This window comes from Callithrix jacchus, chromosome 16, assembly GCF_049354715.1.
Source record: "Callithrix jacchus isolate 240 chromosome 16, calJac240_pri, whole genome shotgun sequence".
NCBI classification, from domain to species: Eukaryota; Metazoa; Chordata; class Mammalia; order Primates; family Cebidae; genus Callithrix; species Callithrix jacchus.
In genome coordinates this window covers 32,002,374-32,054,122 of record NC_133517.1, presented here as the reverse complement: position 1 = coordinate 32,054,122, position 51,749 = coordinate 32,002,374, and the positions used below count along the sequence as shown (strand labels likewise).

Here is a 51,749-nt window from a genome sequence, read left to right as displayed (position 1 = left end):
CATGTTAAAGCACAAAGGGAATATTACTAGTTAAATTAAAATAATTATACAGGCTGGGTGTGGTGGCTCATCCTATAATACCAGCACTTTGGGAGGATGAGGCAGATAGATTGCTTGAGCCCAGGAGCTCGAGACCAGCCTGAAAATAACCATGATGAAATCCTGTCTCTACAAAAAATACAAAAATTAGCCAGGTATAATGGCACCTGTAGTCCCACCGGCTTGGGGGGCTGAGGTAGGAGGATCGCTTGAGCCCAGGAGGTTGAGGATGCAGGGAGCCAAGATTGTGCCACTGCACTCCAGCCTGGGCAGCAGATCGAGACCCTGTCTCAAAATAATAATTATTATACAGAATAACATGTCATTGAGGAATAGGAAAAAAAAAAAACCCAGCAAACTTAGGGAGTATGAGTTTAAAAGAGATTACAATGGAAAAATAATTGTTTTTTTTTTTAAAAACCGGTTTACTTTTAACTTGGTATAATAAAGCTTATGGTTGGTTTTGAGGTGTAATGACTCCCATTCTCCAAGGCTTCTATATTTTAAAAGCATTTCTGGGAGATAATTTTTAAAAATGTTTTATTACATGAAAACATCTGCGAGTATCTGGAGGATATCTTAACATCTAACTCTCTGAGCATAGATGCTAAGGCCTATGCTAATAATGGTCAAGGTTTTTCTTGTTCCTTTGCATGAATAGAAGTGTGAAAACCATGCTTCATGTGTGATCATAAATGACTTAGAAAGCTTTTACTGATTTTCTGAAATTTATATTTCAGAAGAGGGAAGTGTCAATGGTAATATCATTAAGTTTACAGATATAATTGAACATTTTATTTACATCGAGTGATTTAGAAACAGCTTCTGTGATCTGGAATATTTTAGTATTAGGTTGGTGCAAAAGTAATTTCCATTACTTTTAATGGAAAAATTGCATTTACTTTTGCACCAACCTAATAGTAGCTCTTAAGGTCTTCAAGGCAGAAAAATCAATGGCAAAATGTTAAAAGCAGCTTTCACTTGGCTAGTTGCTAAGATGCCAAATAATCTTAACTTCATCCAAAGCAAGTTGTAGAATCTAGGCAGAATGATAGATTAATATAATTCCTTATTTTCGCCAGGAGCTTCCCTTTTATGTAATGTGTACAGCTATTCTATGCTCATGATATATATGTATGTGATATAACTGAATTAAATTCACTTCTATTTGTAAAATTTTAATTTCATGCAGAGTAACTGAGGTTTCATTGAATTAGCTCGGTTTAGAGAGCATGCATGAGGTGTGCATGCTAGAAATGTGATATTTGGGTTACTTGTAAAGTAGAAAAAGGAAGTTAAAAGCACTCTTTTTTTTTGAGATGGAGTCTCACTCTATTGCTAGGCTGGAGTGCAGTGGCTCAATCTCCAGTCACTGCAACCTCCACCTCCAGGGTTCAAGCAACTCTCCTACCTCAGCCTCCTGGGTAGCTGGGACTACAGGTGCACACCACCACACCCAGCTAATTTTTTTATTTTTCAGGAGAGATGAGGTTTCACCACGTTAACCAGGATGGTCTCCTGACCTTATGATCCATCCACTTCGGCCTCCCAAAGTGCTGGGATTACAGGCATGAGCCACTGTGACCAGCCAAAAGCATTCTTTAATGTGGATTTTTCCTATGGTAGACAAGGGAAAATTTATATTTTATCAACAAAAAACCCCTAAAAATTAGTGGTGATTATCATCATGAATAAGTTATCTCTGTTTTCTGGCTATAGACACTTATTTTGGTTATAGTAATCATTGTACAGATGTTATTTTACAATTTAATTAACTGTTTATTTCAAGATGGAAAATTTTGTTGAAATGTTTAGAGATAATATGTGTTTGTAAAAGTGAATGAGGAAAAATGTCTGAAGTTGAAATTTTTTTTCTTTTTTGAGACAGGACAGGGTCTCACTCTGTTGCCCAGGCTGGGTGCAGTGAAATAATCTTGGCTCACTGTAGCCTCGACCTCCCGGGTGCAAGCAATCCTCCCACCTCTGCCTCCCCAGTAGCTGGGACCACAGGCGTGCACCACACCCAGCTAATTTTTAAATTTTGTATTTGTGGAGACAGGGTCTTGTCACGTTGCCGAGACTGAATTGCGCCTTTAAACTCATACTTTGTTTTTTTGTGATGCTATACCTGAATCGATTTTGCATTGTATTTTCCTTCACTGTACACCTAGGTTTCAGGCAAACTGGAATCATTGTTGCTCTCTGAGTATGCTCTGAAGTGTTCCCACTTCTGTTTCCTGCTCGCACTGTTCTTCTCATGGCAGTGCCACTGACTATTCAACCCTAGTGTATTTGCCCCATTTTCTCCCTTCACAGACAGTACCTCCTTGAAGCTGTCCTCCCTCCTTCAGAGCTGAAATAATCCCCCTGATGCTGTGTTCTTCCTTACATTATAATTATGTTTAGTTGTAGCTATTTGTTTTCTAATTTTTATTTTTTGTATTTTTCATAGAGACAGGGTTTCACCATGTTGGCAAGACTGGTCTCCAACTCCTGACCTCAGATAATCTGCCTTCCTTGGTCTCCGAAAACGCTGGGTCTACAGGTGTGAGCCACTGCACCTGGGCAGTTGTAGCTATTTCTTCTTGCTGCCAGCCCTTTTAACAAAAGTATGGTGCATTAAAATACCTTATAAGCCAGCAGGTTGCACATAAAAAATGGCTTGATAACATTTGGATAAATGAATAAACATTTGTTTTCTTAGGACCAAAAAAACAAACAAACAAACAAACAAAAAACCACGTATTTTTTTTCTCTCTAAAGTGTTCATATGCTTTGACATATAACAAAAATTTAGGGTGTTCTTAATTAAATGAGTATAAAATGAATATGGCAGTAAGAATCTTGAAAGGAAAATGGATCTTCCAATTTGTGGGTTGGTGGTAGGCCATGTGAGATCTGCATGAAACACTTTATAAATAAATAATGGGCCAGGTATGGTGGCTCATGCCTGTAATCCAGCACTTTGGGAGGCCAAGGCAGGCAGATCACTTGAAGTCAGGAGTTCAAGACCAGCCTGGGCAACATAGTGAAACCCCATGTCTACCAAAAATCCAAAAATTAGCCAGGTGTGGTGGCATGTACTTGTAATCCCAGCTACTTGGGAGGCTGAAGCAGGAGAATCTCTTGCACCTGGGAGGTGGAGGTTGCAGTGAGCCAAGATTACCCCACTGTGCTCCAGCCAGAGTGACAGAGCGAGACCATCTCAGAAACAAAAACAAATATTTATTATTATTAATTATTATTTATTGAGCCTTATGGAGTTCCTTGCACAGGGTCAAGAGTCCATTCATTGCTCCTTCATTGCTTATGTGAAGCTGTGCTATGGATTTAAGAATCATTGGGAGGGATCCAAGATGGCCGATTATGAGCACCTCAGGATTGCAGCTCCCAGCAAAAGCTCGGGGGGTGAATGGACACTGCCTTTCCAGAAGAATTTTTATTGCCCCCAGACCAGGATATTCCCAGGTGGAGGAGCCCCGTAGGTTGCCAGTGCAGCTGGTTTGGCTGGCACAGCTGTTTGGCCGGTGCAGCTGTTTTGGCTGGTGCCGCCAGCAGGCTGTTTCAACTGGAGTGGCTGTTTTGCTGGTGCCCTGGCGTGGCAGTTCTCCATACAAAATACATGGGTCTGGGTGCCATTTTAGCTGGTGATTGGAGCTCCTGGCAGATAGAGTCACCCATTCAACTGATTAAAAAGGGGACTGAAACAGGGAGCCAGGCCAGGAGATTCCTGGGCAAAAAAGCGCCATGAATCTCAGTGCGGCTATTTCAGCTAGTGCAGGCACAGTGGGTCGCCGCACAGAAAATCACACAGATCCTGGTGCCTTTTCAACAGGTGACTGAAACACCTGGTAGACAGAATCGACCATTCAACTAAAAAAAAAAAAAAGGGCTCTGAGGCAGGGAGCCAGGTGATCAGGCTCAGCTGGTCCCACCCCCACAAAAAAACAGCAATCAGAAATGCTCTGGATTGAGAGTTTCACAGCAAGCACAGCTGAACCCAGGATGGTCCAGCTCTGTGGGGGAGGGGCTTCCGCCATTACTGAGGCGGTCCATCACTATGGAGGTAGTTTGCCATTGCTGAGGCAGTTCTAACACATGGCAGCTGGGTGGAGCCCACAGCAGCTCAGCAAAGCCTCTGCAGGCAGACAGTGACTAGGCTACCTCCTCACTGGGCAGGGCAGCCCTGAAAAAAAACAGCAGAACAACAGAAACTCATAAATAAAGCCCTAACTCCCCGGGACAGAGCACTTGGGAAAAATAAAAATTAAAAAAGGTGTTTATGAGTTCTGCTGCAGCACACTTAAATGTACCTGCCCAGCAGCTCTGAATGAACAATGGAGTTCACAGCTCAGCACTTGAGCTCCTATAAAGGACAGACTGTCTCCTCAAGCAGCTCCCTGACCCTTGTATATCCAAAGAGTCATCTCATAAAGGAGAGCTCAGACTGACATCTGGTGGGTATCCTTCTGGGACAAAGATAGCAGCAGAAGAAACTGGCAGCAACCCTTACTGTTCTTCAGCTGCTGTAAGTGATCCACAGGCAATCAAGGCCTGGAGTGGACCTCAGCAGTACTACAGCAGAGGGGCCAGACTGTTAGAAGGAAAACTAAAAAACAGAAAGAAATAACTTCATCATCAACAAAGTGGATGTCCACTCAGAGACCCAATCTGAAAGTCAACAACTACAAAGATGACAGGTGGATAAATCCACAAAGATGGGAAGAAACCACCACAAAAAGGATGAAAACACCCAAACCAGAATGCCTCTCCTCCTACAAGGGATCACAACTCCTCAGCAGCAAGGGAACAAGGCTGAATCGAGAATGAGTGTGATGAATTGACAGAATCAGGCTTCAGAAGGTGGGTAATAAGAAACTTCTGTGAGCTAAAAGAACATGTTCTAACCCAATGCAAAGAAACTAATAACTTGAAAAAAGATTTGATGAAATGCTAACGAGAATAAATAGCTTAGAGAAGAATATAAGTGAATTGATGGAGCTGAAAAACACAACATGAGAACTTCTTGAAGCATACACAAGTTTCAGCAGCCGAATAGACCAAGCAGAAGAAAGAATATCAGAGATTGAAGATCAACTCAATGAAATAAAATGAGAAGGGAAGATTAGAGAAAAAAGTGTAAAAAAGAATGAACAAAGTCTTCAAGAAATATGGGACTATGTGAAAAGACTTAATCTTTGTTTGATAGGTGTACCTGAATGTGATGGAGAGAATGAATCCAAGCCAGAAAGTACTCTTCAGGATATTATCCAGGAAAACTTCCCCAACCTAGCAAGGCAGGCCAATATCCAAGTCCAGGAAATACAGAGAACACCACAAAGATATTCCACAAGAAGAGCAACCCCAAGGCACATAATCATCAAATTCACCAGGGTTGAAATGAAGGAGAAAATGCTAAGGGCAGCCAGAGAGAAAGGTTGGGTTACCCACAAAGGGAAGCCTATCAGACTCACAGCAGATCTCTCAGCAGAAACCCTACAAGCCAGAAGAGTGGGGGCCAATATTCAACATCCTTAAAGAAAAGAACTTTCAACCCAGAATTTCATATCCAGCCAAACTAAGCTTCATAAGTAAAGGAAAAATAAAATCCTTTGTGAACAAGCAAGTACTCAGAGATTTTGTCACCACCAGGCCTGCTTTACAAGAGCTCCTGAAAGAGGCACTACACATAGAAAGGACAAGCCACTCCAAAACCAGTACCAACCACTCCAAAAACATACCAAATGGTAAAGAGCATCAACAAAATGAAGAAACTGCATCAACTAACAGGCAAAACAGCCAGCTAGCATCAAAATGGCAGGATCAAATTCACACATAACAATATTAACCCTAAATGTAAATGGGCTAAATGTACCAATCAAAAGACACAGACTGGCAAATTGTATAAAAAGCCAAAACCTATCGGTGTGCTGTATCCAGGAAACCCATCTCACATGCAAGGATACACAAAGGCTCAAAATAAAAGGATGGAGGAAGATTTACCAAGCAAATGGAGAGCAAAAAAAAAAAAGCAGGAGTTGCAATTCTCATCTCTGATAAAATAGACTTTAAATCAACAAAGATCAAAAGAGACAAAGAAGGATATTCCTAATGGTAAAAGGATCAATGCAACAAGAAGAGCTAACGATCCTAAATATATACGCACCTACTACAGGAGCACCCAGATACATAAGGCAAGTTCTTAATGACTTACAAAGAGACTTAGACTCCCACACAATAACAGTGGGAGACTTTAACATCCCGTTGTCAATATTAGACAGATCAAGGAGACAGAAAATAACAAGGATATCCAGGACTTGAACTCAGACCTGGACCAAGCAAACCTGATAGACATTTACAGAACTCTCCACCCCAAATCCACAAAATATACATTCTTCTCAGCACCACATCATACCTACTCTAAAATTGACCACATAATTGGAAGTAAATCACTCCTCAGCAAATGCAAAATAATGGAAATCATAACAGACAGAGTCTCAGACCACAGTGCAATCAAGTTAGAACTCAGAATTGAGAAACTAACTGAGAACCACACAGCTTTATGGAAACTGAACAACTGGCTCTTGAATGTTGACTGGATAAACAATGAAATGAAGGCAGAAATAAAAATGTTCTTTGAATCCAACCAGAATGAAGACACAACATAGGATAATCTCTGGGACACATTTAAAGCAGTCTCTAGGGGAAAATATATAGCAATAAATGCCCACATGAGAAGCAAGGAGAGATCTAAAATCGACACTTTATCATGAAAATTGAAAGAGCTAGAGGAGCAAGATAAAAAAAACTCAAAACCTAGCAGAAGACAAGACATAACTAAGATCAGAGCAGAACTGAAGAAGATAGAGACAAAAAACCCTTCAAAAAATCAATAAATCCAGGAGCTAGTTTTTTGAACAGATCAACAAAACAGACCACTAACCAGATTAATAAAAAAGAAAAGAGAAAATAATCAAATAGATGCAATAAAAAACAATAAAGGGGATATCACCACAGATTCCACAGAAATACAAACCATCATCAGAGATTATTACAAACAACTCTATGCACATAAACTAGTAAACCTGGAAGAAATGGATAAATTCCTGGACACTTGCCTCCTCCCAAGCCTAAACCAGGAAGAAGTCGAAACCCTGAATAGACCAATAACAAGGTCTGAAGTTGAGGCAGCAATTAAGAGCCTACCACACAAAAAAAGCCCAGGTCCAGATGGGTTCACAGCTGAATTCTACCAGACATTCAAAAAGGAGCTGGTACCATTCCTTCTGAAACTATTCCAAAAAATCAAAAAAGAGGGAATCCTTCCCAACTCATTTTATGAGACCAACATCATTCTGATCCCAAAACCCGGCAGAGACTCAGCAAGAAAAAAAACGTCAGGCCAATATCCATGATGGACATAGATGCAAAAATCTTCAATAGAATACTGGCAAGCCGATTGCCGCAGCACATCAAAAAGCTTATCCGGCCAGGTGCAGTGGCTCAAGCCTGTAATCCCAGCACTTTGGGAGGCTGAGACGGGTGGACAGCCTTTTATGCTAAAAACCCTCAATAAACTCGGTATCGATAGAACGTATCTCAAAGTAATAAAAGCTATTTATGACAAACCAACAGCCAATATCATAGTGAATGGGCAAAAACTGTAAGCATTCCCTTTGAAATCTGGCACTAGACAAGGATGCCCTCTTTCACCACTCCTATTCAATATAGTATTGAAAGTTCTAGCCAGAGCAATCAAGCAAGAAAAAGAAATAAAGGATATTCAAATAGGAAAGGAGGAAATCAAATTGTCTCTATTTGCAGATGACATGATTGTATATCTAGAAGACCCCATTGTCTCAGCCCAAAAACTCCTGAAACTGATAAGTGACTTCAACAAAGTCTCAGGATACAACATCAATGTGCAAAAATCACAAGCATTCCCATACACCAATAACAGACTAACAGAGAGCCAAGTCATGAGCGAACTCCCATTCACAATTGCTATAAAGAAAATAAAATACGTAGGAATACAACTAACAGAGACCATAAAGGACCTCTTTAAGGAGAACTACAAACCACTGTTCAAGGAAATAAGAGAGGACACAAACAGATGGAAAAACATTCCATGCTCATGATTAGGGAGAATCAATATTGTGAAAATGGCTATACTGCCCAAAGTAATTTACAGATTTAACGCTATCCTCATCAAGCTACCAGTGACTTTCTTCACAGAACTGGAAAAAACCACCTTAAACTTCATATGGAACCAAAAGAGAGCCCACATAGCCTAGTCAATTCTAAGCAAAAAGAACAAAGCAGAAGGCATCACACTACCGGATTTCAAACTATACTACGAGTCTACAGTAATCAAAACAGCACGGTACTGGTAACAAAACAGAGATATAGACCAATGGAACAGAACAGAGGCCTCGCAGGCAACACCACACATCTACAATCATCAGATCTTTGACAAATCTGACAAACATAAGCAATGGGGAAAGGATTCCGTGTTTAATAATTGGTGTTGGGAAAACTGGCTAGCTATGTGCAGAAAACAGAAACTGGACCCCTTTCTGACACCTTACACTAAAAATTAACTCCAGATGCATTAAAGACTTAAACATAAGACCTAACACCAAAAAAACCCTAGAAGAAAATCTAGGCAAAACCATTCAGGACATAGGCATAGGCAAGGACTTCATGACCAAAACACCAAAAGCATTGGCAACAGAAGCCAAAATAGACAAATGGGACATAATCAAACTCCACAATTTCTGCACAGCAAAAGAAACAGTCATTAGAGTGAATCGGCAACCAACAGAATGGGAAAAAATTTTTGCAGTCTACCCATCTGACAAAGGACTGATATCCAGAATCTACAAAGAACTAAAACAGATTTACAAGAAAAAAACAAACAAGCCCATTCACAAGTGGACGAAGGATATGAACAGGCACTTTACAAAAGAAGACATACATGAGGCCAACAAATATATGAAAAAATGCTCATCATCACTGGTCATTAGAGAAATGCAAACATTGAGATACCATCTCACGCCAGTTAGAATGGCGATCATGAAAAAATCTGGAGACAACAGTTGCTGGAGAGGAGGTGGAGAAATAGGAACACTTTTACACTGTTGGTGGGAGTGTAAATTAGTTCAACCATTGTGGAAGACAGTGTGGTGATTCCTCAAGGACCTAGAAATAGAAATTCCATTTGACCCAGCAATCCCATTACTGGGTATATATCCAAAGGACTACAAATCGTTCTACTATAAGGACACATGCACACAAATGTTCATTGCAGCACTGTTTACAACAGCAAAGACCTGGAACCAACCCAAATGCCCATTGATTATAGACTGGATAGGGAAAATGTGGCACATATACACCATGGAATATTATGCAGCCAACAAAAATGATGAGTTCGGGTCCTTTGTAGGGACATGGATGAACCTGGAAACCATCATTCTCAGGAAACTGACACAACAGAAAAGCAAACACCACATGTTCTCACTCATAGGTGGGTGTTGAACAATGAGAACACATGGACACAGGGAGGGGAGCATCACACACTGGGATCTGTCGGGGGGAAATAGGGGAGGGACAGCAGGGGGTGGGGAGTTGGGGAGAGATACCATGAGGGAAAATGCCAGATACAGGTGATGGGGAGGAAGGCAGCACATCACAATGCCATGTGTATGCAATAATCTTGCATGTCCTTCACATGTACCCGAAAACCTAAAATACAATAATTAAAAAAAAAAAAGAATCATTCAATTTGATTTACCTTTGCATTAAAAGGTATGCTGGTGTTTTAGGGGCAAGATTTACTTGCGCTGTTAAAATTGGCCTTCTCTCTGGTGTAGGCCTTTATCTGGAGTCCCAGTTGCCCTCACTGCCTAGGCTGGAAAGTAGAACTGTGTGTAGATCATAGCTGGTAATTTTTTGTCTTTTTAAAATTTTTTTAAGAAAGATTCTCTCTCTGCCACCCAGATTGCAGTGCAGTAGCACAATCTCGGCTGACTGCAAACTTTGCCTCCTGGATTTAAGCTATTCTCCAACCTCAGTCTCTCAATAGATGGGACCACAGGCATGTGGCACCATGCCCAGCAATTTTTATATTTCTTTGTAGAGACAGGGGTTCGCATTGTTGCCCAGGCTGGTCTTGAATTCCTGAGCTCAAGTGATTCACCCACCTCGGCGTCCCAAAGTACTGAGATTAAAGGCATGAGCCACTGTGCCTGGACTAACACTTAATTTCACTCTGTATGTTAGGCCCTGTTCTAAGTACATTTATTAAGTCAATTGGATTCTTATGTGAACCATGTGTGACAAATAAAATATTATCGTGCACTTATAGGCATGGAGAGGTAGGTCCCATATTTAATAAGGGGCAGGCCCAGGATGTGAACCCAGGAAGTCTGGCTCCAGAATTCATATTCCAGTGTCTAAGTTAAAGAGGCTATTCCAAGTCAAGAAAGTCCCTGTGTGTGTTTGAAGGAACTACCAAAGATTTTTGAGCAAATGAGTAACACTGGCAGATTCCTACTTTTACAGTAAGCCCCAGCCTAGTCCCAGACAGGGGCCTCATCCCTCTTCCCCATTTGGTTGTTGATTTCCTGGGGCTTGCCTAGCACTTAATTTATGTATGTTTTGCATCCACCATGTTGATCCTAATGTGTCTGTTTACATATCTGTCTACCCTAGTAAATGTGACTTGACTAGTAAATGTGAGACCATGGGAGGGCAGGAATTGAGAATCCGTTTTTCTCAACAAATCACCCTAAATCATGATCTAATTAGAAAAAATGTGCTGGCCTTGCAAACCAGCTTTTGGGCAAATGCCTTCCTTCCCATTCTAGACTGGGACCTCTTGACTCCTTTTACATGGAATGAGTAGCTGCTACTAGATTCTGCAGCCTGATGTCAGCTACATCCCAGCACAGCCCCTGGCTCATTCACTCACCTGCATGAAGGATCAAGTGCTTTCCTTGAACAAGTACTTCCTTCCTTGCCAGGCACTGTTTTAGGTCTTGGGATTATAGCAGGGACCAAAAGAGTTTGAAGTTTCTGCCCTCAGGAAGCTTATGTTCTAATTTATAATACAATGTCAGGGAGTCTAATTGCTAGGATGGAAAATGAAGAAGGGTGCTGGGGATTGAAAATGGTAGAGAGAGCTCAGTTTTGACTGTCTACTGTGTACAAAGCGGGTGACTCAAAAATGCTGAGCCCAGGAGTTCGAGACCAGCCTGGGCAACATAGCAAACCCTGTTTCCACAAAAAATACAAAATGCTGGGCTTGGTGGTGTGCACCTATAATCCCAGCTACTTGGGGGACTAAGGCAGGTGGATCATTTGAGCCGGAGAAGTGGAAGTTGCAGTGAGCCAAGATCATGCCATTGCACTCCAGCCTGGGTGACTGATGAGACCCTGTCTCAAAAAACAAAACAAAACAAAACAAAACTGGAATGAATTAAAGTTAAAACTTAAGTTAGACATCAAGTTTACTGTCCCAAACTAGAATGAACTATAGTATTATAATTCCATGCTGAAGGATGAACTTTTTTTAAAGTAACCCATGCTTAAAAATAAAGTTAAGCTCCAGTCCTAGATGAAGTTCAGCCCTGCTAGAAAATATTTGACTTGGATTCAGAAACTTGCTCACTTACTGACTTAAAACAGAATGATCATTTTCAGGATCAAGTTTACACGCATCTTTTAATTAATGAATTTGTTAATATTTTCCTTTGGGAAGCTGAAGAAGGATTTAGTTGGCTCTAGGATGATGGAGAAAAAGACTTTTCTGAGTGAATAAATTAGCCATGCCAGCAGTGGTGATAATTGGGATGCTAGCCAAAATGTAGCTCAGCCAGGGCTCATTCTCATTTAAAGTCATTCTGTGTCCTAGTCTGTCATCAGAAGAGCTGCTTTGAAGCCTGCTCCTCGGCTGCTTTGTTTGGCATTGGAGAACAACCACTAATTAGGATGTTATGTATCTAAAGATGTAGCTGTTTCCAAGCCTTTGCCAGTTCTTCTTAGAACAATGAACTTTGAAAGCAAAGATTGGGGTCTGCATCCTGGCACTGGAAGTTTGGAGGACACCCAGCTCTGATGTGACCACTTCTGAGAGCCTTCCCGGTGCTTGCCTCTTCACCCCTCGCCTTCTCCACACTCCCTCCCTGCAGAACTGCTGCCCTGGGCAAGCTCTGCTCCTGTTGTATGAGCGCTGCTTTATCTGTGCCCCCTTCTTAGGCTACTTTGGGACCCATTCAGGACTGGCGGCTGCCTTGTCCATCCCATTATCCCCAGCAGCTCACAGCGCCTGACATATGGTAGGTTCTCAATAATTTCTTGTGGAGTTGAGTTTGATCAAAGTGTCCACTTGAGCATACTCTCGGGAGAAAGAGAAGTGTCTTCCAGCCTGCAGCCTGCATTATTTTCTTTAAGCAGCATTGGAAGCAGAAATGAGGCCCTGCTGCTTGCTGATGCTCAGTTCTCTGAGTGCAAGTGCCAAGGCACGCCTGGCCACCTGTTCCCGCTTAATGGGTGGGCCCTGCGGGTGTGACAGGAGGGGTGGCCCACCCGGCCTTGTGTTCCAAGTGCCAGAAGGACAAGCCCACAGTGGCAGGGATTTCCCTTTGAAAAGACATCTGTGCCGCTTCACCGTTCTGTGCTCTGCCTTTGCCGAACTGTCCAAGCCACTTGCTTGCAAGGGCCATTTCTTGATTTTCCATATCCTCAAAAAAGAAGAGTCAGCAGGTTCTTCCTTGTTAAAGTGAGCTTTGGAAGTGACAGATGGACTGTGTTAGCGAAGGTGAAGAATGTCTCTTCCACTCCTTATCACCGCTTTCCGGCTCTCTTACTTTGGTTACTCGCAATTTTTTCCCAGGCAAGTCTAAGAATACTAAGCATTAGGCCAACTTCACATTGATTTCCACTGCTTCTCAGGAGGGAAGATGTTTCTATTTACTTTTCTTTGGGAGCAATTTGAATCTGTTTATTTATATCTACTATGTTTCCTATGAAGTAAGAAGCCAAAAGCTTGTGGCTGATTTTTGGGTCAGTGGGGGCCGAGACTGTGATCAATTGGTAACTTCAAAAAATACAGCACAGAAGTGGAAGTATCTCTTTAAGGAATGCCATTCTTAAAGTCAGTTAGAGGGCAAATCTCTGGAAGTGAGTCCCGCTGCCATTGGAGACAGAGGGATTGAGATGGAGGTAACTCACGGATCTTTGAGCCCAAGGAGGCAGGAAAGCTGGGAATACTAGAAGAGAAACAGCGCTTCCATTGTGCCCGGAGGGAGGAGGCTCACCAGGGTATGGTTGCAGAGAGGGGCAGCTCCCTTCCCACGACTTCTCTTTTTTTGTGGAGTTGGGAGTAGGGTATTCTTTGGAAGGAACAGAGTATGGGGAGAAGTGGTGGGACAAGAGTTTTGAGTAATGGGAAGAATTTGAATCCGCTGCCATGGAGACTGGCAGGGAGAGATGATCTGGATGCCCAGAGGGGTTACTAGATGGCCCTGGGGGCCTTTGCAGTTGGAGACCATGAACTTGGAGTTGCCCAGCCATGACATTGAGGGGCATTTATGCAGGTTCCCTGAAGTCAAAGTTTAGAAGTGGGAGTTGGGAGTGGGGGAGCTAGAGTTATCCAGGTTTGGGGTTTTGCCAGGTGAGTGCAATGTAAAGATAATGTACATGGCAGGGGAATTAAAGAGATTTGTAAGACAGATGCACCGTGGAGTCTGGGTTTGATAGGGAAGGAAGTAAAAACTGGAAGATGTTGATAGAAAAGGAGAAAGTAGAGGAGTCATGATATTGAAGACCTTGCTGAAATGAAACACAGATGTGGTGGCAGTCATTGGAATGAATGGTGGTAGCTTGTGATCTGAGTAGACTGCTGAATTAAAGGTTTCAGAGATAGAGCAACTGTGGGTGGTGACAAGGTCCAGGGCGTGGTGGAGGGAAGGCTGGTTTAGGTGTCACTAAGAGGACACTCCTCTGAGATCAAAGAACTGAGATCTTGAAGCTACAAAGGACCTGGAGTGGAGAGAAAGACTGATCAAGGTGCCAAGGCTTCCGGATGAGAAGGAGGATGATTGGAGGTTGGCATCTGACATTGGCCGTGTGTACTATAACAGCTGGTTTAGCATCAGCCTGAATGTATAGAGGAAGTCTCGCCTGGAACTGACATTGTGGTTCTCTTCTCAACTCCTAGGTACAGTCTGTGGGGTGAGGAAGAATAAGTGGCATCCCCTTGGGAGGAGAACAGGGGAGACCCAATATCCTTGCAAGGATGAGCAAGGTGGAAAGAAGGTCCCATTGGTGACAAGGCTGCAGATGAGAGATTTTACCATGGAATGAGGTTCTAGAGGGCTCAGATAAAGGTTATCCAGAGAGGGATCAATGGGAGGTTGGTCAATGGCGAGGAAGATCAGAGCTCTTTGGAGGTTAGAGGGTAGCCAAAGAGATGATCTGAGAAGCTTGCATTTTAGCCACCGATTAAAGAAAATGGGAATTTGGTGTTTGGTGACACTAGCTGGCTACAAATTTTCTAAAAGAATGAGTTCCAGAAGTCTTCTAATACATGGGAGAAGGTAGAGGAGGACTCCAGGCCTTCTGAAGGGAGGCAGCCTTCCTTGGACTGAGGAGGAAAGATTTTCCCACAGAACAAAGAGCATGGTCAGAGGCACAGAGAGGGAGTTTCACCCTACCAGAGTCCAGAAACTAAGTAGATCAGTGCCGGTGGGATGCAGTGCTTGTGGAAGAACACCTAAGTGTCAGGTGGGGCCAGATTATGAGAGGCCTTGCAGCACTCACTCAAGACTTTAGACTTCACGCAGAGATGTAACACAATGGGAGTTACCTGATGCCCGTGAGAAGGGTGGGCTGAGTGCAGACCAGAAAGGAGACCAGAAGCATGAACATTCCTGGCACCAGATGGGGGTTTGGTGAGGAGAACAGAAAGGGATGAGGGCTACAGAAAAGTCAGAAGTGATATCCAATGACAGAGAGAGAAAGAGAAAAAGGGGCAGAGAAAGAGAGGATAGCCGGGAGAGAGGCTGGATGCGGTGCCTCACACCTGTAGTCCCAGCACTTTGGGAAGCCAAGGTGGGCGGATCAATTGTCAGGAGTTTGAGACCAGCTTGGCCAACATGGTGAAACCCCGTCTCTACTAAAAATAAAAAATTACCCAGGTGTGGTGATGTGCGCCTGTAGTCCCAGCTACTCAGGAGGCTGAGGCACAAGAATCGCTTGAACCCAGGAGGTAGAGTTTGCAGCGATCTGAGATCGCACCACTGTACTCCAGCCTGGGCGACAGAGTGAGACTTCATCTCAAAAAAAGAAAAAAGATAGGAGAGAATGAGAGATAGAGACATAGAGACAGAAAAAAAGGGGTGGAGGTAGAGAGATAGGAGAGAGAGAGAGAGACGTAAGAGAGAGAGAGGTGGGGGGGAGAGAGAGAGAGAGAGAGAGAGACAGAGACAGAGACAGAGACAGAGACAGAGACAGAGACAGAGACAGAGGTGCTGAGAAGAGGGAGAAAAGTTGAGAACTCTGAGACCTGCCCAGGCTTACACCGCAGGAACATGTGAACAGTAACACAGGCAATAATGAACAGATCTTTCTGTACGTTTTGCTTTTTTGCGTCTGATGTGAAAAAATAGATATAGTAGCTGTTTATTATGCTTCCTTTTAAAAATGATGATGATTATCAACTATAATAAACCTCTTGGAGTTTAGATTCAGATCCTGCATCACTTAAAAACCAAATACATGCGCATCATTGATGCTGCAGTGACCATAGCACCTGACAGTGCTTCGGTGAGGCATCATCATTCTTGATGTGTAAATTTATTCATGCCATGTCTTCTTTAATTAAAGATTCCAGGGATAAGGAATTCAGAAACACGAGGACAGACCACAGAAGTAAAAGGTAACTAAAATAAAAGCCTACCTAAGGTAAGATTTAGTGCTCTGAAGAGCTACGGAGATTAATGAATTAACACGGTGAATATTAGATGTGAAATTCTCAGAGTTGTTGACCCTTGGGTTGTTTAAACATTCTGAATTTATCTGACTTTCTCCATGACAGAAATTGACTTAACTATTTAATATGAACTCATCACTATTTTATTCCTTTTGTTCTCCTGCGATAACAGGAGTCTGGCTGGGTGTGGTGGCTCACACCTGTAATCCCAGCACTTTATTGGGAGGCCAAGACAGGCAGATCACCTGAGGTCGGGAGTCCAAGACCAGCCTGAGCAACATGCCAAAACCCATCTCAACTACAAATACAAAATTAGCCAGGTGTGGTGGTGCATGCCTGTAATACCAGCTATTTGGGAGACTGAGGCAGGAGAATCGAGAGAATCGCTTGAATCGGGGAGGAAAAGGTTGCGGTGAGCCGAGATTGCACCATTGCACTCCCGAGTAGCTGGGATTACAGTCGCATGCCACCAAGCCTGGCTAACTTTTGTATTTTTTAGTAGAGACAGGGTTTCACCATGTTTGCCATGATGGACCTTGTGATCCGCCTGCCTTGGCCTCCCAATAAACTGAATAGTTTAAGGAAGAGAATAGAGGGCAGGCAAACTTGGCATTGGGTGGAACTTCTCTTAAGGGCTCATCTGTCAGGCTTGGATGCTTCTGGTGTTTAGGTGCCATTGGGCCTGGAGTGGAAGGGCACCTCATCATGACATCTGTACATGAGAGCTACATTCTAGAATGGCACACCGGGCAGAAATGCAGCAAAGTGAAGGCCTCCTGCTGAAAATCTTTTAAAAAGAGACTGGCATAGTGTCTCAGGAAGACAAACTCAACTAGCATTTCCTCCAGCATTGGACAGGTGACTGTTTCTTCATGGAAGCACTGGGGAAAGTCACTGGTTTGCATTTGGGGGCTGTGGTGTGCCACCCAAACACACATCTCTTTTTCCAGTGAGCAAAGGGGACGCTCACCCTACAAGAGGCCCATGGTCCATGGCTAACTGAGGAGACAGTAGCGTCAGTCTTCATCCCAGCTTACTCTGGACTAAGCTCAGAGGGAGCAGGGCAGACAGTGGCATCTATGCTACATGAAAATGGAAAACTCTTTACAGGTTTTTAATTGTAATCAGATAATTGTGTTTAAATAATTTAAAAGCACACTCGCTTGGTCAGTGCCGCCACAGACTATCATTTTGTTGAACCAATGAATTCCAGCACAGAAGTAATCCAGATGAGGTTGTCCCAGTCCATCAGCAAACCTCTGTCTCTTCCCTTACGTACTTCTTTCCCGACACTTACTTTCACCAACCTTAGCTTCTATCTTTTTAGTAGAATTCTTTTAAATACCCACTAACTCCCACTAATTGTATATTGTTCCAAAAATGATACTCACTTTCTATGTCCTTCTATTTATTTTTTGTCTATTCCCTTCTCTAAGCTTGCTAGCTACAGCTTATTTACTCTTTAGATGTAAGGGCAAGGGCTTTTAAAAAAAATTAAAACTTTAAATGTATTGGCAGTCATTTATTGGCAGCGTGATTTGACATTTTTTATTTTTTGTTTTGACCCCTTTTTTTTTTGAGACAAGTTGTCTGTTGCCCAGGCTGGAGTGCAGTGGCACAATCATGGCTCACTGCAGCCTCGACCTCCTAGGCTCAAATGATCCTCCCACTGAAGCCTCCCTAGTAGCTGGTTGACTTTTGTATCTTTTGGAGAGATGGAGTCTCACTATGTTGTCCAGGCTTGTCTCGAATTCCTGGGCTCAAGCTATGCCCTCCGCCTTGGCTTCCCAAAGTGTTGGGATTACGGGTGTGAGCCACCACTCCTGGCTGACATACGTTTCTTGATTTATTGAAGCCTGCATTCTCTTCTGTTAAGCAGGTTGATAAGAGCACTTTCCTCATAGTAGTTTTATGAAGTCAATAAAATAATTAAAACGATCAGAGCAGACTGATCTAGTACAGCAAATGTTTAATTAATGGGAACTAAGATGTTCAGTTTTTAACATAATCCTTGCATTCTAAATTACATGCAAATTGCTGCTGCCTAAGGATAAAGAATATTTTTTAACTCAAATTTATCTTTATTTCAAGATATCAGTAGAAATTTACATATTTGCATTTTCTGTCTTTTTCTACTATCTGTAACAACTTGCTTCAAGGCTTCAAGATCGGAACTGTTTTATGCCTTTGTATCATAGACCTAAGAGACTAAAATTATTTGAAGATGAAATGGGGGCAAAACTTGGGTCTCTGCAGGCCCTACTCTATGTAGCATCCATTAAATCACCTCTGTATGTGTTACTAAAGTAATGAGAGTAAGTTCTAAATCCAAAGTGCAGCTTTAATATTGCAATTCCAAAAACTAAAGCTGTATGCAACTCTTGGAATAATTCATCAAAATAAATAATTTTTAATATAAAATTGGTTAGTGCTGCTTATCAGTCTATGTTCATGAAGAATGAAATGTTAGTAGCATCCTCAAATGACACCTGTTGTGCCCACATTTGTTTAGGGGCCTTCCAAAGACAAAGACATTGTCACACCTTATACTTGACATGTTTGACAGGGTATGATTGCTTGCTCACATAACCCAGTGTTTGGTACCTACTTTCAAACAATAATTAATGTGTTCAGTTCATTTTAGTTCAAAATTTAAAACCAAGGAACTTCACACTTTTTTGGTATAAGCTGATTTATTATTTATGAGAACTGGATGAAGAATATTTTTATTGTTAGTTATCATCTCATTTTATTTCATCCCCACAGAACAAGTGGGGTTGGGCTATGTAACTATTTTGAGTACGGAGAATTCCTCATATCTTTTTATTTTAGTCTTTAATGAACTTTGTTTTTTAGAGCAGTGTTAGGTTCCCAGCAAAATCAAGCAGAAAGTACAGACATGTCCTATACACTCCCTGTCCCTGCCACCCCCTAGCCTTCCCCACCGTCACGTCTTGCACCAGAGTGGTCTATTTTTTACAATCAATGAATCTACAAATGGCTTTTTATTTTTTCAATCATAATACTTTCATGTTAGTGTAAGGTAGTGGGTCAAAGGGGCACAGCTGCATCTTAATCTTTCATTATCTCTTCAAGATGCAGGAGCTCCTCGGAATTGGATGGACTGGTTAGAAAAGAACAAGTGTGTCTGTCTGACTGTTCCTTTTCTTGTCTCTTCTCCTTTATGAAGTTCTTTAAGGGCCTTAAAATGCAGAAATGCAGCAGGAACCCGACAATGGGGTGGAAGACAAAGCCAGCTTCAGAGATGCCAGTGTTTACGCTGAAGGGACGTGGGCAGAATCCGCCAACAAATAATCACACCAGAGTCCATTGAGCCTGAGCGAGATCCCAGTGGGCGTGGTGATTGAGTAACTAGTGTCCCCAGCAGCCCTCTTCATTCTGCATGATAGCACAGAATAAACCATGTGGGGGTGGCGAGCATCCCAACCTCCAGTTATTGTTTTCTCAACCCAGCTGCACCCGTGCCCTCTCCTCTGGCCAGCACGTAGGCACTCACTTACTCACTTAGAGAATCAGGCAGGAAGACATGGCTAAGCATTAACTTTCAAATTCAGCTCTGCCCAAATTAAAGAGAGGAAGGGGGTATATAGAGTTCTCAGACCTGTGTCTGGATGGTCAGCGTATTCTATGCTGATTTCTTTTTGCAAGGTCACCGTGCTATTAGTTATAGAAGCGCTAATATTATTTCTTCTCTCCAAACAACCAGATTTTTAAAAGTTAATAGAAATGGAATTTGAACCCGAGATGTAAAAATGACTCAAGAACAAGGTCTCAGAAAACCTCCTGGTCATTTTTGTCTATTGATTTACTAAAAGAGGAAGAAAAACATCATAAAGACAAAACATAAAGAGGAAATCTTAATCTTTTTTAGACTTTCCCATCTTCATGTCTATTGTCAAGTATTTTGTCAAGAAATGCATTATAATCTCATTTTAAAAAGTAAACGGAACTTAGGAAGCAGTTCTCTTGGAGAATAACTGGAATGGTTTCTAGCGATTTTCAAAAGACAGACTCACTTGCCCGGTGGTTTTGTAGGTCTGGTGATGGTTTGTGTTCAGCCTTGACTGACAGAAGACACCTCACCCTTTGTCTTTCACTTAGGCAAAGTGGACATCTGATTTATAGGACTGGGAAATGAAACACACACACAAAACCCATATGACTTTGAGCTTACCTTATGTAGTTTCTTCATCAGCTGGCTCATTTAACCATGAATCTGAAAGGTTGAAAAGCTTATTTAAATGTGGCCTACTGAACTTTCCTGGGGCTACAAGAACTGATAATTTGTTCAGCCATTACATTCAGTGAAACTCTCTTTTAATGAACCTTGCTTCACATTACACAAACTGGACCAGCTTGGCTGGAAAGGGCAGGAGGCTCTCTGTGCAGGCCTGCAGTGAAAGGGGGCCAGCGTGATTGAAGACAGGGTTCTCCTCTGCTGGAGAGCTTCCATTTCTCTAACTACCAGCATCTTGCATTTTCCCTTTCAGCTTTCTCCGGTGATATATATATATATTTTTTTATAAAGACAAGGTTTCACCATGTTGGTCAGGCTGGTCTTGAACTCCCGACCTCAAGTGATTCTGCCTGCCTTGGCCTCCAAAGTGCTTGGATTACAGGCGTGAGCCACCATGCCCAGCCTCTCCTGTGATTTTTTTCTACTTTTACCTTGTAAAACAAAAATAAAATTCAGAGCCCCCTGACCATCTGAATTGACCCCTCCTCTTGGCAAGGGCATTGCAAAGCTAGCCTGAAAAACTAGCTCAGGCCATGATAGGAAGGAGGGGCTGGACATGCCTCCTTATGCCCTATTTCCTTTTGGAATTACCAATAGAACAGACTCTTTAAGTCTCATAGGAAACTGCCGGGTGTGGTGGCTCATGGCCTGTAATCACAGCACTTTGGGAGGCTGAGGTGGGCGGATCACCTGAGGTCAAGACCAGCCTGGGCAACATGGTGAGACCCCGTTTCTACTAAAAAATTATAAAAATTAGCTGGGCATGGTGGCGCTGCCTGTAATCCCAGCTACTCAGGAGAATCGTTTGAACACAGGAGGCGGAGGTTGCAGTGAGCTGTGATCATGCCACTACACTCCAGCCTAGGCAACAGAGTGAGGCTCCCTCTCAAAAAATAAAAAATAAATAAGAAACATTTACAGTCTATTCTCTCCGAAGCTGCTACCTGGAGGCTTCATCTGCATGACAAAACTTTGGTCTCTGCAACCCTTTACTGTAACCCAGACATTCCTTTCTATTGATAACAATTCAACCAATTACCAATCAGAAAATCTTTAAATTTGCCTCTGACTTTTGAAGCCCTCTCACCTTCCAGTTTCCCACTTTTTTGGACTAAACTAATGTGTATCTTACATGTATGGATGCCTTATGTCTTCCTAAAATGCATAAAATCAAGTCATGTTCCTACTTCTTTAGGCACATGTTCTCAGGACCCCCTGAGGGTGGTATCAGGACCCCCCGAGGGTCATTGGTCACTCATATTTGTCTCAGAATAAATCTCTTAAAATATTTTATGGATTTTGACACTTTTCATTGATCATCTGTTTTAGTAAATAGCTGTAAAAAAAGCCTCAGAGCCCATGCTTTTTGTTTGAATCAGAATTTGCTTTGAACACAGAAATAAAGCAAGAAACACAAATGATCAAGAAACCCTATCATCTGCTCTTACTCCTATTACTTTTCTGTATTAGCCAACCACTAACACTGAGAATGATGACGCAGAAGGAGAGAGAAAGAGACAGCAACCAATAGTACCTTTTCCTTTAGCCCTTCCTTACTTGTCAGTAAGTTGAAAGTAGAATGTTAGTTCTCTGATTTGTATTAGGAAGTGAGCTACAATTATTGAATTAGTTGGTGTGGCATTTCCACTGTTCTATTAAGAATGAACTATAGGCTGGGTGCAGTGGTTCACACTTATAATCTCAGCACTTTGGGAGGCTGAGGTGGGAGGATCGCTTGAAGCCAGGAGTTCGAGACTAGCCTGGGCAACAAAGCAAGACCCTGATTCTATAAAATATTTTAAAAGGTTGGCTCAGTGTGTTGGTGGATGCCTGTGGTTCCAGCTGCTCTGTAGGTTGAGGTAAGAGGATCATTTGCGCTCAGGAGTCTGAGGCCGCAGTGAGATACAATTGTGCCACTGCACTCCAGTCTGAGCAACAGAGTGAGACCTTGTCTCTTAAAAAAGAGAATGCGGCAGGGCACGGTGGCTCAAGCCTGTAATCCCAGCACTTTGGGGGGCCGAGGTGGGTGGATCACGAGGTCAAGAGATCGAGACCATCCTGGTCAACATGGTGAAACCCCGTCTCTACTAAAAATATAAAAAAAATTAGCTGGGCATGGTGGCGCATGCCTGTAATCCCAGCTACTTGGGAGGCTGAGGCAGGAGAATTGCCTGAACCCAGGAGGCAGAGGTTGCAGTGAGCCGAGATCGCGCCATTGCACTCCAATCTGGGTAATAAGAGCGAAACTCCGTCTCAAAAAAAAAAAAAAAAAAGAGAATGCACTGCATATGCATGCATCAACTGAAATAGAAAGTAAGATGCTCTTTTCTTTTTATTTAAACCTCACATTGCGCAATGTAAAAATGAACAGAACACTTTATTCTAACATTTTAAAAATTACTTTTGCTTTACTGAGAACAGCATTAAATAGCAATTTTTAAATAATATTATTTTTTTTTAAATTTGAGACAGGATCTTGCTATATTGCCCAGGCTGGTCTCCAAATCTTGGGCTGAAGTGATCCTCCTGCTTGGCCTCCCAAAGTGCTGGGATTATAGGGTTAAGCCACCATGCCTAGCCTAAATAGTAAATAAAAAACACCATGATAAACCAAAAGAGAGACTGTTGGAGAAAGAAAAAGCATTTTAGTACCTTTAACAGCATTTTTCCTCCTGCTTTTTGAACAAAGTGCCCCACCCGTGGGCCCCACAAATTACGTAGCTGGTTCTGGGTCTTGTAGCTATTGCTGAATAATTCAATCCAGCCTGTCAAATTCGGGGGCTATGTTTCAAAAATAATTTCTTAAGTATAAGAAATCTCAACTTACTAACAGATTGTGTTCCAACTTGTTTTATAAGTCAGCAGCTTGGATCTTGGCAAATGTTTTTCATATGAACATTGTTTTGAATAGTGGTCAGGTTTCCACGCTAGCCCACAAAAATGCACTGAAGCTATAATACAGCTGATTGTCTACAGTCTATTTGGTGTTATAATAATGTAGCTGGAGACCATTCGTGTGGTTCGCCAAATACTGCACTGTGGGGCTGCACTTAACAGCTAGCTGGGTGGGGTCGGGGGAATTCTGGTTGGTTCCATCCAAAGAGCTGTGAGTAGGGGCATGTGCCAGAGCATTTAGTGAGTGTTGCAAGACCCTCCAGGATGCTCTGTTTCCCTGCCACAGTCACTGGTAATCTTCTGGGGATGACACAGAGCAGAGCCCCGAGTGGACTATAATGGGCATGTAGCATGAGCAGGAAATCAGCCTGTGTGTTTTAAGCCACTGAAATTTGGAGTTGTTGCCAGTGCAAAACATACACAGTCCACCTTAGAAACAGTACAATGTGAAAAGCTATGTCTTTGGATGAAATTGATTTTAAAAAATGAGAAGTATGTACCCTTTCCCCAGATGTTTAGACAGAAGGGATGCAGAGAGATGGGACAGTAGCTAGAGAGAGGGGTGAAGGTCAGAGAGGAGTTTATTTGCTGATGCTTTTCTTATATTTTTAAGATAGGAGATGCCTAAGTGTGTGTATATGAGAGTCAAGAGAGACAGAGCTAGAGAAAGAGAGGTTAGGTACAATCAATCAGTTTATATCTGTGGGAACCGAAGACTTAAGCGAGTTAAGTAACTTGTGCAAATGCTTATGTCCTCATTTTACAGATGAAGGAACTGAGGCCTTAACAGGGTCAAGTAACTCATGCAAGTTCACATGGCTTATGACTGGTTGAACTGTGTCTTAAACCCGCGTTGGTCTGATCCCAAATCCCTCATTCCTGACTGCTAGACTGCCTCACGTCCTTGTTTACCAGTGAGTTAACACAGGGGCCGAGAGCCTGTGGCCCCACAGTTATCGTGGGAGTCAGGAGCCTTGCTGTTCCTGATCAAAGTTCTGTCTACACAAGGCGCTGCTTCCCCATTAAAACCTATACTGCTAATTCTAAGACTTTTATATAGAGGGTTCATCCTTTTTCCTGTGAAAATTTTCCCTTAGGAAATCAGATGAGATCCGACATCCTTCCACCACTGAAACTGGATGATTCTAAGGAAATGTAGAGTCTCAGGAAAGATTCTAAGGAAATAGAAACTCAGAATTTTAACACTAATGGTACCCCTGCCATGTGATAAAAGAAAAATTGAGATAGACTCTGTGACTTGCCTGGGGTTCAAGAGTGTATTTAAGAACATTTCTGGCTGGGTGCGGTGGCTCATGCCTGTAATCCCAGCACTTTGGGAGGCCTAGGCAGGAGGATCATGAGGTCAGGAGATTGAGACCATCCTGGATAACACAGTGAAATTTGTCTCTACTAAAAATACAAATAATTAGCCGAGTGTGGTGGCAGGTACCTGTAACCCCAGGTACTCTGGAGACTGAGGCAGAGAATTGCTTGAACCTGGGAGGCAGTGGTTCAGTCTGCTGAGATCATACTATTGCACTCCAGCCTAGGTGACAGAACAAGACTTCACCTCAAAAAAAAAAAAAAAAAAAAAAAAAAAGAAAAGAAAAAGTAAAAGAAAAAAAAGAACATTTCCAAGAGGTCAAACAAGCAAAAGGGAAATGCCAGGAACGCTGGGAGGTACCTAAGTGTAGCTGCTGAGACAACATGGGTTATTATTGTGGCCAGGGGACCTCTGGAGTGTGGCAGCAAAATAAGGCTGCAGCAGGGAAGTCGTACCCTGGCTTCTCCTCCAAAGGAGGGTGGTTTGTATCCCATCCCCGCCAACTGGCTGGTGACAGGTGATAGCCGAGTCACATGGAGGGGGTCCAGCTGTCTGGGGGTTACCACTTCCTCCTCGCCCACAATAGAGGCCCTCTGCCAAGTGGATGTGTCTATAAATGTCTCCACCTTCAGCTTTCGGGGAACCATGGACTATGCCTTCTGAAATGACTTGTCAAAGCTGGAGTGAGCATTTCTTCCTTGGCACTCTGGCAGACAATGGGGAGAACAGGATGGTGGCCCACACGTGAAAGCACGAAGTTGGGATGAAACAGATGAAGCAATTCAACCGTGGCAGATCTTATGATAGTGGCAGCTTGGAAATAAAGCATGCCCCAGTCATGTGGTGTCTCGCACCACCAGCTTCATGCCGTGACTGCTTTGCAAACGGAAGTTGGCACAGGCCACTGACAAAGAACATCTAACACCAGCAAGGCATTGCAACTGAAAGCCAGAGTTGAAGCTTGAGGGCTTGTTTGTGGCTTGGGAATCTACATTGGGAGTATTTTGATCTGTCCTTTTTTCTGTCTAGGCAGGGACCAGGGAATAAATGTATTTTAATAAACCTTGGCCTCTCTACACCTGTGACCTTGACCTGGCTTGGCTTACCTGCTCATCGCATGTGCACCTCACTGAGTTATTTGTTAAGATAGCATTTTGAATTACTGATTTTTTTTTTTTGAGACAGGGTTTTACTTTGTCATCCAGGCTGGAGGACAGTGGCACAATCTCACCTCACTGCAGACATGACCTCCCAGACTCAAGTGATCCTCCTGCCTCTGCCTCCCAAGTAGCTGGGACTACAGACACACACCACCACACCTGGCTAATTTTTGTCTTTTTTACAGAGACGGGTTTCGCCATGTTGCCCAGGCTGGTCTCAAACTCCTGAGCTCAAGCAATTTGCCTGCCTCAGCCTCCCAAATTGCTAAGATCACAGATGTGAGCCACCTCACCTGGCCTGAATGACTACATTTTAACTTAAATTTCAAATCTTAATTATTACCTAATATCTTCAAAAAGGTCACACATGATGTAGCATTGAAATGAAATTTCAGAAGATGGCTTGCACACACCAGGCAGTGGGACTGATGGCAGTAGAGATGGCCAGATCTCTCAGAATAGATCCCAGAACTTCCAAAATTCAGAAAAGTTAGAGTAATGGACAGTTTGTCAGAAACTTCTGGTTGACTTTCAGGAGAAGTCATCTAATTTCCATAATGTGAAATCCCACTAAGGGAAGAAGAAACTTCAAGAGGAACTAGAAAATGCAACCAAACTTAGGCTTCTTGAGCAGTACTTGAACTCATATTTTGGAAGTATTTTCAAGGTCAAAAGCACAATTCCTAGTTATGGAAAGCAGTATGCCACTGAGGATGTTTTGCAAAGCTACTGATGGCCCAATATTATTCCCAAGGATCTCCAGATGTGGAATACAAAGCAGGCATTGACTTAAATGTTGATTATGATGCTAAAGAAGAAAGTGATATGTTAGTGTTTTGATAAATGTATGCTACTGACAGTTGAGTACAGAGGATTTTTAGAGCCGATCATTAAAAAATCTGGAGACAACAGATGCTGGAGAGGATGTGGAGAAATAGGAACACTTTTACACTGTTGGTGGGAGTGTAAATTAGTTCAACCATTGTGGAAGACAGTGTGGCGATTCCTCAAGGCCTTAGAAATAGAAATTCCATTTGACCCAGCAATCCCATTACTGGGTATATATCCAAAAGACTATAAATCGTTCTACTATAAGGACACATGTACACGAATGTTCATTGCAGCACTGTTTACAATAGTAAAGACCTGGAATCAACCAAAATGCCCACTGATGATAGACTGGATTGGAAAAATGTGGCACATATACACCATGGAATATTATGCAGCAATCAGAAATGATGAGTTTGTGTCGTTTGTAGGGACATGGATGAATCTGGAGAACGTCATCCTCAGCAAACTGACACAAGAACAGAAAATGAAACACCGCATATTCTCACTCATAGGCGGGTGATGAAAAATGAGAACACATGGACACAGAAAGGGGAGTACTAAACACTGGGGTCTATTGGGGGGAAAACGGGAGGGCCAGTGGGAGGGGGAGGTGGGGAGGGAAAGCCTGGGGAGAAATGCCAAATGTGGGTGAAGGGGAGAAGGAAAGTAAAGCACACTGCCATGTGTGTTCCTACGCAACTGTCTTGCATGCTCTGCTCATGTACCCCAAAACCTAAAATCCAATAAAAAATTAAAAAAAAAAAATTACTTCATATGATACAATAATGGTGGATACATGTCATTATAAATTTGCCCAAACTCTTAGAAGGTACACCAACAAGAGTGAAGCGTAATGTAAACTATGATATCTGGGTAATTATGATGTGTCAATGTAAGTTCATCAGTTGTAACAACTGTAGCACTCTGGGGCAGGGCGGGGAGTGTTGATAATGGAGAAGGCTATGTGTGCTTCTGGCCAGAGAATAGATGGGAAATCTCTGTATCTTCCTCTCAATTTTGCTGTGAACCTAAAAGCTTTAAAACATACAGTCCTTAAAAATACAGAATTTAAATAAGGGCGGGACTCAGGAAAGGTGAATGAGATACCTGCAGTGCAAAAGGAAGGAGATGCTCATTCTTGCAGTTGTGCTGATGCAAGGCTAAAGGGTTGAGAAGTCCATGGTGTGGCGTATAATCCGCCCTGTATTAGAATTGAGGAAATACAGTGGGCGCAGTTTCCCCAAGGGGGGTTCTGGCTTCTGTATTGGGCCTTCTTGGCCTGGCCATCTCCATATGTTTTTTTCAGCCTGAGCACCAGCTCCTCTGGGAAGGGGCTTCTGGAGAGGCCAGGTAGGTGCCCATCCTCTGCACTCCCATCATGCCCTGTACAAATCTTTCTGTGAGTCCTCATCTCAGTGGATTGCTTTTAAAAATCTGTCTCTCCCCCAGACTGTGAATTCCTTGAGGAGAAAAATTGTTGTGTTATACCTTTTGTAGTTGGCCCAACAGCAATGAATTGACAAGCTCTGATGTCCTGTAGAGATGTGAGAAAAAATGAAGTCCTTTGTGGACTGAGTGATTAATTTTTCTTCTTTAATCATCAGTGCCGGCCTTTGGTAAGCTGATGAAATGTCTTCAGGAGTCAGATGGCACTCCCAGTCCAAGCCTTACCCTTGCCTTCAGTTGAGGAATAACTTTATCATTTGGTTAAAGTGGAATGTGTCAAAAAAAAGAAAAAAAAGAAAAAAGAAAAAGTTTTGTTTTTTATGATTCACATCAACATTTTTGAAAAAACATCTCAAGAAAGTTAGTCAAAGTGCTTAGGAAACTTTGGAGAAAAGACGCCAGTATCTACGTACTAGTGCACTGCATGTGGTCCCGAGCGCATTGTATAAGATCTCAGGTGTATTGTGTGAGGACACAGCTACTTTGTTCAAGGCTGCAAGCGTGCTGCATGAAGCTGCACGTGCATCAGTGTGGCTGTAGGCTGTTTAAAATCCTTATTGTGCCACTCAACCTAAAATGCTAACTTTCTCTAGTAGTGATACCGCCTAGTTTTGCTTAGATCCCCAGAAAAATAGTCTGCTTTCATATGAGCAAAAGTATGGCTTATACTTGACTCTAGTTTCCAAAATGCAATGTTTAGAGCTAAGAGCCTTCTCTATCTTGCTAGTACCCTGTAGCCGCAGAATTTCCTGTTCATTGTATCTGGGAATAGTTTGGATCTGTTTGTACTGTCTGATTATCATTTCAAAAGCCTTGAGTTTGTAGCATTTAAGAAAGGAATTATATTTTGTGTGACACGTATTTTTATTTTGGGCTCAGCAGGGCAGAGAGATGGGCAGGAAGGGGGAAGTGCTGATAGCTGAAGAGATTTACAAGAGGATGAAGGTCAAGATCATGTCTCATTTCCCCTTCCTAGTGATAACTGTTAATATATTTCTATTGAGTCTCTTTTCGTGGTATGTATTTCAAACATTTTGTTATAAACTTTGGGAGGCCGAGGTGGGTGGATCACGAGGTCAGGAGATCGAGACCATCCTGGTCAACATGGTGAAACCCCGTCTCTACTAAAAAATTTACAAAAAATTAGCTGGGCATGGTGGCGTGTGCTACTCAATCCCAGCTACTCAGGAGGCTGAGGCAGGAGAATTGCCTGAACCCAGGAGGCGGAGGTTGCCGTGAGCCGAGATCGCGCCATTGCACTCCGGCCTGGGTAACAAGTGCGAAACTCCGTCTCAAAAAAAAAAAAAAAAAAAAAAATCCCATATGATCATTTTGATACTGAAAAGTCATGTGATTTTAAAAAATCTCAAATAAAGCATTATGTTTAATTAAACATAGTCACATTAAAGTCTAAAAAAGACGAGTGTCACCTTATTTTCTTGTTCTAAAAATCCTAGTCAACATAATAAGCGAGATGATTAAACAAGATATCTCAATATTGACAAGAAGGAGGCCAAATTAACTTCATTTGAAGATAATATGATTGCTTACCAAGATAATCATACAAAATTTTAGAAATAATAGAGTTTAAGACTGTACAAAAATATATAAAATTAATGTATAAAATATGTACAAATATTTAAAAATCATATATTTAATATATATTTACATAATACATAAAAATTTAGATTTTCTTATATATCAGCAATAACCACTTAAAAGTAAAATGAGGCTGGGTGTGGTGGCTCACGCCTGTTATCCCAGCACTTCCGGCAGCTGAGGCGGGCGGATCACGAGGTCAAGAGATGGAGACCAACCTGGCCAGCATGGTGAAACCCCATCTCTACTAAAAAATTCAAAAATTAGCTAGGCCTGGTGGCTCGTGCTGTAGTCCCAGCTACTCAGGAGAATTGCTTGAACTCTGGAGGCAGAGGTTGCAGTGAGCCAGGATCGTGCCACTGCACTCCAGCCTGGTGCCTGGTGACAGAGCAATACTCTGTCTCAAAAAAAAAAAAAAAGTAAAATGAAAAATATATTCCATTCACATTAGTAGCAATAAAATAAAACACCTAGGAATACATGTAACCAAAGTCAAAAGCAATACAAAGTCAAATCAAATCTTTATGAACCTGCTCTGACAGAAATAAGACTAGAATAAATTGAGAGACAAATCTTGTTACTGGATGGGAAGACCCAATGTCAAAAAGAGGCACATCCATAGGATCTCTAAATCCCATGTAATCTCAGAAGCAATCCCTAAGGGATTCCAAGTGAATTCTAAAACTCAGCATGAGAATAGCTGGGAGCATTATAAAAAAGGCAAGTAAAATGGAGGTGCTTATCCCAGTAAATATTATTATTGTTATTTTTTTTGTTCTGAGTCTACCATTGTAGTGAATGGTGACCACATATTAAAACAAAGCTATAGTAACTAAGTGTGTATGATACTAATACAGGAAAAGATAGGTCAATGGAACAAGTTAGTTCAGAAAGATCTGAGTGAGTGAGTGTATGTCAAATGTTTGGAGTAACTGTCTTTTTTTTTTTTTTTTTTTTGATACAGGGACTCTCTCAGTGCTTGAGTTCAGTGGTATAACCTCAGCTCACTGTAGCCTCAATCTCCTGGGCTCAAGTGATCCTTCCACTTCTGCCTCCCAGGTAGCTGGGACTATAGGTGCACACCACCACGCCAGGCTAATTTTTGTCTTTTTTATAGATATGGGGTTTTGCTGTGTTGCCTAGGCTGGTCTCAAACTCCTGAGCTCGTCATCTGCCTGCCTTGGCCTCCCAGAGTGCTGGGATTACAGGCGTCAGCCACCGTGCCTGGCCAGAGCAACTGTTTATTAATAGGAAAACCATAAAGCTGGGTCATCATCTCATATTTTTGTACCAAAATAAATGGAAGATAATAAAAACTTCAAATATGAAAAATGAAACCATAAAATGCTAAAATATAGGTGTCTATTTTTAGCCTTGAAGTGCAGAAGTCATGATACCAAAGAACAGCTATAAAATAGTATTTTATAGATTCACATAAGTAACATTTTCTAAAAGTCCTTTAGCATATTAAGAGTAATGAACAAAGTTGAAATACAAGTGATAAACTAAAAAAATGTTAATCATACATGTGACACTGGGTTAATATCTGTGTAATACAAAAGAAATTTACAAATTAATTTGACAAGGACAAGTTATTTAATTAAAAAGTGATCAAACTGATAAGAACAGATACTACACTTGATCTTAGCCAAAAGGCTCAAGCCTGTAATCCCAGTACTTTGGGAGGCTGAGGCGGGTGGATCACGAGGTCAAGAGATCGAGACCATCCTGGTTAACATGGTGAAACCCCGTCTCTACTAAAAATACAAAAAATTAGCTGGGCATGGTGGTGCATGCCTGTAATCCCAGCTACTTGGGAGGCTGAGGCAGCAGAATTGCCTGAACCCAGGAGGTGGAGGTTGCAGTGAGCCGAGATCGCGCCATTGCACTCCAGCCTCGGTAACAAGAGCGAAACTCTGTCTCAAAAAAAAAAAAAAAAAAGTGATCAAAAAATATAAAGAAAATATAAAGAGGCAGTTCATAAAAGAAAAAGCAAATGAGAAACAAGAATATGAAAATATATTCATTCTCACTCATAATTAAAGGAATACAGATTAAAACAATATAGTCCATGATTTGCTGCCAGGTTGGTGGTGATGGTAGAGTCACAGGTATGGTCAGTGTGAGAGCAATGGGCTCAAAGAAACTGTTGCTGAAGGTGTAATTGGTTCAGACTTTCTGGAGGGCAGCTTGCCAGTGTTACAACGGAAACAGGCGTATTCATTGACCTAGAGAGTGCTGTCATCTGACTGCATCTTAAGGAGGTAATTGGCCAAGTGTGCAAATTTTGAGTTACTGTTAAGATTTTGCCATCTAAGAATTTAAGTTGGTGGTGGTTAAATTAATTGATCATTTTCTTTGTGGTTTCTTTTGCGCTTTTATGTTTATGTAGTTCTTCCCTTTTTAAATTTTTATTTCATTTTTTAAAAAATTTTGACAGTTACCTGGAAGGATTTTGATTGTAAAGTGACATGTATCTTAAATTCATATTTTTCCAAGTTTTCATTTCCTTGCAATCTTTTGTTAAATAATTCATCACTTCACTGTTGATCTGAAGTGTACCCTTTATCCTATGTCAAGATACAGTACTAGATTCTTAATTCTGGTCTGTTAATGTGTCTGCCTATGACTTGCTTATACTTGCAATTTTGATTTAATAAATATTAAAAAGAAGAAGCACCAGTGACTAAGCAATACTATTTTCCCCTACATTTCTTGTTTATTCTTCCAAATTTGTGAGATTTCACTAAAAATATTCCATTCAAATTTTAAATGAAATTAATGAAGCCATAAATGAATTTGGGAAGACTGACGCGTTGGTTTCTTATTTGCAGGAGCCCTATGGGTTCTTGGTCATATCATTTTGCTCATTAATCCAGGCGGTAGGGCATGGAGCTGAAAATTGACCTCAATGGGAAGGTGGCCACGAAATCCATGGCAAGCCCTCACTAGCCTGGCTTATGTAAGGAAGCGGCCAGCAATCATGGGAAAGACAGGGGCACTCCCTGAGAGAATTTATAAACTAGTGGCATTATGAGACAGGGACTTATTTTGAAGTTTTACTCAAGGATGGATTTGGCCAAGAGGAAGCAAGATGTGTTTTTACACAGATCCCTTGGTCTGGGTGAAGGGGTGTGGAACAGCAAGCTGAAACTGTCATTTCCCTCTTCCATCTCCCTGCCCTCAATAGGGACAAGCCACCTTGGTAAGAGCTCCAGGGGCCTCTTTGAGATCCCACCAGGGTTTGGTAGAGAAGCAAAAGGCAATAGGCCTCTGAATAAGGCAGACCTAGGTTTGATTTGTGATGGCTGTGTGATCTTGGGCACATTTCTTAACTTCTCTGATCTTCATCTGAGACATGGATAATGGTATTTCCCTGATAAGACTTGTTTGGGTTAAATGAGATGCTAACACAAAATATTGATATAGGTCTGGCACATGGCCATACTCGACAAATGGTAGCTATTAAAAATACTAACAAGATTAATGCTTTTTGGTGGTGGTGGGGATTGAACAGGTAATGGATATAAAGAGTTACCATATTCCTGGCACATATGACCTATTTTTATTGTTGTCACTGTATTATTATTACTGTCAAGGTTGTTATTGTTGTAGTATCCAGGCATTCCACACATGGCCCTAAACCACTTGGGTACAAAAACAGTCATTGTGAACTGTGGTGGCAGGTGCCTCAGGCTTGTGCCCGGCCTGCCTGTGTGGTGTTGCCTGCAGGAATGATGGTGGACGTGGCGCAAGTGCCTGTGCTCTTGGCCATAATGATGTGGGATTCCCCCACAGCTCAGGGCCAACCACAGCCTCTTCTTGTTCTACAAATGCCCTTCCCCCAAAAAGAAGGGTCGGGAAAGCAGCCCTCAACAGGGAGATCAGAGGCTGAAGGTTCCAGGGCCCACCCATCCTTTCTGAACTGTGGTACCGTAAGCAAATCTGGTTACCGCTCAATGTAGCTTTTGCTCATCCATACAGTCAGGTCAATGTAACTAATATTCGCTCCCTCCCAGGGCTGTATATGGACAGAAGGAGAGATGTGAAAATGGCATCTGATGCACAGTTGACCCCCAACTGCGGTCACCAGATAAATGCAGGACACCCAGTTACATCTGAACTTCAGATAAACTGCAGGAATTTTTAGTGTAAATACATCCCAAACATCCACAGAACATTCTTTTTCTAAAAAAAAATTATTTGTTTTGGTAGAAGAGCACAGTAAAGACAAAAAAATTATTTGCTGTTTTTCTGAAATTCACATTTACTAGAAATCTTCTACTTTTCTTTGCCAAATCTGGTATCTTGCCTCCAACAAATGTCAGTTCTTTCCCTCTTATCATGGGTGCAAATGAATTTGTAATACTGAGTGTCTTCCAGTTCATTGTGAGGGTCTCGTTAATTCCCACGAACTCATTCAGCCAACACAGAAGCTGCTCCAAGGCAGAGGACATTGATTCACCAAGGTTTCTGGCTTGAGCTTGTGTTATGAAAAGCCCTGGCAAGGGTCAAGGGCAGTTCAGTTGTGAGCTGTTTGTTATGGTGACCATTCAGGTTCAGGGCCTCCTTTTCGCCTGGAAACTCCAGAACAGCATTTGATCTCTTTCTCTCTTTCAGGAGCTTAATATAGAGCTTAATCCGTCACCTTCCCCTGGGTCTCTGGGAGGGTCAAGTGGTACACAGGGGATTAGCACCTCCATGCTTGCAAAATCGCATCCCCAACCCACACCCTCTCTAGCTCTGCTCACACCTACTATGAGTCAGCACTTTATTCCGGCTCCCTTGAAGGCACAAGCCCTTCCTGTCTACCTCTTGTGGAGATGCCTTTCTGGGGCCTTAAGAGCTATAAAGGGAGAGAGCAGATGGCAGCCCTGGCCCACACCTTCAGCTATCCCCTGGGTGCTGTGTCTGCTGTGTCTCCTGAGCAGGGAGAGGGATGGCAGAAACCTGCACTGTCTACGCAATACCTCCCAGATCCTGCTGGCCTGTTGAAGCAAAGGAAGTTCTCGCTTTGTGACTGTGGTCCCCGCCAGCTGGGTAAGGTGATGCCCCACCTGCCAGCATGGAGGACAGTGGGATGTGAGCAGATGGGTGCAAGTGAACTCTCCTCCTGCCTTTTTGAAGTGCTTGAGGTGGAGGAGAAGACACCTTGCAAAGCTCTCAGTCACCTTTAGGAGGGGAGAAATTTCCAGTATACTTCAAGTTTTTACAAACTTGTTTCAGGGTGACCTACAGGTGGATGGTTAAGTGGCTCTCCCAAGGAAAGAACAGAAGCTCCCAGCTCCGGTGCAGGCACTGTGACCTCAGATTAGCACTTCTTTATGCCTCAGTTTTCCGTCTGCAAATCTGTATAATAAAACGCCAAATTCATGGAGTTGCTGGAAGATATAACGAAAAGATGCAACAGAAGCGCTTAGTCTAGAACCGAGTATTAATAAGAGAAGGCAAAGGCTGATCTGAAGTCAGGTTGAAATGGTTTCTCTTGAGTAAGCTGAAAGGATTTCCATGAAGCCATGCTTTGTGCAGATGTCCTGGGGGGATGAAGGGTGGGCTCCAGTTCCTGCTTCCCTCCCCCTGGCCTCCAGAAAGTGTGTATGAGTGTATGTGTGTGTGTATGTGTATGTGTGTGTGTTTGCACGTGTAGTATGGAGAGGGTGATATCATCTCACAGCAAAACTACCACTTGACCTTTAGAAGCTGAAAACTTGTCTCTGCAGAATTCCAGCTAGCAGGCACGCCCAAAGAGCAATGCCAGAGGAATTTCGTCACACCTGGGAAGGGCTAGTGATTAATTTAATGATGCCTCCAACCTCAGTTACAGATGGGTTTGCATCTGTGTAAGGTAGAGTTTAAATGGTAAAGACTCCTCCTTCTTTCTATGCACACTGATGTATAGCCACCAAGCAAAGTTACCCCAAAACACTGACATGTGGCATCTTAGATGTGGAAAGAAGGGAAATGACATGGTTTGGGTGCAGCTCGGCCCCACGTGCTCTGTAAACATTACTTTGTTTAAACTTCATTAAAACCCTATACCATAGATAGGTTTTATCAGTTTATAGAAATGGGGGCCCAGAGGTTAAGCAGCTCCCATGGTGTCATGCTTAACCTCTGTAAGCATGTAAGTGAGGGAGCCAGGACTTACACCCAAGACTGACCCTGTGGCCATAGAGGGCCTCAAGCCACTGCCCTACCCCCCATGCCATGGCAGGTGCTGTGCACTGACTGTGGCACTCTTTCTTGCTGCATGAGGAGCCTTAGTACTCTTCCAAACACAGCCAGTCACCACCAACCTGCTGTGGTTTGAACGCTTGTTTTTCTCCCAAATTCGTATGCTGAAATCCTAACTCCCAAGGTAATGATATAAGGAGGTGGGGCTTTTGGGAGGTGATTCGATCATGGGAGTGGGGCCCTTATGAATGGGATTAATGCCTTTATTCAAGAAGCCCCCAAGAGATCCCTGGTCCCTTCTACCATGTTGGGACACAACAAGAAGCCCTGTCTATGAACCAGAAAGCCGGCCCTCACCAGACACCAAATCTACCAATGCTTTGATCTTGGATCTCCCAGCCTCCAGAACGGTGAGAAATATTTTTTCTGCTGTCTTTAAGTCACCCTGTTATGGTATTTGGTTGTGGAAGCCTTCATGGACTAAGAGTGGGCATGCCAACTAAGCCTGTGGGCCATCCTAGCGCCATTCATGCTGCTTTCCATCTGGCATTCCTGGGCTCTTTGTGTCAGCTCAGGTACGTTTTAGGGCCCAGCTCCTCTGCAGAATGCTGGTGCCTTGTTCAGGTAGGCAGGGCCAGGTACAGGCGTGCAGAGTCAGGGCTTCTTATAAGAGTTTATTGTTGATGTGGGAGTTTTTTCATTAGCAACTCATGTATTTGAGTCAATCATTGCCCTCTCCTTTTTTAAGACATGAGTACCTCTGGGATAGGTAACACCTGTACTTTACTGCAAATTTATCTTCTGGATTTTTTTTTTCTGTCCAGAAGGATATGCTAGATTTTTCCACTTGTCTGGGGATATTGGCTGAAACCTAAAACTTAGAACAATAAGCAAGCTCTCTTGCCAGGCCCCTCTCTTCCTGCAACACACACATTTTAAAGACAGGTGCTAGACCATCTGGGCAGAACTTGCTAAGAAGTATTCCAACTGGTCCTGCAAGTCCTGATCTTGGCACTCATCTACCTCCAGCATAGATCTAATCAAAAGTTAAAGATTGCTCAGAGCGGCTTTCTTTAATGAGAAAGTGTGTGCCGGCTCCCCGCTGTGACTCCCAAATCTGACCATTAAACACTTGGGAGTGGTATGCACTTCCACAATTTGTTGGGGCCAGGGCTGGAATGTTTTTTTGGGGTCCAAGGTGACATGATCCCTTGGGTGGTATCCAGGCCCCAGGGACTTGAAAGCACTTCACTCAAGATTTCTGTCTGCCAAACAGAGGAGACCCCAACAGAAAAAGCCTCTGTGGGGGGTACCTGCAAGCAGTAGCTGAGGAATTGGAGGCAGTCAGCTGGAGAAGGTATCACCCATGCTGCTTAGATCAGAGAATGGGGCATGCTGGGGATCCCCAGCAAGCAGGTCTCCAAAAATCCACAAAAATCCCCTCCTTGAGGGAGAGGGAAAGACCTTGGCCAGATAGTTACTGAACAACAGCCCCCCTGCCCCCGCAAAGATATTCCAATTTTAATCCCAGAACCTGTTAATATACTATTTTACCTGGCCAGAGGGACTGTGCTGATGTGTTTAAGTTGAGAAAATCATCCCGAATGATCTGGATAGTCCCAGTGCAGTCATAGGGTTGCTGCAAGAGGGAAGGGTGCGATAAGAAGTCACAGGTGCGATAAGAAGTCGTAAGATATGAGGATGGAGGCAGAAGTCAGAGAGAGAAGATGTTATGCTGCTGGCTTTGAAGCTGGAGAAGGGATTGCAAGCCAAGGAATGCAGGCGGCTTCTAGAAGCTGAAAAAAGGCAAAGCAAGGGGTTTTCCCCTAGAACCTCTGGAAGGAATGTAGCCCTGCTTACCTATTTCAGACTTCTGACCTCCAGAACTACAAGCAAAATAATGTGTGTTATTTTATGCATCTGAGTTGGAGACAATTCGTTCCAGCAGCTGTGAAAAATGAATACAACCTCCTTGCTCTGGAGGCAGCCAGCAGCTGAGGAGTTCTGCTAGATCAAACACAGGATGCCCAAGTAGTGCATGGGAGAGTCTTATACTAAAAGAGTATTTGTTGTTTGGCTGGGCATGGTGGCTCACGCCTGTAATTTCAGCACTTTGGGAGGCTGAGGCAGGCAGATCACCTGAGGTTGGGAGTTCGAGACCCTCCTCACCAACACGGAGAAACCCCATCTCTATTAAAAATACAAAATTGGCCAGGTGTGGTGGCACATGCCTGTAATCCCAGCTGCTTGGGAGGCTGAGGCAGGAGAATCGCTTGAACCTGGGAGGCATAGGTTGCAGTGAGCCGAGATCATGCCATTGCACCCCAGCCTGGGCAGCAAAAGCTAAACTACGCCTCAAAAAAAAAAAAAAAAAAGAGTATTGTTTATCATCTGACATTCCAATTTAACTTGACATCCTTTATTTATTTTTGCAAAATCTGGTAACTCTAAACCAGAAGAGAGAATATGTAAAGGACACTTTTATCCTTTGTTTTCAATCTCTCCTCCCTGCCTTGAACCTGGAGAGCCTGAAGCAGGTGGTAAACACAAGAGGAGGAGTCAAAATGTGGGGAGAGACAAAGAAGAGACCCTGACCCTCCCCGAGGCAGGTTTTTGCACCCTGGGTCAGGGATAGAGGTAGAAAATTGGGGGTGGAAGATGAAGGAGACAGAATGAAACTTGCCTGGGCCAAACCATTTGAATTTTTATTTAGACTGGCCTGGAAATTTTAATATCTGAAAATAAGGATCATTGGTTAATATCTGAAAGTGACCAAAATGTTTCAGGATCTGATCAAGATATCATCACAGCTGGAGAAGAGAAAACAGAGAGGAAAGGTCTGAAAGGCAGGGTGAGAAAAATGGGAAAGGCAATACCCAATTGAACAACCAGGAGCCCAGAATGGTCAGTGCTTCAGTTAGCAGTTCTTACCCATCTGTGCTCTGTCCTCTGTTGTAGTGGAGGCATCATTTCTGGGAATAGTGACACTCACATCTTACCATGCCATCATTTTACTATATTGCTTTTTTCTGTGCCAGGAAGGATGGTTAGGCATCACAGTGAGGGTGGAGGGCACCTCGGGAATAAGGACCACATGTGAACTTCGTGACCTCTGGGGGCCTGGGCATCTCTTGAGACTGGACCTGAGTAGCTTGGTGAACCAATCCCAAATCCTACCATCAAAAAGAAAAATGTGGGGTGCTGTGCAAGTTATGTGCCTGGAGCTCTCTGTACAGCTCCTGGGAAAACTTCCCAAAGCAAGGCTTTCACCAGAATTGCACATGACCATGATCGAGTTGGCCGCAGGGAACTGCTGAGAATGTCTCTCTGTACCTGGTTTTCTTGACCTCAGCAGATGTGAATGGCTTCTGTCTGTCTGACTCACCTAAGCCTGACCTATTTGTGAAATGCTTTCTCTACAAAAAAGCTGGAAATAAGTGCAGAGAATTATACATTTATAATCCCAGTAGGGATGGGGTTGCCTAAGCCTCTCATTTCAGCTGCCCCCTGCCTTGCTGGTGCAAGGTGCATGCTGACCAAATGTTGCTGAGTGTCTAATGGTGTAACTTACTTGCTCCAGTGGTAATTACCAGGAAGGGAGTGGGTGGAGGGAGTGAGGGAATAGGGAGGCAAAGAGCCAGGCAGCCAATTAGGGGAGGGTGAGAGAATCCCAGAGATCCCTGTCTAATTGTGTCTGCTTCATGGTACACCCAGGAACTTCTACAGGATGAATGAACCACCTGGGAGGTATCAGCACAGTGGAGAATTGACTTGGTATAATGGGAAGAGCTAGGACTTCTCACTCAGTCATACCTGGGTTAGGATCCTTTTCACCATCTTTCTTGCTGTGTGCTGGTGGTGTTTCACTCTATCCTCCTCATTGAGGTCTGCCCTTATGCTCAGACTTCATGTAAGAATGAATAAAATACTACATACAAAAGGAATAATCTTATGTGCTGCAAAGCACTCTACAACATTTGTTGAAAGTGCTTGGAGAGTTTTAAATACTGAAAACTTGCCTTTTGCATGGGTGGTAGGAAGAGAGGAAGTAGAGCTAATTCCAAACAGTGGCTGATGCTAACATGGTTCTGATGGGCTGAGCCAGCCAGGCCCTCTAACCTTCCCAGAGTCTGCTCCTACTTCACTCCTTGGGTGTGGGAGCCCAGCAGGCTCCATGCCAGTCTGGGTCATAACTAGAACTGCCAGTGCAAATTGTTCAGAGCTGCTGGTCTAGTGCCCCCTGAGACATTTCTGATTTCTACCCCTTGCACCCGTAGAAGAGGCAGTGCTCTTGGTCTGGGTAAAAATGGAGGCAAAGCGGACAGCAGGTCACCCGCTCTGCCATGGCCACCTGCTGGCTGCATTGGCCAGCAGCCATTGAGCTTGGAGCCTTGAGGGGGCATTAGAGATGACCTTGGGCCATCCCAAACAACACACTTGTTTCTGCTGCCAAGAGCAGTTACCTACAAGGGCAGGTATGGGTTTTTTTGTTGTTGTTGCTGAGACTGGGGTTATAGCCCTCTCCTAAAGCTCCCCTCAGTTCTATCTATAAAAAGAGAAGATGTAATATGGTGGCTAAGTGCTTGGATTCTGACACTGAATTTGTTTTTTTTTGGAGATCTGATTTGTTGCCATCAGCACCATGGGCAGAGGTGGAGCTGGCTTTCTCTGCATCTGTTCTCTTCTACACCTGGTATTAACAGAATGCTTGGATTCCAGGGACTTCCAGGGCTAGCTGGGACACTTTAGACACTGCCAGCGATCTATCTGTATTTAGGCAAGCAGTTAGGTCAGGAAATACACAGGCACTGGAGGGCTTGACAAGGTGAGGAGGGAGAGCGGGGAGGCGCTGCCTTAGCCAGGAGTCTTTGCTGTAGATGCTGCGTGCTGGGCTCTGGTATGGCCAGCACTGGGCTTACAGGTGAGCTGTATTGGGGAGGTAAAAAGTGAAGAGATTGGCTTTATTGAGAAGCAGGACCAGGGCAGAATGCATTTACTGACAAAGGCATCTCTCTGAAAACTTTAGCGAACAGTCTTTTAGAATGTTGTAAGTCACTTTTGCTTATATCAGCATGCAAAACTATAAAGCCATTTTCATCTTTGTCTTTAGCTAGGATCAATAGCTAAAAACACCCCAGCACATGGACAGGATGAGTATAGTGGCTTATTAAATATGCAAGTTATGGACCCAGACCAGCTGGATTCAAAATCTTACTTTACTCTCTTCTCACTGGGTGACATGGAACATGTGACTTAACCGATTTGTGCCTCAGGTTTCTCATATGGAAAATGGGGCTAATTATAGGATTCACATCATAGGATTCTTGCAGTGAGGAGAAAATGTGAGTAATACATGTGAAGTGCTTAGAATGGGGATTAGCATGAATAAATCTCAGTAAGCGTTAGCTATTTTTGTTTCATGTCATTGTTTCAAGAGTATAATTTTCTCCTTTCCTTTTGGTATCATGGATCTGATGAAAAATAGGTCGCAACACGTGTGTCAAGTTCAACCACTTGGTTGTGGCTACCTGGAGAGCTGTGTTGAGGATTCTGAGGCTGCATGAAGCTCATTAAGGGGAAATTATACAGTGTCCTATGAGTAGGGTCTGCTACTGGGTGTGGTAGTGGGGAGTGGTGGCATTGGTGCCACGTAACTTCCATTCCTGTATTGTAATTTGTCCTGTTGTAAGGCTTATTTTTCCCTGCCTCTGTCTCAGCCCTCCCCTCCCCATCTGCCTTTGCCTCTGCCAGGCATCCTGGTCCTAGGATAAGCTTGGATGCCAATAGCTGCTCTGTAGAATCTGAAGTCCATTCTAAGTAAGAATCTTCTGAGATGATGATGATGATGAAGATGATGGTGATGATGATTTTGGAGAAAGCAAAGGCCACAATGGCCTGATATTGAGGATGTTGCTAGACCATAAAGCACCGTAGGATCTTTGGTGTGCAGATCAAGCAAATCCTTGGGGAAACGAGGAAGCTCTTCACTGAGCAGGTTAATCTTCATGACCCCCACGGTTCCGGAATCGGAACACTAATGATTAGCACAGAAACTTCCCCACAGCCTCAGTAATCATTGACGTGTTAATCCAGGCAGTTCAGTGACCTTGTGCTGAGTTATCTCTATTTCCAGTCAGTGGTCAGTCTTTTCTCCTGAACACAGGATTACTGTGGTCAGGTCATCCAGTGGCTCCACCATGGCCTCCCTGGTTTGCTGAGTGCCATTCTGCCAACTTTTGTGAACTGTGCTGTCTTGAGTCAGACACCTGATTTGAATTCCTTGCTCCACCAGTTACTAGCCTTATCATTAGGGCAGGTTGCTTAAACTCTCTAAGCCTCACTTTCCTTGTCTATAAAATGGGAGGAATGACAGTTTACCTCATTGGGTTGCTGTGAGGCCTAATGAAAGAATGCACTGGAAGTGCTTGGTATGTGCCTCGCCCATATTAAGCATGCCAAAAGCCAGCTCTTGTTTTCCTACCTCAATCAGAAAGCTCATTAAGTGATAAGACATAAAAATAATGGCTCATATGTGTATGGCACTTTCACATTCATTGTGGCAGACATGGAGCAAATGCTCAATGAGGAGTCGCTATAATAATTATTATTAAAAACAAAACTGACAGCGACAGCTCTCCTTAAGCAGCTGGGAAGGGTTAGATAGTTATCCAAGCCCCAGGCCAGGCTCCTTACTTAGGGTTTCCATAGACCTGTTGGTGGTCTGGGGATAGAATTTATGGGGTTTGTGACCTTGAATGAGAGAAAAAATTAGACCTTTATTTCCACTAATCTCTAACTGAAATTTAGAACTAATTTCAATTGTGAATGTAGGAAACAAAATACAACACCTGTGACATTGACACATATAGATCTACATCTTTTTTTTTTTTTGAGATAAGAGTCTTGCTCTGTCACCCAGGCTGGAGTGGTGCAGTGGCACCATCTCTGCTCACTGTAACTTCTGCCTCCCAGGTTCAAGCGATTCTCCTGCTTCAGCCTCCCGTGTTGCTGGGATTACAGGTGCCCATGACCATGCCCAACTAATTTTAGTATTTTTAGTAGAGACTGGGTTCTGCCATATTGGCCAGGCTGGTCTCAAAATCCTGACCTCAAGTGATCTGCCTGTTTCAGCCTGCCAAAGTGCTGGGATTACAGGCGTGAGCCACCACGCCTGGTTTAGATCTGCCTCTCCTTATCGTTGTTGCAGATATCTCGAAATATTGGCTGTTTGTTGCTACTTCAAAATTATGGTAGATAGATCTCTACTGTAACTTGCTATTTAATATCTTAATAAAGAAGCATATATTTTGAGACTCACCTTTCAACATAACTGTTTTTTTTGAATGCTATATATTTTATTTTGTGCATTTAAGAATCACCTTCGGAAAAGTCCACAGCTTCATCAGACTGCCAAAGGCACCCATGGCACAGAAGAGTTAAGAAGTTACAGAGTGCAAGGCCAGTCCCCAGGATCACCTCACTTTTGATGCCAGTTGTATGTTGGGGGGTGGTGGGAGTGGGAGGGGATCAGGTCTGACCACCCTCAGATCTGATAAATCAGCAGAAGGACTTACAGAACCAGCTGAAAGCTGTTACGCTTGTGGTTTATTTCAGTGGAAGGAATGGGCCAAAGGAAGAAGCACATGGAACAGAAAGTTCCAAAAGCAAAGATTCCAGTTATCCTCTCCCAGTAAAGTCATGGGTGACACCAACTTTTCCTGGCCAGGATGTGTGACCGTACACGTGGAATATTGCCACCAAAGGAGCCTCACTCAAGCCTTTGTGTACATAGTTTTTATTGGGGCTCAGACAGGTAAGCATGGTGGACCACCTGTGTGGCTGACCTTTAATTTCCAGCCCTTCTGGAGCTGATACTATGTAGTTCAAAGCCCCCAACACAAGTCACGCTGTTAGGCTATTCAATGCGGTCCAAGACTCCCCAGGGAAACAAAGATACTCTTACCAGGCAGGACATCCCCAGGAGTTAGAGGTACCTCCCAGGGGCCTCCTGCGATGGCCAGACATCTTTGGGTAAGGTTAATTCTTTACTACACAGTACCCCACTCTCGAAGCTGCCACGGAGCTGCACACTTGGAGTAGCTGGAGGTAGGTGAGAGGGTGGAAGAATTAGCAAACACAGTTGTAGCTATTGAAACACAATTTAGTGGATGATTTCTTTTTGTACCTGCGAAGATGGTAAGAGTTCATTGCTTTCAGAGGCAACTGAGTAGTTCCAGGTTAAAAGCATCACTTGGCCTTGGTTTAGCACCTCACACTTTTCAGTGTATTTCCATCTGTTGTCTTATATAATCCTCAAAAGAAGTGGAAAGAAGGGGTGTTGATAAGCCTGGCCTAGAGGTTGGGGCTCACAGGTCATGGAATGAGGGATTGGGAGCAGCATGTGGAGGGTCCTGGCCACTTCCCTCCCTCTCCCTGTCCCTTCTCTTCCTGGGTTGTTCAGACAAAGCGAGTCCTGTGGCCAAGAAGATCAGCAGATATTTTGCAGAATCAGGTATCTGGTAATGCCAGGGTGTTGCAGGGGAGCTTACCGAGCTTTGGAGATGGCCTCTTGTGGGTTACACCACACTGGACGATTACATGAGGTCACTGCCCACCTGATGTAACCAACTTGCTTGTAGGAAAGCAAGCTGTTTGCGAGAGCTTGCAGTCTCCAAGGTCCAACGTGTTTTGACTCATCTGAAGCAAGCCATCGCCCAGGTCATGAGCTCACCCTGAAGTTTTGGTGTAAATTCCATGCAATATCTGTGTCAACATTGAAAAGCCACTCTTTCAGGATGCTTTCCTTTAGGGGCCTTCCCTGTGGGGGGGGTTAGACCATTTCTATGGGCCTGCAGCAGCCATGGCTGTACCTGGCCTCTCTGCAGGAGGCTGAACCCCTGAAGGGGAAGAAAGGCAGTGTGTCTGGGACTCTGCCTGCTCCCTCTGACCTGTATTGTTCTCGCAGGCTGTACTGTTCTCTGGGACGCAGTTGGGATCTAGATAGCCTGTGTTTTCTCTGAAGGTGACATCTGTCTTCACAAGTGTATTTGTATATAATTTGTACAGGAATTGGCACTATTTTATGGAGGTCTGTGTGGTTTTTCTGAGCTGCTGTTTTTGTTTCCTGCTTATCTGTGATGCTCGCTCGTAATTATTGGAGGCATTGTTCTTTCAGGCGGTTATCTGACCGGACTGCAGCTCCACAGGGCAGGGCCTGCCTTGTCCAGTTCACGGCTGCATTGTGGAGCCTATGACAGTGCCTGGCATGTATGGCACTTGCTAACGATTTGTTGAATGAACACACACACAGAAAAGAATCCTATGAGGCCGGTCACTGACTTAGTTTCCTATGGCTCCTGTAACATAATACCGCAAACCTGGTGGCTTAAAACAGCACGAATTTCTTCTCTTAGAGTTCTGAAGTCCGGATGTCCGAAATCAGTGTCGCTGGGCTGAAATCAAGGTGTTGGCAGGCTGCACTTCCTCTGCAGGCTCTAGGGGAGAAGCCATGTTTTCCAGCCTCTGATGGGTACAGCGTTTCTTGGCTGTGGTCACAGTCTCTGCCCCTGAGGTCACATTGCCTTCTCGTCTCCTGTGTGTGTCTCTGCCTTATTAGAGCCACCTGGATAATCTAGGATCATCTCCTCATTTCAGAATCCTGGATCCAGTAGCAAAGTGCCCCTCCCTCTTTTCTGTATCAGTGGCAGCCACAGGTGGTGGGATCAGGAGGTGGCTATCTGCCACACTCACGAAGGGGATGTAAACCCCTTTGTGGGTTTACACGAAGGGAGTGAGCTGGTCACTCCCTCACTGAGGAGCCCGGAGGGGAAGAAGACACAGGGCCCTAAACACTTTTAGTTCAGGGAGAGGTGTTGACAGAGGACTCCCGTTCATGGAGAAAGCTGTATGCCCAGGGTGGGAGCCTCTATTACTATGGAAAGTCTAAAAACCGCCTCCTTTTGCCCTTAGAGCCCCTTCCTCAGCAGACCTTCACTCACGCCACCAAAGCATGTCCCAGACCTGATCCTCATGTTGTTGCCACACCTGGAGGAGCAGGGAGCCCATCCTTACTAGGCACACCCCCTGGGCATCCTGATCAGCGCTGTTTATCTCCTCCTGCACTGTGCTGATTAGTCACTCTCTGGTGTGGAGGGAAAGGGTGGGTGGAAGAAGCAGAAAAACTTGCTGGAATATAAGGGAGGATCATTTTAAAAGGTGAGATGCCAGATAAGGAAAGGTCAGTAACAAAGAGCCAGCCTCAGGCTAGCAGGCTACAAAATGTGGGAAATTTTGCTTTTTAAACTTCCTTGGACCCGAAGCTGCTACACCTGTCTTCTGTCTCCAAGCAGATTGTGAAAAAGAAAGATCCTAAGCAAATGGAAGGGGCTGGGTGTCTGCACATAGCAGGCTTATCTATACTCACACCCACTCCACATCACCCTCTATATGGAACTCCCCTGCCCTCAGTAGTTCCCAATACCTTTTTGGCTTATTGTTCTAGGGACCTTATACTGTAGGCCCCTCTTACCCATGGGGATAAGTTCCAAGCCCCTAGTGGATGCCTGAAACTACCAAGAGTACTGAGTCTTATATATAATGTACCCTGTTTTTTCTTTTATTTATTTTATAGAGACGGGGTCTCACTGTATTGCCCAGGCTGGTCTCGAACTCCTCCTACCCAGGCCTTCCAAAGTGTTGGGATTACGGGCATGTGCCACCATGCCCTGCCTACTATGTTTTTTCAATCTGACAGTGATGTTGGCTACTAAATGCCTCACAGGCAGGTAGAGCCTACGGTGTGGAGTTGCTGGGCAGAGGGACCGTTCACATCCTGGGCAAGACGTGGTGGGACAGCATGAGATTTCATCACACTACTTAGAATGGCGCAAAATTGAAAACTTATAAATTGTTTCTTTCTGGAATGTTCCATTTAATATTTTCACTGCAGCTGACCACAGGTAACTGGAACCTCAAAAAGTGGATAGGAAGGGATATAGTGGTTGAGATATTTTCTTCTCTGTCCTTCAGATATTCTCATAAATTGCCCCAATGTCATCATTACTTTGATCGGGTATCCCGGACTACCTAGGTAAAGAGTCCTCAAGAACAGGCAGGAGTACAGCAGGGTACACTTCCAGGACCTCTTGGCTCAGGTCCTAATACCCATCTGGTGTGTGGGCGTTGAGTGGGTACAGGGTCCACATTTTCCTTCCTGCAGGGCTCAACTGTCCCCAGCCTGGGTGGACTGCCCTTCCTGGGAGTCTCCTCTCTGCCTCCTTCCTAGGGGCCCTGGGCAAAAAGTCTTTGTCCAATTTGCCTCCCTTTCATCTGATTCATCAACTGTGGGCACCAAGAGCTATTGTGGGATACCGGGCAGAGTCCTGTGTGGCGATTCAGGTGGCCTCGGGTGAACTGCTGCTCTGGATGGCTGAGTTTTCACAGACCAGAAAGCATCTCCGGGCCTCCCTCCATCTGCTGGTCTGAAGCCGGCACGGGGAAACGGGCTGATCAGCAAGCCTCTTTCCAGTGGTGGCACTCTGGCCTCTGTGCTGCTGGGATTGGCTCAACCAAGGACCTAGCCAGGATCCTGAGGCCCAGGCTTTATTCTGCCTGTATCTGTGGCCTTCCTTTAAAGTGCTGGGATGAGCTGGCTTGGTGGCATAGGGCTCTGTGTCCAAATATGTGAAAGAGCAGCCTGGGCCTCGCATTTTCAGAGAGGAAAGGATGGGCTGTCTTCGGCATACTTGAGTGGGCAGGGGCCAGGTGGTGGGGCTGGGGCAGGAGTGCAGGGGTGGAGTGGGGTTGCGGGGTCCAGAAAGCTCCAGCATCCTCCCCTCTGCAGCTCTCTCGTGGGGTGGATCTGCACATCCTTTTGCTGGGTGGAGGAGCCCGAAGGGATGTACCAGGAGGTGGCTGTCTGTCTAATTCAAGCCACGATAACACTGTACCGTAGACTGGGGGGCTTAAACAATAGACATTTACTTCTCACAATTCTGGAGGCTGGGATTCCAAGATCAAGATGCCAGCAGGGTTGAGTTCTGGGGCAAACTCTTTTCTGCTTGCAGATAGCTGACTCCTTACTGTCTGTTCACATGGAGACAGAGTTCACCTCTCTTATGTCTTTTGTTATAAGGGCACTAATCCCATTTGTGAAGGGTCCACCCTCATGACCTAATCACCTCCCAAAGGCCACACCTCCTAATACCTTCACATTGGGGCCTAGGGTTTCACCATATGAATTTGGGGAGGTGGGGAGGGTCACCAATATAGCACTGTCCTGGAGGGGTCAGTGGTGGCAGTGTCACTCCTGCTGCCCATGAGGCCAAGTGGCTGCTGGGGAGTCTGGGTATGAACACAAGGTGGGGAAAAGGAGTTCCATCCTAACCCCTTCCCTGAGGATAAGCTTGCCTGGACACAGAGCCTCCCAGTTTACAAGTGTAAGGTACATGAATATGCTTTGGTCAATAACAGGCTGAGGCAGACATCCAGCCTGGCATGACTCAGGGAGTTTAGCCATGTAGCTATAACATGGGAAGGCCATGCCTTGGCCCTGTGCCACTATCATCTGAAAAAGGTATAATTGCCCTGCTGACACTATACAGGTGCTCTTGTACCCAGAGAAAGCCAGAGCTGTCCGTCTTTGCAGATGTAGAGGGGAGAGCCAGGACACAGCTCGGCTTGCTCATGCCCAGAGAGAGTAAGAGTTCAGCTGCTGAACCTGAAGACAAGGGAGAGCTGGCCACGCAGGTGTGTGTGGGAGCTGGCTGCTGAGAAAAGCCGCAGAGACAGAGCAGGCAGCCAAAATAAAGGTGATGAGTGTAAAGGAGCTCATGTGAGTAAGCTGCTGGTGAGAGAGCTGCTGAATAAAACTACATTTCACCTGGCTCCAGCCCCCTGAGTGTCGTTCAGCTATCTGCTCATCCACCTGCTCCTTTTGGACCTCAGCTGAAAGGTCCAAAAGATTTGGGCTTTCCGAATCTTTCAACCCTGAAAGACTGGGAGCTGAGCCCCAACCCTGCGCGTAGCAACAAGTGATACTTTTGTTAGGTCCATTTTTATTTCCGTCATCAGAAATGTCCTGAGCTCTCCCTGGGACTGTCCTGTGGCTGGTAAGAGGCAGAGGTGAGTCAGATGTGAAGTCCACCCTCTAGGGGTTCCTCCCAGTAGGGCAGATGGGCAGGTAAGCCCGGTCCAAGCAGCCCAACACGTTAAGTGTGTACAAGGTCCAGCCTTGCCATCTTGGTATTTCCCAGATGCACCGTGTTTTTTCCCACTTCAAGGCTTTGCCACACGCTGTTCCCTCTGCCTGAACCCCTTGTTCCCCTTCCTCTGACAAGCTCCTAGATGTACTTCAGGTGCCTCTGAAAGTCTTCCCCAAGGCCCTTCCCTTCATTCTGCCAATTGCTCTTGTTTGACAATCTTATGAACCTGTGTTTCCCTTTCCTCTCCCTCCTGCAGGGCAGGGACGGTGTTGGTCTTGTTCCTTGTAGCCCAGTGCCTGGCTCATGGTGAGTACTCAGGAAATGTTTATTGAATGAATGAAGAAAGCTGTTGTACAGAGGAGGCACTGGTTAACTTTATCAGAAGGCAATCTGGAAAGGTTTTCTGGAGGAGGTGATGACTAAACCAGGTTGTAGAGGAAGAATAGAAGTTTGCAGGGGATACCAGGCAGTGGAAGCAGCATGCACAAAGGCTCAGAGAGGTGACATCTTACGGAATTTCACTGTAGTTGGAATGCAGAGTGAGGGGGGACATGGGGTGAGGTGACGATATGGCCAACGTGTGACCTGCTCATGGAAGGTCTAGTGGGCGTTTTCAGAAGCTGGGGGTGGGGGGTGTGGGTAAGGAGGGGCATAATGTGACCTGTGGTTTGGAAATATTGTTCTGGTGGCTGTGTAAAGGAGCCAGTAAGAGGCTGGTGTGATGCGCCAGGAGAGACACAGTGAGGCTCCAACTCACGCACAGTATGAAGACAGGGAGGATGGATAAGTTTGAGATTTCAAGCTTGAGTCCCAGGGTGTGATGACTAATTCAGCGTGGTAGAAGGAGGAGTCAAGAGTGGAAGGTGATTCCACTAACCCAAACCAGGGACACAAGACAGAGGAAGAGCCACTTTGAGGAAGTTGGGAAGGGAAGGGCGAGATCAGTTCTGTTTTACACATGTTGAGTTTCAGGATCTCTTGGGACTTCATGTCAGAAGCAGAGAGTTTTATATTTTGTATCAAAGCTCAAGAGAGAGGTAAGAGCAGGAGAGCTAGATTTGGACTTCAGGACATACACAGTCATGTGCCATATAACGTTTTACTCAATGACAGACTGCATATGGTCCTATAGGATGATGCTACTGCATTTTTACTGTACTATTTCTATTTTTATCTCCATTTAGAGACACAAATACTTCCCACTGTGTTAAAGTTGCCTACGGTATTCAGCGCAGTAGCATGTTGTTCGTAGTCTAGGAACAATAGGCTATACCACACACCCTAGTGTGTAGTGTAGGTCTGTGGAAATTCACTCTACCATGCTCACACAGCAATGAAATCACCTAACAACACATTTCTCAGAATGTATCCCCATTGCTGTCGTTCAGAAACACTTGATTATACATGGAAATTAAAGTGATGGGCTGAATGAGACTGTCAGGGAGAGGGTATGGAGTAAGATCAGAAAACATCTGGGCATCGGGCTGGGCTCAGTGGCTCACACTTGTAATCCCAGCTCTTTTAGGAGGCCGAGGCCAGGAGTTTGAGATCAGCATGGCCAACATGGCAAAACTCTGTCTCTACTAAAAACACAAAAATTAACCGGGTGCAGTGGCACACACTTGTAGTCACAGGTACTCGGGAGGCTGAGGCAGGAGAATCGCTTGAACCCAGGAGGTGGAGGTTGCAATGAGCCAAGACCATGCCCTTGGACTCCAGCCTGGGTGACAGAGCAGGACTCCATTAAAAAAAAAACAAAAACTAAAAACCACAAAAACAAAAAAAAATCTGGGCATAAAACCTCAGAGTAATAAAAATTCAAGGCACCTTCAGAGGAAGAGGACACCAAGAAAAAGTGATCAGAGTAGTAGAAGAACAGGGAAGGGAAGTTGTCACGGAGACTGAGGCAGGGGCCCTGGGTTGCCTGCTCAACACATGTCCCTCTTCCCTTCTTCCCAAGAGATATCTGTTCTCCTTGACGTAAGTGTATGGATGTTCCCACCCCAGAGAGCGAATCCTTATAATGGAAGCCAAAGGTGGTCATTCCATTCTCCTTGCCAGGGACTGGCCTAGAAGTAGGCCTGTGACCCATTAGGACCAAGAAAGCATGAGAGGAGGCATTCTTCTAGAGGATTTTTGCAAAAGGTTCCTTATTCTTAAGGCAGAGGCAAGGCCGAGATGGTTCTATTTTATCTCTGGACTTCACTGAGACTGGATGGAATACTTGGTACAGTGGTGGCTATCTTGTGACCATAAGGAAAATTAGCTTAAGGGTCAAGTCCACGCACGAAAGATGGCAGAGAGGAGACGGGAAGAACTGGGGCCTTTTATGATATTGCTGATTTATGGTGGTCACCATCCCTAGAGTCTACTCTCCCAGTCGGCCTTTTCTGATTGATACAATGAATTTTATTTTTGTTTGTTACTTTGGGTCAACTTTTCTGTCCCTTTCTAATACAATATCCTCAACAGAGTCACACTCCTCAGAAATTCATTTGTGAAAAAAATCTAACATTGTCAATTGGATTTAGGAAGACAGTAGAAACAGGGCAAATTCAGGAGGAGGCTGACCAAAGAGACCAAAGATGGGAGGTGAGGAAGTAAAACAGCAGGAGTAGACGCCTCCAGAAGTGTGGATGAAGAAAGTGTGATGGAAAAGCGTCTAGTCAGAAGACCGGGTTTTTCGTCAGTTAAGGATGGGCTCTGCTGGGTAACAAATCTACCCCTGAGTCTCAGCATCAACATGCACCAGTATTGCTTTGTTTTGTTTTGGCATGTGCCAAGTCCCCTATGGAACAGACAGCTCCCTGCCACCTCCACAGTTCAG

General features: G+C 44.0%; 1 protein-coding gene and 1 pseudogene across 4 annotated transcripts; one reads left to right on the top strand and one right to left on the bottom strand.

Annotated features, from left to right (window-relative positions):
- Nucleotides 1-13,236: 13,236 nt before the first annotated feature.
- LOC144579716 (uncharacterized) lies at nt 13,237-49,516 on the top strand. 4 transcript variants are annotated; one of them, XR_013527895.1, is made up of 5 exons: nt 13,237-13,362; nt 15,928-15,979; nt 43,094-43,215; nt 43,335-43,533; nt 48,367-49,516. XR_013527895.1 is itself a non-coding variant. In XM_078352661.1 (5 exons), exons 1-5 carry the CDS (start codon nt 13,258-13,260, stop codon nt 49,208-49,210), a joined length of 411 nt encoding a protein of 136 aa, XP_078208787.1. In that variant the 5' UTR covers nt 13,237-13,257; the 3' UTR covers nt 49,211-49,516. The 4 variants fall into 4 exon arrangements, 2 of the variants coding, with proteins under 2 accessions (XP_078208787.1, XP_078208786.1); XR_013527896.1 differs by having other exon boundaries at nt 15,928-16,005; XM_078352661.1 differs by having other exon boundaries at nt 13,237-13,263; nt 49,179-49,516.
- Nucleotides 31,107-31,213, bottom strand: LOC118148736 (U2 spliceosomal RNA; annotated as a pseudogene).
- Nucleotides 49,517-51,749: the final 2,233 nt, after the last annotated feature.

What these genes read in the sequence shown, in the direction of transcription:
- LOC144579716 (XM_078352660.1), top strand. An exon ending in ACAGACCACAGAAGTAAAAG is followed by an intron (nt 15,980 to 43,093) that starts GTAACTAAAATA and finishes TGTGCATTTAAG; the next exon opens with AATCACCTTCGGAAAAGTCC. An exon ending in TTTTATTGGGGCTCAGACAG is followed by an intron (nt 43,534 to 48,366) that starts GTAAGCATGGTG and finishes CCGTCTTTGCAG; the next exon opens with ATGTAGAGGGGAGAGCCAGG.